Source organism: Myotis lucifugus, unplaced genomic scaffold (assembly GCF_000147115.1).
Source record: "Myotis lucifugus unplaced genomic scaffold, Myoluc2.0 scaffold_196, whole genome shotgun sequence".
Taxonomy (NCBI): Eukaryota; Metazoa; Chordata; class Mammalia; order Chiroptera; family Vespertilionidae; genus Myotis; species Myotis lucifugus.
Genome location: NW_005871244.1, coordinates 258,175 through 330,263, shown reverse-complemented (window position 1 = coordinate 330,263; position 72,089 = coordinate 258,175). Strand labels below are relative to the sequence as shown.

At 42.8% G+C, this 72,089-nt stretch overlaps 2 protein-coding genes, 2 non-coding genes and 2 pseudogenes across 5 annotated transcripts; 4 read left to right on the top strand and 2 right to left on the bottom strand.

The window, feature by feature from the left end:
• Positions 1-29,132: 29,132 nt before the first annotated feature.
• Positions 29,133-29,656, top strand: LOC111827632 (annotated as a pseudogene).
• A 1,371-nt stretch (positions 29,657-31,027) lies between these two features.
• Positions 31,028-31,152, top strand: LOC111827639. Its single transcript, XR_002831279.1, has one exon. It is a non-coding gene; the product is annotated as a small nucleolar RNA SNORA28 (small nucleolar RNA).
• Positions 31,153-35,839: 4,687 nt separating this feature from the next.
• On the top strand, positions 35,840-52,429 carry ZNF41 (zinc finger protein 41). Of its 2 annotated transcripts, none has more exons than XM_014462977.2 (5): positions 35,840-35,960; positions 40,217-40,460; positions 44,657-44,783; positions 45,047-45,142; positions 50,308-52,429. In XM_014462977.2, the coding sequence occupies exons 2-5, from the start codon at positions 40,389-40,391 to the stop codon at positions 52,362-52,364; spliced, it is 2,352 nt and encodes a 783-aa protein (XP_014318463.1). In that variant the 5' UTR covers positions 35,840-35,960; positions 40,217-40,388; the 3' UTR covers positions 52,365-52,429. The 2 variants fall into 2 exon arrangements, with proteins under 2 accessions (XP_014318463.1, XP_023616677.1); XM_023760909.1 differs by lacking the exon at positions 35,840-35,960 and adding an exon at positions 37,236-37,402.
• Positions 52,430-52,773: 344 nt separating this feature from the next.
• LOC111827635 lies at positions 52,774-53,683 on the top strand (annotated as a pseudogene).
• A 7,241-nt stretch (positions 53,684-60,924) lies between these two features.
• ZNF157 (zinc finger protein 157) lies at positions 60,925-70,486 on the bottom strand. The gene is made up of 4 exons (XM_023760956.1): positions 70,393-70,486; positions 63,785-63,911; positions 63,415-63,510; positions 60,925-62,518 (listed from the first exon to the last, which is right to left on the bottom strand). Exons 1-4 carry the CDS (start codon positions 70,462-70,464, stop codon positions 61,338-61,340), a joined length of 1,476 nt encoding a protein of 491 aa, XP_023616724.1. The 5' UTR covers positions 70,465-70,486; the 3' UTR covers positions 60,925-61,337.
• LOC111827640 lies at positions 69,533-69,657 on the bottom strand. Its single transcript, XR_002831280.1, has one exon.
• Positions 70,487-72,089: the final 1,603 nt, after the last annotated feature.

The window sequence follows — 72,089 nt, the reverse complement described above, 5'->3', positions numbered from 1 at the left end:
GTTTCTGGTTTTTATTTTTTATTTTTTTAAAATATATTTTATTGATTTTTTACAGAGAAGAAGGAAGAGAGATAGAGAGTTAGAAACATCGATGAGAGAGAAACATCGACCAGCTGCCTCCTGCACATCTCCTACTGGGGATGTGCCCGCAACCCAGGTACATGCCCTTGACCGGAATCGAACCCGGAACCTTTCAGTCCGCAGGCCGACGCTCTATCCACTGAGCCAAACCGGTTTCGGCAGGGTTTCTGATTTTTAGACCCAGGGTACTACCCAGTCTCTGTGGCTTCCCTACCCCTGCCCACACTTCTGCAATTTTCTTAGTCCCCTTGAACTACCCAGTTTGAGGATGCCAATATGTTTTGTGCCAGGACCCTGGCTGGCAGGATAGAAATACCCTAAAAGTATTTTTATTATTCACATTCCCTTCTCATATGCTTTCCACATACCTCTTTTGGTGTATTGTGTTGTCATAATGCTATTTTTTGTTCAGGTTCTAGATTTTCTATTGCATTATTTAATGTACAAGTCCATAGTTTACACTGGGGTTCACTTTTTGTTTTGTACATTCTATGGGTTTGGACAAATGTATAATGACATGTATCTAGAATTACAGTATCATGGCCCCCAAAATCCTCCGTGCTCCACCTATTTATCTTTCAGTCTCCTCATGAAACTCTGGCAACCACTGATCGTTTTACTGTCTCTATAATATTTTAATGTTTTTTATTGTAATAAACAGGGCATATACCTTGGTTGGGCATATACCTTGGTTGTGGGCACGTCCCCAGTGGGAGGTGTGCAGGAGGCAGCTGATCGATGTTTCTCTTTCATCGATGCTTCTAACTCTCTATTCCTCTCTGTAAAATATCAATAAAATGTATTTAAAAAAAGACTACATACTCTATAATTCCAACTATATGACATTCTGGAAAAAGCGAAATAATAGAGACATGTACACCCATGTTCATAGAAGCACTGTTCACAATAACCAAGAGGTGGAAGCAACCCAAGTGTCCATCAATGGGTGAATAGATAAACAAAATGTATATACATACAATGGAATATTATTCAGCCTTAAAAAAGGAAAACCTGTCACATGCTACAACATGGATGAACCTTGAGAACATTATGCTAATGAAATAATCCAGTCACAAAAAGACAAATGCTGTATGATTCCATTTTTATGAGGTACCTAGAGTAGTCAAATTCATAGAAACAAAAAGTAGAAGGGTGGTCAGCAGAGCCTGGGAGAAAGGAAAATGAAGACTTGTTGTTTAATAAATGGGGCTTCAAAAATAATAATAAATAAATAGGGCTTCAATTTGCAAGATGAAAAAGTTCTTGAGATCTGTTATGCAACAATGTGAATATACTTAACACTACTGGATTGTACACTTAAAAATGATTAAGATAGTAAATTTCTTAGTCCCCTTGAACTACCCAGTTTTTAAGTGTCTATTGGGTCAATGATTTGAGATCTATTGATTAAGGGTTAGAGGTCAGGAAAATGGAGATTTGTTGCTTAAAGCAACTGAGGGCTTGTGAGAGTTGTTGATTGGGGTATATGTGTAGGTGAATGATTGAGAGGCCTATGGAAGTCAATGATTATGGTTGTCTGCAAGGTAGTGATTGAAGGGAGTCTGGGATGTAGATGCTCTGAGGGTCAATGGTTAGGGGCTCTATGACTAGTGATTTCAGGTTGGCTTATGTTTTGCATGGTTGATGTGGGGTCTTAGTCTTATGAAATATATGCCTCTTAGTGGTTAAGGGTCAGTAATTAAGGGCTTTGGGGATCAAGCAAGTGGGTTTCCTGGGGACAAAGATAGAAGCAATTCTGGATCAATATTTGTTAACTAGAGGCCTGTTGCATGAAAAGATTCGTGCAATAGGCCTTCCTTTCCCCTGGCTGCCAGCACCCGGGACCCAGGCCTTTGCTCTGGCCGGAGGCACCTTCAGTCTTCGCTCCTCCACTTCGCGCCTACATATGCAAATTAACCACCATCTTTGTTGGTGGTTAATTTGCGTATCTCACTGATTAGCCAATGGGAGGCATAGCGAAGGTATGGTCAATTACCATGTTTGTCTATTATTAGATAGGATAAGCACCAGATTTTGAGGTCAGCATTGCTGAGCATGTGAGGCACTGATTAGGAGGTTTTAGAAATTAGCAGATGGAGCATTCGGGGTGGTCATTTATTGAGTGTGTAGCGGGTCAGTGATTCACAGCCCAGCAATGTCAATGATTATGTCCCTAGAAGACAGCTATTGAGAAATAAAATATATAACCCCCAAACATCTAGAACAGTGGTTCTCAACCTTCCTAATGCCGCGACCCTTTAATACAGTTCCTCATGTTGTGGTGACCCCCAATTTCATTGTTACAAATTGAACATAATTAAAGCATAGTGATTAATCACAAAAATAATATGTAATTACATATGTGTTTTCCAATGGTCTTAGGCGACCCCTGTGAAAGGGCTGTTCTACCCCCAAAGGGGTCGTGACCCACAGGTTGAGAATCACTGATCTAGAACAACTTCTTTGGGGGACCATACTGCGCATTGTAGGTTGTTTAGCAGCATCCCTGGCCCTCTACCCACTAGATGCCAGTAGTACCATCACTCCCACATTGTGAAAATCAGGAAGTGTCTCCAGACATTGCCAAATGTCCCTTGGGGGGAGCAAAGTTGCCCCCCGTTGAGAACCACTGTACTAGAAATAAGATCAAAGAATTACACTGAATGTAAATGATTAAACTCACATAATGACAGAAAATTTCGGATTGGATATGTAAGTGAAATACAGCTATATTCAGTTTAAAATGGAAACACTTGAAAGAAATAGAAAGGTTGAAAATAATAACATGGGAGACTTTTTTGTAAGCACATTGGGTCTGGTTGTACAGTTTCCTGCCACCATGTACATTCCACTTGGGGGATATGACTGGATTCCTAGGATTTCTAGAGGTTAAAAGTCATGGGAATTCCATTCTGAAATTCAGAGGAAGATAACAGTGAGGTGTCCTTGTAATCAGGAAGAGCTTGTGCTGGGTAGGAATGTGTGGCATCTGAATCATGCTGTCAGCAGGCAGCAGATGTTTGGGTTGGAGGATGCCTATGAAGAGACAAACATCCTTGTCCCTGTGAACTGTCTTGATTTTAACGTGAGATCTGGGGCTGGTGGCAGGTATGCTGTTTTCTTCTATTATTTTTGCTTTTTTATACAACTTGAGCCGGACTTCTGATTCTGGCATGATGGAGTAAGGAGGCTGATAAATCCTCTCCCCCCAAATCAGCTTTAAGAGCTGGAAAAAACTGTCCAAAATAACCATTTCAGGGCTCTGGCATTAGACCAAATGCATACTCCGCACTGAGAAGTGTTTTATTCATCAAAACTGTTCAAGTTCGGCCCAGAGCAGTTCCATTTGTGGAGGTTTTTCCGGTGTGGCGCCCATCCTTCCATCAGTGCTGTCGGGGCAGTAGTTCAACCAGGCCAGGGCAGGCCAGGAAAACAGCAAGCTTTGCTGCAGCTGCTGGAGATGGCTCACATAACTTGGAGCATAGCCAGTTTAAGTGACTATCTTAGCAGCAAACAAAGGAAGGGGGCCAGCAGCAACATTAGCTACACCTTACAGCCTCTTGGGGGGCAAGCAATGGACTAATAAGCCGGAATCTAACATGGAGATCTGGGAGGTGAGACATCCACTGGGAACCTGATAGACTCCCCCTAAGACTTAGGCAGACCGGAGCCTATGTGCATGCGTAGCAGAGTTCAGAGACCCCAACCCCCCACGTATCTCTGGCTTACGGAGCCTGTGTATGCACAGAGGGCACACGAGCAAGCTCAGTGAAAAAAATAAAAGCCAGGGCACACTTGTAAAAGTCCTGAGATTTGAATGTACTCTCCAGCAACAAGGCAAGTCAAACGTGACTTGACATGTTTTTGCATAACCTCTGCTCAATCTTTGCCTGAGCACTAAGTTGTACAGACAAGGGGGGTGACCCCTCAAAAGTAATCCTTAAGCACAAAACACAAAACAAAACAAGATCTGAGCAGAGACGCCACTGGCTGCACATTGCAGAGGAAACTTAGGTGCACATTAAAATCCGTACCTGACAGATTTAGCTGAGCTCTAAAGCCTGGACAACATGCAGGACCCAGCTAACTGAGGGCTCAGAAAAGTAAATAGTGGCCGAAGGACTGGGGAAGAAGATCAGAATATGAAGTTCCACTTAATTGGCAGTGAATTTACCTTTTTTTTTTGTTGTTTGTTTAGTATGCTCCAGCCTGAAGTAAATACAGGTTAAAACTGCACATGAGGCCCTAACCAGTTTGGCTCAGTGGATAGAGTGTCGGCCTGTGGACTGAAGGGTCCCAGGTTCGATTCTGGTCAAGGACATGTACCTTGGTTGCAGGCACATCCCCAGTAGGGGGTGTGCAGGAGGCAGCTGATCGATGTTTCTCTCTCATAGATGTTTCTAACTCTCTATCCCTCTCCCTTCCTCTCTGTAAAAAATCAATAAAGTATATTTTTAAAAAAACTGCACATGAGCACTGTGGTGCTGACTGAGGTCCAGGCCTTTATTTCTGGTCTGAAGAATGGGAGGGGAGAGGGAAGGACGCCTCCGTTTTTATCAGGGAGGGAGAATCAGGGTAAACTTAGCACCAGAAAGGTGCAATTACCTTCCTTAAAGCTTTCCTGTGATCAAACCTGATTTTACTCTGTGTGATGGCCACCTGCCTCATCAGACTGTAATCTCCATCATGGATGACTTGCAAGTAGGGCACCCTTGGCCCTCCTGAAGAGAGGAAATTCGTGGCAGATGGACAGCCTGTGTATGGAGTTCTCAGGTGCCTTCACCTGAGTGAGAACCTGCCTTCATCAGGACGTCAGATGTCTGACTGGCCACCCTCTGTGACACCAAGGCAAGTAATGATTGGAAGAACTACTGTCAATGGACTTTTGCATTGACATTTTGGATTACGTCTCAAATTTTAATCAGAAAAGCAAAATCCCAGAGGAACAAATTCTTCCGGCTCCAAAGCGACGCTAAAAGGAGGCTCAGTGCCTAGGGATCCACATAAAGGAAAACAACCTGATAAGAGCAACTAATTAAGAACTTTAAAAAGTGACAGTGACTCCTGTGAATCTCGCAGCTTGATTGGGGCTTTAAAAATAGCTTCAGTTAATGAGCCTGTCTATATGCTCTTGGGAAACAATTCCACTGAATTAACAAAACAACTGTAGTATTTAGACTGTCTGCTTAAAAACAAAAACAAAAAAAGAAAGAAAAGAAGGAATGCCTAATGCTCAGAGAATGTGGAAATCCCCCACTATTTTATTTTCTCTAGTCTCCTATGCTTAGTCCCCTAAAGCAATCTCAGGGTGGCATGCAGTGGCCAAAGGGGACCTCATAGGAGCCAAAACCCTGAAGAAGGGCAACTTTCCTCTCCAATAGGTGGAGCTGTGCTCCCAGTAGGTGGAACCTACGTTTCTCCCCAGAGGGAAGAATTGGTAAAGCCACCCCATAAAACTGTTTATGAACTCCAGAGGTCAGTAAAGTTTTCCTGTAAATGGCCAGGCAGTAAATATTTTAGACTTTGTGCACCATCCAGTCTGTCACAACTACACAACTCTGCTGTTATAGCAGGAATGCAACCCATACAAGAACTGAATCCTAAATGTGAAACCTAAAACTATAAAACTCATTAAAGAAATTTTAGAGGGAAGCATCATGATATTGAATTTGAAATGATTTCTTGAATATGACTATAAGAATATAGGTCAAAAAGGAAACATAGGTAAATTGGATATTATAAAAATGAAAAACTTCTGTTCATCAAATGACACAATCAAGAGAGTGAAAGGTGACCTATGAAATGGTAGAAAATATTTTGCAAGTCATATATAAGATGAGGGGTTAATATCTAGAATATACAAAGAACTCCTACAACTCAACAGCAAAATCAAATAACCTGATTAAAAAATGGTCAAAATACTTGAACAGATATTTCTTCAAAGATGACATACAAATGGCCAGCATGGTTATCCTATATAATAAAGAGCTAACATGCTAATTAGACCGGACGGTGGAATGACCTTCCAGAATCATCAGTGGGCAGGGGGTGAGGCTGCAAGGCAGCCAGCTGAGACAGCCCGGGCAGATGGACAGCCTGTGTATGGAGTTCTCAAGTGCCTTCACCTGAGTGAGAACCTGCCTTCATCAGGACGTCAGATGTCTGACAGGCCACCCTCTGTGACACCAAGGCAAGTAATGATTGGAAGAACTACTGTCAATGGACTTTTGCATTGACATTTTGGCATGACCAGGGCCTCCTGAGACTCCTGGTACTGGATCTCTGTCCCTGGAAGCAAAGGCCAGGCTGGTGACAACCTGAGATAGAGGGAGGGTCCCCTCTACCGTCATCACCCAGCTTGACTCCTTCTCACCACCAGAGTCACCTCTGTGGCCTTCCTGCTGGGAGGAAATTTAACCTTCCCAGTGCATTTGAGAACACAGGGAACAGGAGGTGCCCAGCTGGGTTTCTGTTTTACAAACAGAAATAATCCTCAGTTTTGGGCCTGTGGGGCTCTCTGTGTGATGCTGATTGACCCAATACCAAGACACAGCAGAGGCCAATGCTGGTTTGAGAGGGTCATCCTGTCAGGGGAGACGTGGCCCCATCAGGCTTGCTGTTGCAAGTGGGCTCCACAGGCAAGTAAGACCCACCTTTTCTGAACGCTGAGTATTGCTACTCAGCAAGAAAAAGGAATGAACCATTGATTTGTGCATCAATATAGATGAATCTCAATTATGCTGAGCGAAAGAAGCCAGGCTCAGAGCAAATTTTCCTGATGATTCCATTTATATGATGTTCTGGTAAAAAGAAAAACAAAAAACCATAAGGACAGAGAAGAGATCAGGGAGTATCAACAGTATAGCAGTTAAAAATAATGAGGTAGGATATTCTTGTTGCTACTGTAATAAATTACCACAAAATTTGTGGCTCAAGACAATACAAAGTTTAATCTCTTCACCTTTTTCACCCAACCCCGAAACCTCCTCCTCTCTGACCTTTGTAAGTCTTTTTCCTGTATCCATGACTCATCCTCACAGGCCCTTTTGAGCAGCACAGAGCTGGACCCAAGGGATTGCTGCGCACAGCAGGACTTGGGTTTGAATCCTGACTCTACTACTCAACCAGTGTATGAGCTCCTCGCTGTTCTGATCTCTCTGGGTCTGTTTCCCCAGGTGTAAGACCACATAAGACACCTACCTCTTAGACTTCGCTGAGATGAGACCATGTATATGGACCACTTCCCATAGCACCTGGCATTCCCGGGTGTGCCATTCAGCATGTGTTTGCACTGCTAACTGAGACATCTGACCTGAGGCTCTCTTCCCAGTCCCAATGGCATCAGGTCATTTACAACTTACATTTAGAATTTAACATGTTTACAAGTATTGTCACCCACTAAGATGGATTGGTTGATAGAGGGATGGAGAGATGGAGAGATGTATCAAATATAGCAATATGTGATAGAGCTAAAGCAAACTATTGATAAAGTAAATATAACAAAATTTTAATTTTATAATCTAGATGATAGGTGTGTGGGTATTCACATCACAATTTTTTGAACTTTTCTGGATGTTGGAATATTTTCATAAGAAAATGTGAAAAAACGCTAATAATTCATGAAATATATAAAACTCAAAGAGCAAATTTAGAGCTGGATAGCAGTGCCTAGGAGCTCATTATATCATTCCTTTATTTTGTGTATGTTTGAAAATTTTCAAATTACAAAGATTTTAAAATTTTTTACTGGGATGCAAATTGAGGACACTGTGCTAGGTGAAATAAGGCAGTCACAAAAAGACAAATATTGTATGGTTCCAGTTTTATGAATTACCTAGAGCTGTCAAATTCACAGAGACAGAAGGTAAAATGGTGGTTTCCAGGGGCTGGGGGAAGAGGAAAAATGGGGAGTTTAGTGCTTAATGGAAACAGAGTTTTAGATTTGCAAGATGAAAAAGTTATGGAGATTGATTGTACAACAATGTGAAAATATTTAAAACTACTGAACTGTACACTCAAAAATGGTTACGATGGTGTCCTGGCCAGTGTGATTCAATTGGTTGAGTGTCCTCATTCCTGGTCAGGGCACAGATTCAATCCCCTGGAATTTATGTGTTTCTCTCTCTCTCTCTCTCTCTCTCTCTCTCTCTCTCTCTCTCAAACAAAAACACAACAATAAAAGCATATAAAATGGTTAAGATGATAACTTTTATTTATGTGTATTTTATGACAATGTTTAAATTTTTTTAAATTTACTAGTCAAATATATCATGGAGGCACTTGATATAGGCCATAGTGCTAGATACAGTATACAAAGTTCAGTAAAAATTGACTCTAGATTTTAATCATGATGAAATACTGGAAATACCATGAAATTCTGAGTAAAATCAATGAGTTTCAATTCCAGTTCTTCCTTTTTTTACGTGTGAGAATAAAAAGAAGTTATTTCCGTTTCACTTACTTTATTTTAAAGATAAGTATAAAAATTCCTATAGGTCAATGCAAATATATTTTTTATTTATTTACTCTTTTTTCTCTTCTTTTTAAAAAACTATTTCATATATATATATATATATATATATATATATTATTGATTTTAGAGAGGAAGGGAGAGGGAGAGGGAGAGAGAGAAACATCAATGATGAGAGAGAATCATGGATCGGCTGCCTCTTGCACAGCCCCTGCTGGGGATTGAGCCTGCAACCTGGACATGTGCCCTTGGCCAGAACCAAACAACCCCCCTTGTAACTACTACCAAATTAAAAAAAGAACTTTGCCACTCACCCCTAAAGCTCCCATCCAATTTTAACCCATCAACCATTACCCTGACTTTATAACAATTACATTGCATTTCTTTTTTTAAATGTTTTAATATATATATATTATTTCAGAGAGGAGAGGAGAGGGAGAGAGAGAGAGATAGAAACATTAATGATGAGAGAGAATCATAGATCGGCTGCCTCCTGCACGCCCGCTACTGGGGATCAAGCCCACAACCCGGGCATGTGCCCTTGACTGGAATCGAACCTGGGACCCTTCAGTCTGAAGGCCGATGCTCTATCCACTGAGGCAAACCAGCTAGGGCACGTTGCATTTCTTTATCATTATATTACTGAAGTGTACATCCCAAAACTTTGTAGTCTAGCCTTGCCTATTAAAAAAATTGTTAGGTTTTATATATATATATATATATACATATATATATATATATATATATATATATATATATAAATTAGTATATATATTTCACAAGCAGTTTAACATATTTCTCTGTACTCTTTTTTTCTGCAAATTGGCAGTTGGATGCAGTGGCCAGAGCTGGTTCCAGTTTTTTGTTTGTTTTTTAATCCGCACTCAAGGATATTTTTTCATTGATTTTCAGAGAGAGTGGAAGAGAGAGGGAAAGACAGAGAGAAACATCAATGTGAGAGAAACACATCGATTGGTTGCCTCCTGCACACGCCCTGAACAGGGCCTGGGCTGTGGAGGAGCCTGCAACCAAGGTATGTGCCCTTGACCAGAATCGAACCCGGACTCTTTGGTCCGCAGGCCAACATTCTATCTACTGAGCCAAACTGCCTAGGGGTTGGTTCAATTTTTATCTCTCTACAGGTAGTGGCATGTCTTCTCATTAGGGGGCACATAATGTCTTGTGTCATTCTTTTTGTGATGTTAGCAGCTGAGATGCTCAATGCCTAGATCCATTCATTGGTGGTTGCAAAGTGGTGATATTCAAGTTCTAACAGTTCTTTTTTTTGTTTGTTAATTGCAATACTTTTATAGAGATGCTTTCACTCATCTATCATTTTGTTACCAATGCTATAGTTCATATAGGAAAGGCAGGATAAAGGTTTTATTCTTTTCCCTTTATATACCAGTTTTGAAGAAAATTATTTGGTTTCCTATCATCCTCCAAAAGTCAATTATCTTCTTGGAGCTTAGATGGTCTCATCTGTGGCCAGTGGGAAACTGCTGAAGCCAGGTCCATTAGCCATGACCCTACTAGGCCTTGACAGCTTTCTTACCATCTGTTATGATGACAAGATTCAAGGGTTATCTTTACATTTTCAGTCCCAGACCTGGAATCAGCCATTTCCGAAAAAATTAAATTAAAATGCTGGTTTGTTTTTCACAACTTGGTTGCCAGGGTTACTCATTCTTTCTAGGCCTCTTCAGAAGACAGAGCTAGGAAATACACACACACACACACACACACATTCTTTTTTTAATAATTTATTTTTTTATTGTCTAAAGTTTTCCATATGTCTCCTTCTTCCCTGCTTGACACCCCCCCCAAGCCATTCCCACCCCAGGCAAGCCCCCACCGCCCCAGTGTGTGTGTCCATTGGTTATGGGAATATGCATGCATACAAGCCCTTTGGTTGCTCTCTAACTCCCCGCCCCCCCCTCCCCTGCCATATGTCTCTGGATCTATTCTTGTTCATCAAATTATGTTGATCATTATATCCCACAAATGAGTGAGATCATGTGATATTTATCTTTCTCTGACTGGCTTATTTCGCTTAGCATAATGCTCTCCAGGTCCATCCATGCTGTTGAAAATGGTAAAAGTTCCTTATTTTTCATAGTGGCATAGTACACATTCTTTTTATAAAAAAAATAAACTACCTTATGAGATCATACTACTTGCAATTCAAATTCAGGAATATAGGTTGTTTTTTAGTCAACTTATTCTAGATTATATCTGTATTTCCTTTCTTCCACACCAAAAATAGAGGTCCTTCAAGATAATAGGGGATGATAAAATTAGAATATCTCATAATTATTCATTTAGTTTATACCACTGTGTTAGGGGTGCCCAAGACTACCTCACATCCGGTGACTCATTAGAAGGAGTGATTGAGCATATATTTGTGTTAGAGTAGGTAGATAGATATGAGCAGAGGAGATAAAGGACAAACTGACCAAAAAACAAAACAAAACCCATGCTCAAGTAAACAAGGGAAAGGGAGAGTAGAAAACTAAAACAGCCATCAAAATTAGACGAAGACAGGGAAAAGAAGTGCAGTAAAAATGACTCTTAGCACCAAAAGGACATCTTGCAGACACACGACATTCTAAGAAGCCCACCAGTTAAGCAGACCCACGAAATTCTAGGGAGCCTACCAGCTAAAGGACGAATGGTGCAGGGAGATTAGCATAAAGCGTGGGAGGGGCAAGAATAAAACAAAGGCCAGGATTTAGACCCCCGGATGTACTTGAATACAGCTTTGATGCTCTCTGCAATTTCCCCGTCTCTCGCGTTGAAATCCTTTCTCCCGGAGACGAGAACCTGGTCTTGCTGATCCCCAGCGCCGCTGACAGTTCTAACCGCGAGCCCGGAGCCGGTTCAAGAAAGCCCCCAAATGGTAAGCATCTAGCCTCGCCCTCCCTTGGGCTAGAGGCTTTGCGTTCCCTCTCTCCCCCTCTCCCACCCTCTCTCTTTAAGCCGCACTCTCCTGGACACCGGTCACCCAGTTAAATGCCGCAAGGGCGGGTGCCACTTGGAGGCTCCCGTGGAAGGTAAGATAGTGCTCAGCCCGGGGCAGAAAACCCGCCACCCAAAGGCTGATAGCATCTCAATACTGACCCAAGCCCCAGGCAATTACTTTGGAGAGAAAGACATTCTGACTTTCGCCTTTTTTGTTGTTGTTGTTGTTGTTAATCCTCACCCCAGGATATTTTTTCTTTGATTTTTAGAAAGAGTGGAAGGGAGGACCCTTCAGTCCGCAGGCCTATCTACGCTCAATCCAATGAGCCAAACCCGCTAAGGCTTGCGTTTGCTTTGGCACTTTAACCGGCTCCTAATAATTGGTGAGGCCCAGTCTCTGAGCTTGAGCAAACATTTCTTCGGGGAAGTAAAGATCACCTGTGATTAACATTGGACTCATCCGGAGAGCGCATGTAAGGGTTGGCCAGCGGGCATTGGGAGTCCCCTCCCGCTGTCTTAGACTCGTAGAAGGAGCAGGGGTAGCCAGAAGGAAAGGGGCAGCCTTTCCTATACGCAGCACACTCCGGGAGAACTTTGCTCAGGCTCAACAGACCTATTAGTCCATGATGCCCGGGTTCAGATTATCAACCCCGCCGTCTGCCCCTACGCATCTTCTTTCAGAAACGTCCACGTTTTACCTCCTGAATCTTATTTACCCGTCGGGTATTCTTTCTTTTGCCTCCCTCTCCTCGCAACTGTGTTTGAAGTGCAGGCGAGGTGCCTGCTGTATATGCGGAAGGGCGGGTCACAACTATTCCTTAAGGCGTCTAGTGGCTCAGACGAAGGATAGAGTTCCTCATTTTCCTTGCTTGCTGCACCACATCAGGAGAGAACACTGGCCTGATTCTGTGATGAACGCTTTTCTTATTTATTTTTTGTTTCACCGCTCCTTGAAGAGTCTCCAGAGCTCCATTTATTATCAGCCCCTGCGAGATTTTTCTCGCTTACTTCGATTCAGCTACTTATATCCTGTCAGGCCTGACATCTCCCACGTTCAAGCTGCGGTTCATTGGCAGCAGGGTTCCCTTTTCAGTCAACTTGTAGCTCTACTGTGCTCCTCTTGGGACTCAAGAATACTCCTTATTAAATATCTAGACATTTCAGACCTTAATTGCCGCCAGCACTTTTGCTGTCTCTGTCGGGGCAGCCACTGGAAAGATGAGCGCATCCCACGGGCCTTCTTTATCAAGAACGGACTCCCCTGTCTGCTTAAACATTTGGTTTGTCCAATATTACGCCCCATTGACACGGAGATAGCCTCATCAGGAAAACACCTGAACTCAAATGACTTATTAGAGTGGATCACATATTACAAGTATATTTTTCACAGACTAATCATAAGACGCTACAAGGTACTCATGCTTCAAGAGATAGCAGGACTTCAACTCCTAAGAACACTATCCAGCTTTCCAGAGTATGGGTTCCAACCGAGGCACTCAGGGGAGAGGAAGGGATCGAAAAGATAGATGAAAATATATGGCTCAAAAAATCCACAACCCGGAAATGTTTGAGTCACTAGGGAAGCTTTGGCCAAGCATTTAAGAGAATTTCTAAAGAGGTCTAGAAATACTCTACAGAGAGAACTTGGCAAAGGGGCTGCCCAAGCCTGTCCATACTTTCTATTCATTTGAACAAGGTCACAGGACACGCTGGCCTGTTCACACTCTCCTCTCCAGCCCAGACCTCTCTTTTCTATTTTCCAGATGGGCAACACCACCTCCATACCACAGGACTCACCACTGGGATGTATTATCAAGAATTAGGATACATATGACTCCCAAACCCTCAGAAAGAAAAGATTAATCTTCTCCTGTAATACAGCCTGGCCACAATATAAATTAGATGACCAAGAGGTCTGGCCCCATATGAAAGCATAAATTATAATACTATTATTCAATGAGACCTGTTTTGTCACTGGTAAGGGAAATGGACTGAGGCCCTATACATACAAGCCTGTATGGCCCTCAGAGACAATCCTAAGCACTGCAGCTCTTGCAAATTAGACCCAGATGTTATAGCAGTTATTAGCCAGATGCCCCAGCCTAAAACTATAGGCACCCTAGTCCCCAAAACTCCAACTGGCACCAGGGACCTTGGCTACAGTCCCTGAATGCCCTACTAATGATCCTGTGTCCTTCACATAGGACCCACAACCCCTAGCCTTTATCCATTACAAGAGGTTACCGGATCCTCTGGTCTTGCATGGGTCCAGGGCCCATTCCCCATTCAGGATCACAGACAGGTAAGATCAGACCTTGGAACGATTTCAGATGATTCCAAAAATACATGACAATTTCCTTAAACTAACTGTAACCTTTGACTTTGCATGGAAAACTATTGCAGGGATCATGGGGCAAACTGTCGTACCAGAGCAGCAAGCTGAAGTAACTGAAGCAGCTCAAATATTTGGGGATGACACCCACCTAACTCAGCTTCAAATATACCCTGTAGGAGCTGTTGCAGTCCCAAAGTCAGACCCCCATTGGAGCTATAACAACCAACGAGACAGGGCTCTTAGAGATCACTTTTTACATTGCTTAATAGAAGGAATGAAATAAATTGAAAGCATAACTAAAATGATAAACTTTCAACCACTGACCAAGGGCCCCAAGAAAACCTGTCTGCCTTTTTAAAAGAAACATTTAAAGAGACCCTTCGTAAACATACCAACATAGATCCCAACTCACCTGAGGGACAATTGATTTTAAAATATCACTTCCTAACTCAGGAGACCCCAGACATCTGGTACAAATTACAAAAACTAGCCTTAGGTCCAGGGACACCAATGGCTGAGATCCCAAAGGCAGCATCCTCAGTTCACTATAATAAAGAAATAGAGGAGGAAGAAAAGAACAAAGAGAAACAAAAGCCAAAGACAAAAGGCAGGCTCAGCTACTCTCTGCCCTCAGGCCCAGCCTTCTCAGAAGGGGGGAAACCCAAAGGCTCCTGTTGGAAACCACCATCGCTGTGGGAAACCTGGCCATTGCAGGTGAAGCCAAAAGCACCTTGTCCCAAGTGTAAGGAGCCTGATCATTGGGTCTGTGGCTGTCCTGGGTCCCGAAGGGGACGTGGGCCGGAACCACTCATGACCCTTGACTGAGAAGGCCCTCTACTCGAGCCAGTTCCCAACAAGAACATCCACTTGAATGGGACGGAGCCAAGGGTCACCCCAGATGTGGAAAGTAGAAATGGGAGCTGCCTACTCTATGCTAAATAACTTCTCTGGACCTCTACCTTCCGACTCCTGCCAAGTAATTGGGGTTAGTGGAAAACCCTCTATCAGGAGATTTACTCCTCCCCTGTGTTACCTTTGGGATCAAACAGCCTTTTCCCATCCATTCTTGGTGATGTCAGAATGTCCTATCCTGCTTTTAGGGAAGAAAACCCTCAGTAAACTAGGGGCACAAAAATTCAACACCAAGCCAATATCTTTTTCTCTGAAAGGGTCCTTGAAACTGAGGAAATTATAGATCATCCCATAAATTTGGACTGATGGAGTACCCGGAAGGGCTAAGACAGCAATACGTATAAAAATAAAACTAAAAAATCCCACAAACTTTCTCCATAGGAAGCAATATCCTATAAAGCCAGAGGCCAGAAAAGGACTTCAAATAATAATTATTAAATTCCTAAAACATAGGCTATTAATTTCTATTAATTTGCCCTGCAATAAATACTCTTATCCTCCCTGTTAAAAATAAAATAACATGGAGACTATAGATTAGTGCATGATCTACAAATTATAAATGAGGCTGCTGTCCCAATCCACCCTATAGTTCCCAACCCTTATACTATCCTAGGAGAAATACCTTCTCAGATCCAATGGTTTTCAGTCTCAAGGATGCTTTCTTTTGCATTCCTTTGAGCCCCTGCTCTCAATGCTTACTTGCCTTTGAATGGACCAAGGAGGACAATACAAGCCAACTACTAAACTGGACTATACTGCCCCAGGGCTTTAGGGATAGCCCTCAATTATTTGGGTAGGCACTAGCCAAAGATTGCAGGGACCAAATTCTTGAAATGGGGCAGAAAGCTCCTACAATATATAGATGATTTACTCCCCCTCGGAGGAAAAAGGAATACAGCATGCTATTAAGACTTATACACTGCAAGGGACATCAAAATAAATAACACAAGGAAACAAATACCTGATAAAGTTGCAAAGGTAGCCGCCACCTCTGAAGATATATTCTTGGGAGCACTAATTCCATCCTTACCTACAGAACTACCAACCCCTAAATATACCCAAGAAGAAATACAATGGACATCCCAACACAGTACACCAAGGGGCCAACAGGATGGTTCCAATTAGAGGGACTCGTTTATGTACCCTCAGTTTTACAATGGAAAATCATAAAAGCCCTCCGTGAATTACAACAGTCCCTCAACTCATTAGCCAATAAAATCTTAGACAATCGTATTGCCCTAGACCCGTGGTTGGCAAACTGCGGCTCACGAGCCACATGCGGCTCTTTGGCCCCTTGAGTGTGGCTCTTCCTAAGCCTTAGGAGTACCCTAATTAAGTTAATAACAATGTACCTACCGATATAGTTTAAGTTTAAAAAATTTGGCTCTCAAAAGAAATTTCAATCGTCGTACTGTTGATATTTGGCTCTGTTGACTAATGAGTTTGCCGACCACTGCCCTAGACTATCTCTTAGCTGCAGAATGAGGAGTTTGTGCTATTCAAAATACTGCATGCTGTACCAACATCAATAATTCTGCTAAAGTAGAAACAAGAGTATGTGAAATTCCAAATCATGCAACCTGGTTAAAAGGCCTCAGAGAAACCCAACTTTTGCCCGGTATGGTGACCTCACTTTCTTAGAACTGAAAATATTGGTTATGGTCTCTCTTTGGAAGTCTTTTAATCTCTCTCCTCGTCATATTAGTGATAACACTGTTTGGTCTTTGTTTGTTTAACCTACTTGTAAAATTTGTCTCTTCCAGGTTACAACTAGTGCACCTGTAAATGATGTTTCGCCAGGGTTTTCAACCCGCCCCCCCATACACATACGCAGAGACAACTCAACCCCTTGATCAAGCTGGCCAAAGATTCTGATTCTGAGAAACCTACCCTCTGCCCTGACAGACAGCAAGAGAATGAGACCCAATCCCCAACTTCGCCCGTTTGTCAGCAGGAAGTAGCCAGATGATTGTCTACGTCCATGATCTCCCAATGAATTGGGTCTCATAACTCTTGAGGGGGGAAATGTTAGAGTAGGTAGTTAGATAGATATGAGCAGGGCAGAGAAAGGACAAAAGGACCAAAAAACCGTGCTTAGGTAAACAAAGGAAAGGATGAATAGAAAACTAAAACAGCCATCAAAGGCTGAATGGTGCAGGAGATTAGTACAAAGCATGGGAGGGGTAAGAATAAGTCAAAAGCCAGGACTTAGACCCAATGGGGCACTCCAGCTTTGCTTGATGTACTTTCTCTTGAATAAAGCTTTGCTGCTTGCTGCAATTTCCCCGTGTGTTGAACTCTTTCCTCCGGGAGACATGAACCCGGTCTTGCTGATTCCCAGCGCCACTGACATTTGTATTCACAGCTAAGTTTTATTATAGCAAGCAGATATGCAACAGAACCAGCAATGGAAAAAGACACAGGCAGAGTTTGAAGGATGCCATGCGCAGGCTTCCTTATGTTGTCTCCCTTCCACAATGAGTCAGGCAGAACTGGCTGTTTCCTAGCAACAAAAATGCAGCAACGCACGTGTGATGTTTCCGCCCAAGGAAGCCATTAGAGACTCAGTGCCCAAGGGTTTTGTTGGGGGCTGGTCATTAGACACTCTGCCTAGCATGTACCAAAATTGCAGACTCTTAGAATGAAAGCAGATGATAAGCATAAACCACACTGTTTGCACAAAGTCTGAGCACAATGAGCCATCCTTACTAGTTAAGGAATAGTGGAAACACTTCCCAAATGCAAGTTTCCAGCCAAGGGCCAACCTTTCAAAGGATAGCAGGCTTTGTTAACCCATTTCTGGATAGTTGACCCCTTGGACCTTGGATAAGGCAACTTTTACAACACAATGATCAGTTGGATCCCTTGCATCAGGTGAGACCTACCTGCAGTATTATCCTCAGTTATACCCTATAGGGGTCCAAGATTTCACCAGTTTAAACAAATCCCATTAACCACAAAGATTTATCTTAGAAAGTCAGGTACCTTCCTCCTTAAATTTCTATATTAGCCCCCTTTTACCTGGCTCATGGCAGCCATTCAGGCACAGTGTACTCTGGTCAGTAAGTGGAAGCTGACTGGAAAGCCATTAGGCTGAGGCAGTGTTGGGATAGTCAGGGCACACACAGAAAGTGAAGTCCCAGAGGGCACACATGGCACCCCTGGAAACAGAGGATGTCTAATACTTGTTAGGGTACCCAGAGCAAGACAGACATTAGCCAGGCAGTAGGGGTTAACAGGGCCCCCAGTGTCGCCTCTCACTATGGAGCCTCCTGCCCAGTCCAACCAAATAATTGTTTAGTCCTTGGTTTCAGAGGGACTGCCTGAAAGCATCCAGTTTCCTTCAGTTTTGCTTCCATCATTCCTATCGTGTGTGGACACCTAGAGGTGCTCTGCATGGAAAGTGCAGGGGATGGTGCCACTCCTGCTGCCTGTCAGGTGTGATCTACAGTCAATTTGAATTCAACGTACTCACAGCAGCTTGGAAATGAAATACCATGAGGCATTTTTTTTTTCAGGAAAAGGTGAAAGCTTCCAGGAGCAGTTCAGGAAAACAAAGATCATTAATGCTTTCTCTACTCCCTGGCACCTCCCCAGGCTTTATTATTATTATTATTATTATTATTATTATTATTATTATTACTAGAGGCCCGGTGCACAAATTCATGCACCGGTGGGGTCCCTCGTCCTGGCCTGAAGGATCGTGCCAAAACGGCTCTCCCACATCCCCCGAGGGGTCCCGGATTGCAAGAAGGCGCAGGCCAGGCCAAGGGACCCCACTGGTGCACAATTGGAGCTGGGGAGAGACATGGGAGATTGGCCAGCAGGGGAGGGACTGCAGGAGGGCTCTAGGGGGTGTCCGGCCCCTCTCACTCAGTCCCTATTGGCCAGACCCCAGCAGCAAGCTAACCTACTGGTCAGAGCGTCTGCCCCCTGTTGGTCAGTGCACATCATAACCAGCGGTTGAGTGGCCTTAGCATATCATTAGCATATTACACTTTGATTGGTTGGACAGCCAACCGGTCGACCGGACACTTAGCATATTAGGATTTTATTATATAGCATTATTTCTCCATGGTTACAACATCGGTGTGTCTCACTCAGTGATCACAACCTCACATTTCCCAACCATTTCATTATCCTCCAAACTTTTTGTCTGGAAAGCTTGTATGCAAGAAGAAAAGAAACATTTTCCCAGCAAAACATTTTTATACAATGTAACCAGAAAGACACATCATAATCAAGAATTGATGAGGAAGAATCCTGAACTTTCCTTTTTTTTTTCAAAATGGATTTACATAACCTCCCATTCCTTTGGTCCTAATCATTTCCCCAGTGAGCAGCCTAGAAAAAAATGAATCCCTTGCTGGGGACGGCTGCATTTAATAATCAAATGTCTTGCACAAGGGTGTCTAGCAAGAGAGAGGTGAAGGAAGTAGAGTCAGGCTATCAGGTCATTGGTACAAACTGCAAGTAATCTGAAAAGTTGACCATAGCAAGTCAACAGCAGTGCCATCTCCAAGAAAGGGTGGGGAGTCTGACCGGTGGGGAGTAGGTGAAGTGGTCACTCCCTGTGATGTCCTTCCCTAGCTTGCAGCGTTCAACAGTAACCACAAGTTAGCCTCTGGTTAACTTGCTGATTTCAATTCAGTAACCACAATTAGTCTCTGTGTCAGAAATATGAAGCCAACCAGCAGCTCAATTATACAGGCCCTTTCCTGTAGGCATTTGTATGATATTCAAATGTCATGTTCACTCATCATCCGTGATATTTTCGTAGTTTGTGGTCCTGTGGAGGCTGTCTTAAGGAGGCAACCATTCCAGAATCTGAGTCCAGTTCTTTGAGATAGATGCTCTTTCATTTCAGCTGAGCACAGCTCACAGTGAGGCTGCAAACAGCTGCAGAAGCGTGTCAGGTTTCAGCTTCCGGTCAGGCCCTGGCAATTAGAATCTGTGAATGCAGGATTTTTTAAAAAGCCAATAATATTGTAATAACTGTGTACATTGCCAGGTGGATACTTGAAATATCAGGGGGACCAGTTTGTAAAGTATGCGATTGTCTAACCACTACACCTGACACTAATACAAAAAAAATATTAGATGTAAAATGTAATTGAAAAAATACAATTTTTTAAAAAGCCAGTGGCTTTTCCCCCCCAGTACTAGCAAAGTTGAGACAAGGAAGGGCCAGACAGCTGTATTCCCAGCCCAAGTGATAAGAAAGGCTTTCCTAAAACAGACGCACTCAAAAATATGTACATGTGGCTGGAAACCAGCAGCTTCTACTGCCAACCACCTCATTTCAACAATCGCACATTAGCACACTGGGTTCAGACCTCCCACAGTGCCATTTTTTTTTACCTGAAGATTGACTCTCTTTTCATCATGTCCCCCTTTTTCCAGAGGCTCCAACAGGCACGAATAAAAAAATAAAAATTCGTGATGGGGTCTTGTTCTTTTCCCAGAGTTGAAATTGCAATCTGCCCACGGGCAGCAAAAAGCAAGGGAGCTTTGATGCATGTACAATTTTTCCCCTTTGCAGCTTTCCCTGTCAGGATGATCTATGTCTCGCACGGATGAAATGGCGAGTATAAAATTTTACATCAATGTTGATGATACACTCAGGTGTGATAGTCATAAAATACAAAGCCTGTTACAAAACACACCTCTTTCCCCCCTCAAATCCCCTAGTCTTAAAAGCAGCACATACAGGGTTAACGTTGCAGCGAACAGCAGATCAAGCTGCAAAGTCAGGAGGGGCTGTGCCTGAGCTGAGGCCGCTGCTAAGCTGAAGAAAAGGCTAGAATGTTTTTTTTAATTTGTTTTAATATTTATTGATTTCAAAGAGGAAGGGAGAGGGAGAGAGAGATAGAAACAATTATGATGAGGGAGAATCATCTATCGGCTGCCTCCTGCGCTGAATCACACCAGCCAACCAGTCAGGCTGTTTTTTCGTTTTCTTTTTTTAACCCTCCCCCCTCCGGTTTACCTAAAGACTTGCTCCAGCCCTGGGGGGACTATTTGGGCCCTTTCTCCTCCCACTTAGAGGAGAAAACAAAAACTAAAGCCATGAGCTGAGCTACTCTTTCCTCCCTGTAGCCAGCACAGCTAAGAGCAGCCAGGAGATGCAGCGAGGCCACCTGCCTATGGTTGGATTTAACTGTTACCTTTCACAAGAGATGACAGCCCAGTTGCTGTTTAACACTATAGGTAACTTCATAGCCACTCGGACCCCGGGATTTTGTCACCTTCCATCATTGCTTCTTTTTTTTTCTTGAGTAACGCTGGAGCCACATTTCAGTGAGTCAGGGTTGTTTTATTGAGTCCCACCCCTGCCACCATATCCAGTGATTCACTATAAGGACTCAGAGGACTCAGGATATAGTTGTATTTATAGCCAAGGTTATAACAGAGAACGGATATGCCATAGAATCAGCAAGGGAAAAAGACACAGGAAGATGCCATGCACAGGCTTCCTTATGCTGTCTCTTCCTCCCACCAGGGGTCACACAGAGCATGCTGTTGCCCCAGCAACGGAAATGCAGCAACCCATGTGTGTTATTTCTTACCGAGAAGTCTATTACTCAGTGCCCTCGGTTTTTATTGGGATTTAGTCATTAGGCACCCTCTGCTGAGCACATACCAATATTCCAGATCCCCAGAAGGAAGCAGATGTTTGGCATAAAACACACTGTTTGCACAGTGAACCACCTTATCAGGTAGGGAATGATGGGAACCCTCCTGAAATCAAGTTCCCAGACTCTAGCCAAGGGCCAACTTTGTGAGCAGGCCTTTAGAAGGATAGCAGTCTCAGGCCTGCTGTGTTAACCGCTTTCTGGGAACTCACCTTATTCAGTCTCAGAATAGCAATACTAATACTACCACCACTGCTGGTATGATTACTAAGAATAGTATTAAAATGTAGAATGTAGACATATTCTCCCCATTCTCTCCCAATTTTTTCATGATTGGTCTATATCTGTTACCTGAATCCTTGCATACTAAACTCTCACTTTGAACTGTCATTAGTCTTAGTTCAGTGCTCACCACCAGCCCTTAGGTCAAAAACTCTCTGGTCATTTTGGTTTTCTGAAGCTTGTTCTTTTTAAAAATATGTTTTATTGATTTTTTTTAGAGCAAGGGGAAGGGAGAGGGAGAAAGACAAACATCAATGATGATAGAGAAACATCAATCAGCTGCCTCTTGCACACTCCCTACTGGGGATCGAGCCCGCAACCTGGGCATGTGCCCTGGCTGGGAGTCAACCAGCAACCTCTTGATTTTTAAAAAATATATTTTAATTGCTTTCAGAGAGGAAGGGAGAGGGAGAGAGAGATAGAAACATCAATGATGAAAGAGAATCATTGATCAGTTGCCTCAAGCATCCTCCCCACTGGGGGCCAAGCCCACAACCCGGGCATGTGCCCTGACTGGGAATGAACTGAGACCTCCTAGTTCATAGGTCGATGCTCAAACACTGAGCCACACTGACCAGGCCAATCAGCAACCTTGTGGTGCATGGGATGAAGTCAATTCACTGAGCCACACCAGCCTTGCTCTTATTTTCTACATGCTCAAAATATTTTTCTTCATCTTTAAAGTCCAGTAATTTATAAGAATATGACTTGGTGGTGATCATTATGGGTAAATATTGTCAGGTACACAGTGTGCTCTTTTAAAGATCTCTTCTACCCCTCCTGCCCCACCACCACCCACCCCCGCCCACCAGGGATACCAACTACACCTTGAATTTATCCCAGAACTGATACTCTATTCATTTTTAAAGTATTTTTTTCTTCTACATTTTAGTTTGGATAGTGTCTATTACTATGCCTTCAAATTCACTAATCTTTTCTTCTGCCCTGTCTAATCTTCTATTAATCCCATTCACGCATTTTTTAATTTCATATTATAGTTTTCATCTCTAAAAGGTCTATTTGGGCTTTTAAACATCTTCCATGTCTCTAGTCAATATGCTTAAGTTAGGTTTTTTTACATTTAAAATAAAGTTTTAATGATTGCTTTAGTGTTCTTCACTATTCATAATATGTACCATTTCTGAGTTTATTTGAATTTTTTTTCTCCAAATGATATGTCATACTTTCCTGGTTCATTGCATGCCTGGTTATTTTTTACTGGATGACAGACATTGTGAATTTTATCTTGCTTGGGGCTGGATATTTTTTCATTCCTATAAATGAGAACAGAAGCTTTATTCTGGGACACAGTGAATTTAGCTGGGAACAATTTGATTCTTCCAGGTCTTGCTTTTCAGCTTTATTAGGCAGGACCAGAGCATCATTTAGCCTAGGGCTAATTTACCCCTATTACTGGCCTCCTAAGTACTCTACTCAATTCCCTGTGAGTCATGAGGTTTTCCACCATACCTGGTAAGATCAGAAACTATTATCAGCCCTCTGTGAACTCCCTCTAATCCTTTCTGGTGGTTCTTTGCTTAGCCTTGAATAGTTTCCTTACATGCATGAGCTGAGGAATACTCAGTTGAAGACTCAAGAGGGACCCTCTGCAGGTCTCTGGAGCTCTTTCCATTCCAATGGAGTCCTTGGGCTCCTTGGACTCTCAGATCCATCTCCTGAACCCAGGAAGAGTGCTGGGCTCTGCTTGGATTCCCTCTCTCAGCACTGTGACTGGAAACCATCCAAGCTGAGGCATTAGCAGGACTCACTTCATTTATTTCCCCTTTCTTTTTTATTTTGTTTGTTTCCCCTTTCTCAAGGATCACTGTTCTTCCTTGCCTGATGTCCAACATTTTGAAGACCATTGTTTCATATATTTTATCATTATTTTAGTTGTTTCAGCTGGAAGGGTAAATCTGGTCCCTGTGACTGCATCTTGGCCAGGAGCAGACCAAGTCTGGTGTGCTGTCTCAGTATAATTTCAAATTGTTTATTATTGCAGGAAGTTTTCCTGAATTATAGTTTTTAGTATTTGTTTTTTCCTTTGGTCTGCTTTTCTTTATTGAGGAACTCCTATGATGTATTAATTGGATACTTTTTTAAAAACTTTGATATTTGTCATTTGCTTTCAAATATTTTTCTTTATTTCCTTTTTTAAAGTTTCCTCCTCTTTGCCTTCTATTTCTCTTAAGCCATCATGTATTGTACTTACTTGCTTTGTGTTCCTTGTCATTTATTCTGAAAGATTTTTCTTTTTTTTCCAAATATTTTCTGAAATGTGTCAAATAATTCCTGAAATTTTCTTGTTCTTATTTATGTTGTTCTTTCATTGTCTTGCATCATTTTCTTAATTTTTTTTAGCTTGTTTGCATTAGCTAATTATAGTTTTGATCTCTTTGGTGAGGATATGTTTCTGGCATGCTTTCATTGCCTCTTAGATGGTATTCTACCCCTTAAGCTCTTATTCTTATAGCAACATTGAATGGGGTTGCCCTCAGTACATTTTTGTTGCTCTTCTTTATATGAAATTAGCTTTCCTTAACTTTTGGAAGGAGGTGGGGTTCGGGGTAGTTTCTCAAATGTCGGAGCTCCCTCTTCTGTTGTTTTAATTCTGGCAACTTGGTTCTGAGATTTCTGGGCTCTATTTCTCCACTTTGATGTGGACATTCTCTTTCCTTATTGAAGTAGGCTAAACAATGGCTTCCTAGGGGAGATCCATGTCCTAACCCTTGAAACCTGTGAATGTTACCTTATGGCAAAAAATAAATAAATAAATAAATAAATAAAAGACTTTGCAGATTTGATTAAGGATTTTGAGATGAAGAGATTATCCTGGATTTTCCATGCACGCCCTAACTCCATACAGTAACAAGTATCTTTATAATAGGGAAGCAAAGAGAGATCACACAAATAGAAGAGGAGAAAGAGATATGACTACAGGGGAAGATATTGGAGTGATGTGGCCATAAGCCAAGGAATGACAACAGCCACCAGAAGTCAGAAGAGGCAAGGCATGGATTCTCCCTTACAGCTTCCAGAGGAAGCATGGCCTTGCCAACACTTTGATTTCTGGCCCAGTGATTCTGACTTTGAATTTCTGGCCTCCAGATCTGTGAGAGGATAAATTTCTGTTGTTTTGAGCCATCAAGTTTATGGTCATTTATGACAGCAGCAATAGGAAACTAATACAAATTTTATACCGAAAGTGGGGTGCTACTGTAACAAATACCTGAAAATATAGGAATCACTTTGGATTAAACCGTGACCTTCTGGTTCATAGGTTAATGCTCAACCACTGAGCCACGCCGGCTGGGAAGGGCGAATGTATTTAGTATGTGGGGTGGATGTCAATGTTTGAGGACCAGAAGGTGGGCTATGGTAGGTTGTATAATGGCTCCCCAAAAGATATTCATGTGTTAACGTCTGGAACCTGTGAAAGCTACCTTATTTGACAAAAAAAAGTGGGGGGCTTTGTAGATGTATTTAAGTTAAGGATCCTGAGATAGGAAGATTATTTTGGATCTTCCAGGTGGGCCCAAAATACAATCACAAGTGTTCTTATATGAGAGAGGCAGAGAGATGACACAGACAGAAGAGAAGACAGTGTGACCACAGAGGTAGAGTTGAAGTGACATGGATGAAAGCCCTGCTGACACCTTGATTTGGGCTCAGTGGTACTGATTTAAGACGTCTTGCCTCCAGAACTGTGAAAGAATAAATTGCTGTTGTTAAAAGCCACCATGCTTGAAGGAATTCGTTACAGCAGCCATAGGAAATGAATACACTTAGTTTCTACTGTCTCAACCAGCTCAATTTTTATTTCAACCCTAGCGGTTTCTCCTAAGTACAGATCCCTGTCCCAGAAGAGAGCCTGGTGGATTAGTGGATAGTGAAGGATTAACTCAGCAGGACTGGCTGTCCAAACCTTGCACATTTCAAAGAAAAGTTTGGACCTTGCCAGCTGTTGGAAGATAACCTTAAAGCCCTTGGAAATATCCTGCCTGTTAAAATTATCTTTGTTTATCTGAGTCCATGAGCCGCACCAGATCGTTTATTCTAACACTGTGATTTATGGCGCGGGTGAGGGGGTGCCTGAGCCATGCAGTATCAGCTTGAACTTTAGAGGGACTGAGTAACTAAGATCAGCCATGCCTATGTGACTGACCTCAATTACAAATTCTAGACATCAAGGACCAGGTGAGCTTCCCTGGTCGGCAATACTTCATGTGTGACCCACATCTTACTGGTGGGATTAAGCACTGACTAGATGACTGCTCTGGGAGAAGAGAATTGAAACTTGCTCGCCCTATGTGCTCTTTTCCATTGCTGATATAAATCTCTATCCTTGTGTGTGTGTGTGTGTGTGTGTGTGTGTGTGTGTGTGTGTGTGTGTGTGTGATAAACTGTAACCATTAGTATAACAGCTTTGATAAGTTCTGTGAGTTCTTCTAGTGAATCACTGAACCAGAGGGTGGTCTTGGGGACCCCAAGCACAATCAGTCTTAAGAGCGCACAGGAATTGGGCTGCTCCAGGCCCTTCAGACTTTCCTTCAGACACTTTGCACTTACTTGCCGCAGATGGAGCAAAATGCCTCTCAGTTTCAGCTCCTGAATTCAAGTTAGCTTGCCATCCCTGTTGAGCATTTTATCATTCTCCTATTCTCAGGTATGACAAATGCCCCTTACTTCCCTCTGCTTTTTCCTACACAGATAACTCTACCGTGTAGTTCTCATAGCTGGTGGTGACTTGGCCTCACTCACATGCATTTTAAGATTCACAGATATTTCAGCTATTTCTATGTAAACAACCCACACCAAAATTTAGTGGCTTAAAATAACCATTTTATTTCTCATAATTTTGTGGGTCAGGAACTTGAGCAGGGGCTCAAGGGGGTGGCTCATTTCTTCTCCATATGATGTCTGAGGCAGCTGGAATGAGATTGGAGCATCCAAGATGATTCCATCACAAGTTGGCGCCTTGGTGCTAGTTGGCAGCTGTGGCCTTTATCCTCCTGCACATGGCCTTTAAAAAAATGGTGTCTCATTTTAATTTGCATCTCTCTGATGATTTCTGATGTTGAAAAAAAATGGTGCCTCATCCTCCAGGGCCTCTTTCTGCAGAAGGATAGCATGGACTTTACTATGAAGTGTCTAAGTTTTCCTCTCAATAAAGCAGAAGTTCAAGACCTCTTAAGGCCTGGGCATAGAAGTCCCAGAATATCATTTTATTGGCAAAACAGAGCTTAAAACCAGCCCAGACACAAAGAGTGAAAGAAAATATTCCCCATCTTGATGGGAGAAGTAGCAAGCACATATGGGAATGAAAATATTCTTTGTAGCCATATCTACAGAAAATCTACCATACTGGTATACTATGTCCTCTAGTTTCATTATGAATGTTGTCCATGGGTTTTGATTTTGCTATCTGGTTGCTCTATTTGCATGTTGGCATGAAAAGAGATTTAATAAATACTCCACTGCTCTGACCAGTGTTGCCAAGTGGTTAGAACATTGGCCCATGCACCCAAGAGTCGCAGGTTCCATCCCTGGCCCTGATACCCAGGGAGGCGACCAATCAAGAGAATTAACAAAACAAATCAAAACAAAAACCCTGCTCCGCTGCTACCATGTTCCCAGCATTCCTTCTAATTTTAAAAATTTGCCCAGAAAAGAACAGAAGTTTTGGGTGAGGGCAGAACGAGGAAGTAAAAACATTCTAAATGGTTCATTCTCCTGAGAAATTAGGATAAATGCAAATAACACATTTGTGTATGTGTATGTGTGTTTAATCTACCAATTGAAATAATTTGAATCATGTTTATGAGTAATGGAAGGCTAACCACCAGTTGAATTGATAAGCAGAGTCGAACTGACAAATTACTAATAGAGGGACAATAAACAGAAACAACAAACATGAGACATTGAAAAGGAGTAAACAACAAAGTAGAAAAAGGGAAATAGTTCTTGATGGAAGCCACAAAACCAAGCATATCGTTAACAAATAAAATGGAGTGATTCTCCTGTAACAGACTGTAAAATTGGGTTAAAAACAAAAGCTGTGTGGCCCTGGCTGGTGTGGCTCAGTTGGTTGAACATAATTCCAAGCACCAAAAGGTCTCCAGTTCAATTCCTGGATCCCTGGTTAGGGCACATGCCAGGGTTGTGGGTTCGATCCCCAGTAGGGGCCTGCAGGAGGCAGCCTATGGGTGTTTCTCCCACTCATCAATATTTCTCCCTCTCCCTCACCCCTCCTCTCTCTCTAAAACAGTGGTTCTCAACCTTCCTAATGCTGCGACCCTTTAATACAGTTCCTCATGTTGTGGCGATCCCCAATTTCATTGTTACAAATTGAACATAATTAAAGCATAGTGATTAATCACAAAAACAATATGTAAATATATGTGTTTTCCGATGGTCTTAGGCGACCCCTGTGAAAGGGTCGTTTGACCCCCAAAGGGATCACGACCCACAGGTTGAGAACCTGTGCTCTAAAATCAATAAAAACATATTTATTTAAAAAGCAGTGTTTTTTAAGCATAGTATGCTTACGATATGCTAAGGCTGCTCAACCGCTTGCTATGATGTGCACTAACCACCAGGGGGCAGACAGTTGACCCGTTGACCAGTCGCTATGACGTACACTGACCACCAGGGGGAAGACGCTCTGACCGGTAGGATAGCTTGCCGCTGGGGTCCAGTCAATCGGGGCTGAACGAGTGGGGCCCGACACGCCCGGGAGCCCTCCTATGGTCCCTCCCCAGCTCTGATTGTGCACTGGTGGGGTCCTTCGGCCTGGCCTGCACCCTCTCAAAATCCGGGACCCCTAGGGGGATGTCGGAGAGCTGGTTTCAGCCCCATCCCACAGGCCACTTCCCTCGGGAGGGTGCCAGACTCAGGGCTCACGGCTGGCGAGACTGATTGGGCGTGAGCCAGCGGCAGGCACAGTGGGGCCAGGATGAGTGGGAGCAGCAGGTAGGAGCTGCAGGTGGTGTTGGACTGTGGGTTTTGGCCTGATCCCCACAGGCCACCTAGAGGGACTCCACCCATGCACAAATTCATGCACCGGGCCTCTAGTTTAAAATAAAGAGGCAAAATTGAACCCTATGTAAGGATACAGCAGATAAATGCAAGCAGAACAAAAGCAGGTCTGATGTGGTAATTATCAAGTTAAAATCCAAGGTCAAAAGCATTCAACAGATAAATAAAAGACATTATGTAATAATAGAAATGTAACAAAACCTTAAAATCATAATTCATAGTCTGAGATTAAACCTCTTTCAGAATATGATGGATTAAGTTAACAAAAACAAAGGTAAAAAATATATGAAAATTATAATCAATAAACAACATTAAATAGACATAAAAAGAACTTCATATCTTACAAGCAGACGATATACTCTCTACTCCTATATCCTTAAAAAACATTCCCTGGTTAAGGGCGCTATAAGGCCATGACATGCTGCGGGCTCACCAGGGCCAGAACTGGAAGGAGGAGGTGATGACCAAGGAGATCTGGCTGCAGGGCTCACTCAAGACCTCCTGTCTGTATGGGCTCCCCAAGTTCCAGGATGGAGACCTCACCCTGGACCAGTCCAATGCCATCCTGTGACCACGGAATCGCTCCCTTGGGCTGTACTGGAAGGACCAGTGGAAGGCAGCCCTGGTAGACCTGGCGAATGATGGTGTAGAGGACCTCCACTGTAAATACATCACCCTCATTTATACCAACTACAAAGAGAACTAAGTGAAGGAAATGCCAGGGCACCTGAAGCCTTTTGAGATCCTGTCGTCCCAGAACCAGGGGGCCAGGCTTTCATGGTGGGCAGCCAGGTCCTGCCCCCCTGCTGCCTGGAGTCCTTCCCCCTGCTCTCTGCCTGGGCCTGCGGGGCATACCTCTGACCCAAGCCCAAGGGCTTTCTGGCCTCCCTTCCTGCCCCCTAACATGTGAAACTCCCCATCAATGGCAATGGGAAACAGTGAGTGCTTGTGGCACCCTCAGTAGGAGGCAGGGCTGCCTTCTTCCCTTTCCTCAGGACCAATAAAATTTTCAGGAGAGAGAAAAAATGTAGGGCTTTTAAGGATCACATTCTCTGATAAGAATCAACAAAAACAGAAATAAATTGAAATATTACCAAAATATCTTAACCAGCTGGAAATTAAGAAACATAATTCATTACACCAACACTTGAGAAAAGCCACATAACCCTGGCCCGTGTGGCTCAGCTGACTGAGTGTAGTCCCATGCACTGAAAGGTCATGGTTCAATTCCCTGTCAGGGCACATGCCCAGGTTGTAGTTCAATCCCCAGTCAGGATGTATACGGTAGGCAACTGATTGATGTTTCTCTCTCTCCCTCTTCCTTCCTCTCTCTCTAAAATCAATGAAAACATTTAAAAAAGAGAAAAGCCACATAATGCTATTCATTAATATTAAAAAGTATATAATACAATTCAGTAGCCATTTATATTAATAATAAAAACTCAAATTAACAATCAAAGGAAACTACTTAAAATTTAGAAAATCATATTCCAAAAATTTTCAGAAAGCTTTACACTAATTGGTAAAATGTTTAAATCATTTCCATTAAAATTGGCAAAAAGATAGGGATGCTCTCTATAATATCTATTAGCCAACGTTATTTTAAAGGTTCTATCTCAGCATTGTCCAATACAACTTTCCATAATGAAGAAAATGTTTTCTATTTAATGCTGTCCAATACAGTACCCACCATAACTGAAACCAAGGTTTGACTGCCTGACCTCATGAAAGCCTAACTCGTGAGACAGATGCTGGTAAAAAAGAAAGAGATTTATTCAAGTGCTGGAATCTTGGGAAGAGGGGGGATTCTTGTCTAAAGTCCATCTCCCCACCTTAGTGCAGGCAGAGGATTTTATAAGGAGCGGGAGGGGAAGCAGAACAAAGAAATCAAGGGAAGGGGACTTAAAAGTTCTCTATGTGCAGGCCAGCACAATCCATTCTGATAAGGGTCTCAAAACTGGTCAAGTGATGGTCTGGTGTTTGTCATCCTGGTTTTATGGTTGAAGGTCAGCAAATCTCCCAGAACTGAGATGGCTAAAGGTCAGAGTCTGCAGTTTCTGAAGTAAGTTCCTAGGATTCTTATACAAATATGCTGTTTATCTACAAGCTACATATTCAGAGTCAGCATTTACAGAAACCATGTCAAAAAGAACAGTGGGATGGGTAACAATTCACAATTATTACACCACTAGCCATACTCGGCTATTGGGCACTTGAAATGTGGCTAGGTGACTAAGAAACTGAATTTAAACTTTTTTAGTTTAAATAATTTTAAATTTAAATAACCACATAACTGCAAGCAATACTAATAAGGAATAAATCTCTTTTCTTTTTACCAAAATTGTCAGACATAACTTGAACTTGCTATAGCAAGAAAGTCTAACCTATTCCAGTGCTCTCTCCTCTATCAGACTAGCTGTTATATAGACTTAGTGTAAAAAAGCCACATAAACTTAGTAACTACTGTAAGGGATAGCTAATAGAAGGACAACAAAAATAGAAGGAGAAATAATCACATCAAATATTGGATAAAAGAGACAATATTATCTATAAATGATATGATTGTGCAATTAGAAAACCTGAGAGACTATACTAAGAAGCTACCAGAATTGGTAGGTAGTTTTGATAAGGAGCTATATACAAAATCTATATATATAAAAGGCTAATGTGCAAAGTGTCCCCTTGGGAGTTCGACCGGGAGACCCGGAGTTTGATCGTGTGCTGACCACCAGGGGGCAGCATGGAATGAAGGAATACCCCAGCCAGCAGCTGGAAGGCCCCGATCGGCCCTAATTGTCGGCCAGGCCTAGGGATCCTACCCATGCATGAATTTCGTGCACTGGGCCTCTAGTATATTTATAAAAATGGGTACTTTCATTTTAAGTAAGCAGATAGGATTAGCAAATATAAGTTTTAACAATGACAACAAAAATTTATAAATATCTAAGGATATATTTTATAAGAAGACTATAAAATACTAGAGGCCCGGTGCACAAAATTTGTGCAGGGGGGGGGGGGGCGATGGTCCCTCAGCCAGGCTTGCCCCCTCTTGCAGTCCGGGAGCACTTGGGGGATGGGGAGCGGACCTAAGCCAGCAATCAAACATCCTTAGTGTTGCCACGAAAGCGGGAGAGGCTCCCGCCACTGCCACTGTGCTCGCCAGCCGTGAGCCGGGCTCAGGGCTTCTGATTGAGCAGCATTCCCCCTGTGGGAGCTCACTGACCACCAGGGGACAGCTCCTGCGTGGTGGTCAGTGTGCGTCATAGTGACCAGTCGTTCAGTCATTTGGTCACTTAGGCTTTTATATATATAGACAATACAATTCAAGTCAAAATTGCAATACTTTTGTTGGGGGTTGCGGGGCCATTCATTTTGAAACTTGATAAAATAATTTTAAACTTCAAAGTTCCTGGAAAGATACATTTGCAAGAACAAAAATTCAGATTACAGAGACACAATAGAGTTCAGATGAAATGAAACATATTTGTGACCTTATATTACAGAAGTGGTATTTAATTCAGTGAATGCAAGGCAATGTGTTCCATAACGGGTCCTGGCTGATAATGAATTTGACCTAAGTCCTGCGACCATTACGAAATCCCCTTGCTCTTTGTGTTCCAGAAAATGGCTTACTGCAAAGAACCTCACTTCTGTGTATGACTTAGATAGGGCCCACAGATGTCCCTCTTGCTTACCTACAAGTTAGGATACAGACCCTCCAAATTCCAATTATTTGCCTCACAAACACTGATTAATTGGAACAAAATGCTTGTTTGCTTAACCTCAGTCAGGTTTGTCTCTTTCCTACAGGTTCCTGGGCTCTGCTTTCCCCCAAGCCTGAGCAAGCACAAAAAAATGTAAAAGGGGCCCCCTTCTCAGCTTTTCCTGAGTGAGCTGACGTGTCAGAACCCTCTGGTCACTCCCCTGCTTGTGCAGCCTCTCCACAGATTCTGCTTATCTCAGCTTGCCTTCTTCTTATCCTGGCAATCAAAGAAAGGCCCTTTTCCTGTTTGGTTATGAGATGCTTGCAGATTTCTGAGATGGGAGCTTTCTCCCTATTGCAACAGTCTTCCTTTCTAATGAGTCTCTTCATATCTACATCCGGATTTGTTTTTATTTGACACAACAAAAACAGAGCTTGACCTTGACCTCACGCCACATACCAGAGTAAATTCCAAGTAAATTAAAATTTCCAGCAAAAAAATGAAGACAATAAAACAGAAATAAATGTTAAGACTGTTTTTAGGGTGAAGGGGTTGAGAAGGACAGATTGGTAGTTACGAAATAGTTATAGAGATGTAAAGTACAGCAGAGGGAATGTAGTCAATAATATTTTAATAACTATGTATGGGGCCTGGTGGGGACTGGAAATATCGGGGGACCACTTTGTAAAGTATATGATTGCCTAATCACTATGCCATACACCTGAAACTAATATAAAATAATACTGAATGGAAGCTGTAATTGAAAAAAATTAATTTTTAAAAATAATAAAGTGAGATGCACACACACACAAATAAAATGAAATGCCCTTAATGGGCCACAGGTAAACTACGTGATATTTATTAAAATGAACTTTTATTGCATTCATCCTTAAAAAATGATTTCCTTTTTAGGACGACCTGGAATGGGGAAGGAACACCATGCAAGATAGGAGATACAGAAGCCAGAAAAGAAAGCTTAGACTTTTCTGATGAGAGGATACGTTTTTCTAATTACAGATCAAAGGACACATAAAATGCAAAGGACAAAAAGAGTTAGGGGGGAACTATTGCAATGCAGCAAAGGGTTAATAACCCTGATGTACAAAGAGAGTCTACAAATTTATAAGAAAAAGACAAATCACTCCAAAGAAAATTGGACAAAGGATTTGAAGACTGGCAGAAGTCAAAATCGAAATGGTCAACCAACAGAAAAACATCCTCAGTTGCACAAGTAGTTAGGGAAATGCAAATGAAAGCAGTTTGATGCTACTAGCCCTTAGACTGGCAAAGGGTAAAGAGAGCATGGACAGCCACTGCTGGAGATTTGCCTCCATGAATTCATATTTTGCTGGTGAGAGCAGGAAATGTTACAGTCTTTGGGGGAAGTGATTTGGCTGTATCAATTCAACAACAAAATAGCCTTACCTGCACTTAATAGTAAAAGTTCCAAAATACAGGAAGCACAAATTGGTTGGTGCTGTGAAAACCTGACTTATCAACAACACAGTAGGTCAGTGGTTGGCAAACTCATTAGCCAACAGAGCCAAATCTCAACAGTACAACGATTGAAATCTCTTTTGAGAGCCAAATTTTTTAAACTTAAACTATATAGGTAGGTACATTGTTATTAACTGAATTAGGGTGCTCTTAAGCTGGCCTTCGCTAAAAACGTCCTCAATCTGATTGAGGTACGTTCGCTGAGGTCGACCCCTTCCAACTCTCCCACCCACGCTCGTCTTGTATACTTGTTTCGTCTATCTCCTTTCCGAAAACCGACTTCTGCGCATGGGCCACGAAGTTTCAATCGCACTGTACGTGCGCGCCTGCACGTGGTATTTTGTGGAAGAGCCACACTCAAGGGGCCAAAGAGCCACATGTGGCTCGCGAGCTGCGGTTTGCTGACCACTGCAGTAGGAGAATCTCTCTCTTCACTCAGTAGCTCCTGGGGAAAGCAGAAGAAAATAATCCGGAAGGAGATACACATTTTAAAGGGCCCCAAACAAGCTTGTGAACCAATAAACACAGATGCTCGACACAACAACTGGAAAATTCAGTCTTTTCTTTTTAAAATATTTTTATTGTTGACTCTATTTTCCCCCATCATCCCCCATTTGCCTCCCTCCACCCTGCCCCCACCCCCCTAGGGCTTCACATTATTATCTGTGTCCATGGGTACACAGTCTTTTCAATCCAGAGATGACACATTTTTGAAAATTGGGCCCATGATCTTTTTTTTAACCTCATTTTTATTGTTGATACTATTACGGATGTCCCCATTTCTCTCTCTTTGCCCACCTGCACCCAGCCCCGGTCCCCCCTTCCCTTTTGCCATCACCACACTGTTGTCTGTGCTTATGGTTTATGCGTATATGTTCTTTGACTAACTCGTTCGCCTTCTTTCATCCAGCCCCTCCCTCCCCACACCCCTCTGACAGTTGACAGTCTGTCCCATGTATCCATGTCTCTGTACTTAAGCCTTAAGGCAAGTTTCAAGAAATTTCAAAGACAACATCATTCAGACAACATCGTCAAACTGCAGCGCAATGAGGCCAGCAGTCACGAACAGCCAATTAATTCACTTTGTGTTTGGGGAAACGGAAAATGGTGTGAGGAACTGTAAAATATTCTGCACTCCCTCTGAATTCTTCCTTTGAGTCATTAATTCTGAAAACAGGATGCTGCGGACTGAGGTGGCCCAAATCGTAAACTGCTCCTTCCGGCTGCGTTTGCACACCTGGCACTTGGTGCTTTTGTTTCCTTCCCCTACAAACTCCTCTGGCAGAGAAAAGTCCGCACGCTCCAGGGGACACTGCCCTGGGCTCTTCCCTCTGCCGCACCCGCTGAATAAAGTCCCCATTCCCTTGCCCTTCGGGTCTCAACGCATTTTGTTGTTGTTGTTAATCCTCACCGAAGGATATATTCTTTTCACTGATTTTTAGAGAGAGTGGAAGGGGGGGGGGGAGAGAGAGAGAGAGAGAGAGAGAGATTGGTTGCCTCACGCTGGCGCCCTGACGGGGCCCAGGGATGGAACCTGCAACCAGAATCCAACCCGCGACCCTTCCGTGGTGGCAACGCTCTAACCATTGAGCCAACCGGCCAGGGCTCAAAGCATTTTTGCAAGTCCGACAGTGGACTTCTACATAATGCATGGGTGAAAAGGAGAAGAAACTTATAAATGAGCACTTGAAATTGAACACTAACGAAAAGAAATCAAAACTTGGATCTTTAGTAGAACTTTAGCCTTCATGTTTATATAAGGAAACCAGAAAGGTCGATGAACCGGTTTTTAAACATGGGATGACATGCCCCAGGACAGGCGTCACCGGCCCCCAGGTACTCCTGGCACAGACACCGGGTGTCTGGCACTCCATCCCTTCAGCTCCCCGCCCAGAGTGGTTCACCTCCCGCTGCGGATGACTTCCGCTTCCTGGCCTAAATCTGACACGTACCCTCCCCCGGGGCAACGACCCAGGGTCCGGGGTCGGTGACAGCCGAGGATCGGGCGATGCCCTCAGCCGGCGGGTGGACCCAGGCGCCTTCAGGTGGGCACGCAGCGGCGCCCTGGGCTCTGTGCGCCAAATGGGGCTCTTTCAGTCCCTTGAGCAGGAGCGGGGCGGGGGCCAATCTCCCGGCTGCTCGGAGGACTGTTTGCAGCTGGGATGGAGGCGGGGGCCGGCCGCCCGGGGATACAGCTCAGTGCCAGCACCTGCGTGCTGGGAAGGCGCAGCGCCCGGCTGGGGACCACACAGGGGAGAAGTCCGGTTGGCACAGCCCGAGATCTGGCCCCGTGGGCTCCCGGGAAGTACCACGGGGGGGGGGGGGGCCCCGAATTAGGGGGGCCGGGGAAATAAGTGTTGGGGAACCCAGCCCCCCAGGCAGAAATGATTACTCTTCCAAGATGGCGACTCCCGGAGGGAGATTCCCAAGGGGACAGGCATGTTAGCTGCCTGACAAAAGTCACTGAAGCAAATTGGAGAGGCCCCCTCTACTCCCCCCGACACGCACACGCACGGAGAGGTCGCGAGGGCGCCGGGTGGCATTGCAGATCACTCCCCAGGCGACACCGAGCATGTGCAGGATGAGAGGCCCTCCAGTGCGCTTTCAACACTTAGGGCTCCTGGCCTGAGTGTAACAGGGGTGGCGACTAAGGGCCAGGAAAGCAGCCACGGAATTCTGTGGGTTTTATCACGTGGATTTGGTCCTGAGTGATGGTGCCCTGTAGGGTGAGTGAAGGGGCTTCCCTGAGGTCACTTAGGAGGCGTGCAGAGGAAGTGGGGGGACCTGCCTTTGAATTGGTTGGTCCTGTATCTTCGTTTTCTGTGTCATTAATTTCTGCCCTTGATTTCATTATTTCTTTTTTTAAAAATTCTTATTTTTAAACTCCTAATTGAATGCTTATCTCATCAATGTTCAATTATTACAATTCTATGATGTAATATAAGCATTAAGTTCATGATTTCCCCCAGGGAACACTTTAGCTCCATGTCCCAAGTTTTGATATGTAACATGTTCACTATGGTTCACTTCTAATGTTTTCTAATTTCTGCTGTGGTTTTCTCTCTGATGCCTTGTTACTTAGATATTTGATATCTCAAAAAGTTGAATTTTTAAAAAAATATACTTTATTGATTTTTTACAGAGAGAAAGGGAGAAGGATAGACAGTTAGAAACATCGATCAGCTGCCTCCTGCACACCTACTGGGGATGGTGCCCTTGACCAGAATCGAACCTGGGACCCTTCAGTCCGAAGGCCGACATTCTATCCACTGAGCCAAACCGGTTAGAGCAAAAAAAAGTTGACATTTTTTGTTATTGATTTCACAACTACAGAGAGAGACTGTCATCTGACTGATTATTAGGTGCAGGAATGGATGTTTTTAAGTTCAATACATACCACCAGATTACTTTCTAAAACTTGTAAAATTGGAACTCCCACCAGCAACCTATAAAACAGCTCATTACAAGATCCTCTCCCACACTGAATGTTAGTGCTTTTTAAATTTTCCTCATTCTCAGAGCCAAACACAATGATATCTAGCTTATTTTATTTCCTGCCAACTAGTGGTTGAACGTCTTTTCCTCTTTATTAGCCATTGAAATGTACATATTTTTTTAAATTTTTTCTATCCTTTGCTCTTTTATCATTTGGGTGGCTTGTCTTTCTTACTAATTTGTGGATATTTAACCTTGTGTCATTTCTTGTCATTATATTTCTTTTGTCTCTTTATATGTTTATTTTTATAAGGTGTGTTTATATATAATTAGAAGGAATAATAATCTGATTAAATATAAGATTTTATTCTTTACACGTTCTTAGTGTCTTTTCTTGCTTAGTGAGTTCTCCCCATTTCATGCTTAAACAAATATATGCCTTAAATTTAACATTTTTGTTTAAAAATTTTAAATAATATTTCTTATGTTTTATTATAATTCTAGGCTTGCTAAAATCCTATTGAAATTTTTATTTAAATGAGTCATTACATTTTAAATATGTTTTAGAGAGAGGAAGGGAGAGGGATAGAGAGATACAAACATCCATGAGGGAGAAACATCTATTGGCTGCCTCCTGCACGCTCCCTACTGGGGATAGAGCCCACAACCTGGGCATCTGCCCTGAATCGAACCATAACCTGATGGTTCATGGGTCAATGCTCAAACGCTGAGCCACACGGGCTGGGCTATGGTTTTAATTTTTTATTTTAAATATTTTTATTGATTTCAGACAGGAAGGGAGAGGGAGAGAGAGAGAGAAACATCAATGATGAGAGGGAATCGTTGATCGGCTGCCTCCTGCATGCCCCCTACTGGGGATCGAGCCTGAAACCCGGGCATGTGCCCTTGACTGAAATGGAACCTGGGACCCTTCAGTCCGCAGGAAGACACTCTATCCACCGAGCCAAATCGGCCAGGGCTATGGTTTTAATTTTTAAAGTTAAATTTTAATGCAACTGGAAGTTATTCTGGTGTGGGGTGTGAGATGGGATCAATGTTTGTGTTTTCCATTTGGATGGAAAATTTGCCAGCACCCATCATTCATGAATACCCCTTTCTAACTCAGTTAAATGCTCACTGGGCCATGAGACTTATTGGTGGGGACACTGAGGTGCTGAATGATTGATTCACCTGGGCTTGCCAGTCTTTGGGAGTCAGATTTCGGGGGCCTACAGGAGTCATTGACTTGCACCTGTGGACATCGGTAATTGCAGGACTGTGTGAATTGAGAAGTGATGGACCGGAAGGTCTATTGTTGAGGATTTTATGGGAGTCACTAATTCCATATACGGGCTGTGAGTTACAGGGTCCTCTAAGCAGTCAGGTTTGGCCCCCGAGGAGCCTTAAGCAGATCCATGGTTGCTTTTCTATGGAAACCAGTTGATGGCACCTTTGGGACACACTTTTGTCAGTGTCAGTTGATGATGCAGGAGCCTGTGCAGACATGCTGGTTTTCAAAGCCCAGATGGGAATTGGAGGGAGGGGGGCAGGCAATGAGTTTACATTTTCATCTTTGGCATAAGAGGGTGGGCTCTACATGTTGCTCATAATGTACATTGAATTATACAGAAGATTGGTGTATGCACATGTGACATGGTCACCTCTCAGCTGAAGCACTGTGAAGGCAGCAGGAAACAGAACTAATATTTATTGTGACTGTGCCTTGTATAAAATACCTTACAGCACAGTAGTTAAGAAAATGCACTTCGGAGCCAGGTATACCTGAGTTTATGTCCTTCCCCCTAATCTGAGTGATCTTGGAGCTAATTTCTTAGTATCTCTGAATGGCTCTACCTCATGGTAAATGGTAATCTATATAATAAAAGCCTAAACGATCGTTATGGCGGAATGACCAGAATGACCAGTTGCTATGATGTGCACTGACCACCAGGGGGCAGACGCTCAACGTGGGAGCTGCCCCTGGTGGTCAGTGTGCTCCCACATGGGAAGCGCCGCTCAGCCAGAAGCCTGCCTCTGCAGCAGCGCTAAGAAACAGTGGGCTGGCCTAATTTCTTAGTATCTCTGAATGGCTCTACCTCATGGTAAATGGTAATCTATATAATAGTCGGGGGCATGTACCTGGGTTGCAGGCACATCCCTAGTAGGAGATGTGCAGGAGGCAGCTGATCGATGTTTCTCTCTCATCGATGTTTCTAACTCTCTATCTCTCTCCCTTCCTCTCTGTAAAAAATCAATAAAATATATTTTAAAAACTGCAGCAGCGCTAAGAAACAGCAGGCTGAGCAGTAAGGAGCAGTGAGCAGGCAGGCAGTAAGGAGTGAGGGGTCCTGGACTGCGAGAGGGCGCAGGCCAGGCTGAGGGACTCGCCCTCTCTCTCTCCCCCTCCCCCAGTGCATGAATTTCATGCACCAGGCCTCTAGTAATAATAATAATAGTCCACAGGATGAGTGTGAAAATTAAATGAGTTATCTAGTAAAATATGCCTGGCATGTTATAATAGCAATATTTAATTAATGGTGTGTGTTCTAGGTGCTAAGTGAAAGTGAGTACTTTTGAAGCCTCACTTCATTTAACTGTAACAACCATATAAGACAGGTATTTTTATCCTGTCTTAAAATGAAACTCAGGCAAAAGTGACTTCCCCAGAGTTGGAATTCAAACCCTCATTTATTTTACCACAAATCTCATGAGTTTTTCCCATATTCTACACTAATAGTGGGTGTTGGTTTTACTGAACTTTTCTCTTCCACAATGTCCAGCACAGTGAGCCATCCCTTGGTGCCCCCAGGAAGCATTTCTGGGGTGAATGCTGGTTTGACTAACCATGTGGACACTGTCTTTCCAGGTTTCTTGGAGTCTCCGTGGAGCTCCTGGACCAGAACCCACAGTGAAGGCTACAGGATCTTCCTTCTGGCCCCTGAAGCTCTGGTTGAGTCCACAGACCCTGCCTGTCCCTAGGCTCCTGGGAAGAGCAGAGTTGTCAGCAAGAGAGCCAGAAGGCTGAGGCCCGAGTAAACATGCCAGCCAACCAGAGCTCTCCCCAGGGGAATTGGTCCCAGGCTGCAGAAGAACATGGCAGGTTGTGTGAGGTGAGAAGGGAGCAGACTCCAGGGGCAGGAATTCATTCAGTAAAGAGATACTCCCGACCTGTCACCAGGACCTCAGGGCAGGGGCAGGTGGGTTACAGGGGCATCAGATTCCGGACTGGCTGCCCCTAAGACAGATCACTATCCTCCTGCTGTGTAAGCACCACGTGGCTCATGTCCCTCACCCAGAGGAGAATGTGATGTGTCTGATGGAGGAAAGGTGGGACAGGAGGGACAGCGCCATACTTGCAGGAGACAGGCAGTTCCCTGCAGGGTGTCTGCAGGCCCTAGCCAGGGAGACCTTACATCCTGGCTCCCAGCACAGACCCTTCACTCTCCACTGGCTCTTTGCAGATGCTCAGCCGATCCCCACTAGAGCCTCATTTTCCTCTGGTCTCTGAGGATTTGCTGATTTCTCCTCTATCCTGATCTAAGGCAGAAAAATCCCTTTTCTTTCAGTCGTAGGGTGACCACAGTCTCCAGGGCCTTTCTAGTTCTTTCTCCTTTCAAAGGTGAACAAAATGGCCTGAAAAGGGACGTGACTTGCCCGGGTGGCTGATATTGTAAATGACAAATACTGGACTGGAACCCAGTCTCCAGAGCGTGTCCTCCACCCTCGCCACACTGCAGCCCAGACCACGTATCCCACTAAAAGTTCCCCTGGAGATTCTATAAACAGGAGGACGATGACAGAGCCAGACCCTACCAGACAGCTCCCTCCTTCAGACTGTCCTGTGGACGCTGTCACCTATGGGATAGGCCAGCCGTGGGCAAACTACGGCCTGCGGGCCGGATCCGGCCCGTTTGAAATGAATAAAACCAAAAAAAAAAAAAAAAGACCGTACCCTTTTATGTAATGATGTTTACTTTGAATTTATATTAGTTCACACAAACACTCCATCCATGCTTTTGTTCCGGCCCTCCGGTCCAGTTTAAGAACCCATTGTGGCCCTCGAGTCAAAAAGTTTGCCCACTCCTGGGATAGGCTCATTGTCACAGAGGCTCAAGGTCATGTGGTAATTAGGATAATATTAAATTTTTAAAATTTATTTTTATTATTTCATAATTTGACAATAAAATGTTAGAAAATTCAGGTAAGCAACTACAAGAGAATAAAACATTACTTGTAAATTCAGCACTACCCCTAATTAGCCAGTGTTAACATATAGCTCTATTCCCTTCCAGCTGTTTTCCCCTTTATATGCGAATGAGTGCATGTGTGGGGGTATATGTGTGGGGCTGTGAGTGTGCATACATACCATACACATATACATTATATACCTCCAGTTTATATAGCATTTAGTTGCCTCCATATTAACTTGGCAGTTTAACATAATTTTCTAGGCAATAAGTCTTTTTCTTCATATACACATGGTGCATAGCATTATGTCTTTTGGATAAACTATGATTAACCAGTCTACTATATATGCATTTAAAGTGTTTCAGGGTTTCTGTTATGATTAAAACTGCTGTGGTGAAATTTCTACACTTAAATCTTTTTGCCCAAGTCACTAAGATTACATTTTGAGTCCTACTTTTTCAGCCCCACACTCTTTTTCCTCTACTTCTGGAATTCTGATGACATGAATGCCAGATCTTTGCTTATAGTCTCACAGGTCCCTGAGACCCTGCTTATTTTTTTCCAGTCAATTTTCCTTCTATTGTTCAGATTGGATTATTTTTATTTTCCTATTGTCAGGTTCCCTGATTCTTTACTTTGCCCTCTCTATTCTGCTATTGGGCTCATCCACTGAGTCTTTTAATTTTGGTTATTGTATTTTTTCAGTTCTAAAATTTCCATTCAGTTCTCTTTTATCTTTGTTTTTATTTTGTTAATCCTCACCCAAGGATATTTTCCCATTGATTTTTAAGGAGAGTGGAAGAGAGAGGGAAAGACAGACAGAAATATCGATGTGAGAGAAACACATTGATTGGTTGCCTCCTGCACAGGCCTCGACCAGGGCCCAGGCCTGGGAGGAGCCTGCAACAAGGTACGTGCCCTTGACAAGAATCAAACCCAGGCCCCTTCAGTCCACAGGCTGATGCTCTATCCACTGAGCCAAACCGGCTAAGGCCATTCAGTTCTCTTTTATATCTTATATTTTTTTGCTGAGACATTCTATTTTGGCATTTAAGTATATGGAAGCATTTTTATGATGGCTACTTTAAAAATCTTGTCAGCTAATTCTAACATGTGTCATCTCAGTGCTTGTGTCTGTTGATTGACTTCTCTTATTCAAGTTGAGATTTTTCTGCTTCTTCACATTGATGCCTGATTTTCAATTATGTCCTGGATACTTTGGGAAGTATGCAACTCTAGCTATTACTTAAATCTTGTGTTTAGCAGCCCCTTCTGACTCTCTTCTGCTACAAAAGGAGAATCTCCTCCTTAATGCCTGATGGAGGCAGAAGTTCAGATTTCCCACTAGGCCTCCCCTGACATCCCAGAAGGGAATGAGCACCTTGTTGCTGCTGGGCAAGGATGGACTATCAGGCTCTCCACCAGGTGGAGAGGCAGAAGGCACCTCCTTACTGGGGGACGGGGGGTGGAAATCCAAGATCCCCACTTAGCCTAACTTGACACTATGGAAAGGATGAAAGTCGAGGCTCCCCACTCAGCCTTTGCTGATGGGAATGGTGGTGGGGCCACAGTTTTTCTGTGATGCTTGGCTGGACTAGGGCAGTTATTATCGAAAAATTTCTCTCTTGCTACATTGCCCCATTTCCTGGGACTCTGACTAGAGAGAGCAGTATTTCTCGGGGCAGTTTTTGTGACGATTGGCATTCTGGGCTGCCAGTTACCACAGCACTTAGTCCAGTATATATGGGGCTAAAAGAAAATTCAGGAAAATCACTGCTGTGGCAGTCCTCAGGCTCTGAGGTTCCTAGCCAGTTTGCCTTGCCTCTCCAAATGACAGAGTGTTCTTATCTTTGTTTTACATATAATGCCCAGGGCTTTTAGCTGTACTTACCAAGTTGAAGCAAGGAAAAAACATGCCTATTCCATTTTGGTCCCATTGGTAAAATTTTTAAAAATATGTTTTTATTGATTTCAGAGAGGAAGGGAGAGGGAGAGACAGAAACATCAGTGATGAGAGAGAATCATGAATCAGCTGCCTCCTGCACGCCCCCCACAGGGGATCCGAGCCCATAAACCCAGGCATGTGCCCTTGACCAGAATCGAACCCAGAACCTTTCAGTCTGCAGACCAATGCTCTATCCACTGAGCCAAACCAGCTAGGGCCCATTGGTAATTTTTAAGTTAATTTTTTTGAACAGTTAATATATTAATTTGGTTCTCTTCCCAACACCCCAGGTCTCCCTAGCACAGAAAACCAGTCCCAATTAGTTTGTGTGTAGGTCTAGTGGGGTATATGCTTAGAGATGATGCAAAGAAAAACAACAAAGAAAATTTCCTTAACATTTTTCCATAAAGATGGTTGATACTGTTACTGTTATATTAAACACTGATTTTTTAAAATTTACTATTAATTTATACTTTTTTATCATGAAGATATTTGTCTATATTATCTTTTAAAGGCTTTATTGTTTGCCTTTGCCCCATACATTTCTTTCAAAAATATTTTTCATTGATTTCAGAGAGGAAGAGAGAGAAACATCAATGATGAGAGAGAATCATTGATCTGCTGCCTCCTGCACGCCCCCACACTGGGGATTTAGCCCACAACCCAGACATATGCCCTTGGCCAGAATTGAACTCAGGACCCTTCAGTCCACAGACCAATACTCTAACCACTGAGCCAAACCAGCTAGGGCCATGCATTTCTTCCAAATGCCCTGTAGCACCCTTTGTGTCCTATGTTGGTGTCTAAGTCTTTAATTTGTTCTATTTTATTCAACTCTATTGCCATTGCCTAGCACAGAATTGATCAGTAAATGTATTGTATCTAGTTCCTACATTAATTAGAGGACTTAAAGAGAATCTGTCTTGACCATCATTTTTGAAAAAAATGAATGACTTAATATTCGAATAAATGAATGCATGTAGCACACAATGAATGTCAAGCTACTTCAATAAGCTTTTTCTCTAACAAAATAAAATGCAAAACTAGGTACTGAGTGAAAATCCTACATGATAATTATGTTAAAAGTCATGAAAAACAAATTCCTATCTATCTTCCCTCTATCCCCTCCACCCCCATGCTGACCACGTTTTGAACAGGATTGTGTGGTTACAGGTCTCATTGTCATTCGAGGATGTGACTGTGGACTTCAGCAGAGACGAATGGCAGCACTTGGACCCTGCTCAGAGATGCCTGTACTGGGATGTGACACTGGAGAACTACAGCCACCTGCTCTCAGTGGGTAAGTACAGCCAACCTATGTGTCTGCCAGGGGCCTCAGTGAGAATATTTCCATTCTCAGCTGCTGAGTGCTCTGGGGCATCTCAAGTGTGCAATGATGTCATTTTTTATTTGTCTAGATTCTTCAGTCTGTTTTGAGCATTATTATTATTACTCTGTTCCCAGGGAAATGTGATTACTTTTCTGAAGAACAAATGGAAGTACCATTGAAAAGTCCCTGAAACCCGTTTAGCTGGACCCAATCTTTATCATGTCTATTAACAGGGTACCAAGTTCCCAAACCAGAGGTCATCTTCAAGTTGGAGCAAGGCGAGGGACCATGGACGTTGAAAGGGGAAATCCCATACCAGAGCTGTTCAGGTGAGTAAGTGTGATCCATACAGACGGGGGAACATGGAAGTAAATCTCACTTTTGTAGGAGAGGTTGATACCTTTCAAAGGCTGTGAAGATAAACTGTCTTGGAAATTCTAAACTTTTGGACTTGCTTGAGGGATAGTTGACAGAAGCGTCTCTGATACCTAAATGCCATCTCCATCTATGACCCTTTTTCTCTTGGCTTTTTTCTTTAAATATATTTTTATTGATTTCAGAGAGGAAGAGAGAGGGAGAGAGAGATAGAAACATCAGTGATGAGAGAGAATCATTGATCAGCTGCCTCCTACACATCCCCTACTGGGGATCGAGCCCACAACCCGGGCATGTGCACTTGACTGGAATCAAACCCGGGACTCTTCAGTCCGCAGGCCAATGCTGTATACACTGAGCCAAACTAGCTAGGGCTTCTCTTGGCTTTTTGACAAGAAAGCTGTCTCTAATTTTGTACCCGGGATCATATACATACCATGTTATTTTATCTAGAACCTTTTTATACTTCCTACTCCACCTCCACCCCCCTTATCTTAGATTCTGTCCTTGTACATTTAGGTATGTTTTTGGTAAGAGAACATTTGGTAAATTCCAGAAGTAGAAGAAGTAATTCCTAGAAGAAATGGGCTTAGGAAATGAGTTATTGAGGTAAAGAAAGGGCCATTTGGGGCTGGGGAGTGAAGAAGCTAATGAACACAGACACCAGGGGAGTGAGGGCATGAATGGGGGAGTGGGAGGGCAATAGGGGGATAAGGACACATATGTAATACCTTAATCAATAAAATAAAAAATTAACAACATAAACCGATGAACAAAAATGGATCTAGAGACAGAGAAGCATCGATCAGATGCTCAAACCTCAGAGGGAAGGCAGGGGAGGGTGGGGCTAAGGGGGAGAGATCAACCAAAGGACTTGTATGCATGCATATAAGCATAACCAATGGATACAGATACGGGGGGCGGTGAGGGCATGCATGAAGGTATGGGGGGACTATGGGGGGATAAGGACACATTTGTAATACCTTAATCAATAAAGGAAAAAAATTAAATTTTAAAAAAAAACACAAGAAGCTAATGGTAATGTGCCTAGGGCAGGGAGCGGGAGAGGGAAGGGAAAGAGAAAGGCACAGGTGTGCTCCCTGGAGGGGGAGCACCCATTCAGGTATTTTTAAATTTCTTCCCTTTTATTCCAATTCCCCATATCCATTACGTATGTCTCCTCCCATGGGCAACTGGTCTAATGTATTTGATCTTTGTGTTTGTATGGTATTCTCTTAAAGTCTAAAGTATGGGTTTGTGAGTATGTAGTTTTACACTGTGCTATGTGTCTTAATTGTATTCTTTTTTTTCACTTGTTTTCTCTTGTCTTTTTGATGATAACCATTCTAACAGGTGTGAGGTGATATCATTGTGGTTTTTATTTCCCTGATGATTAGTGGTGTTAAGAACCTTTTCATGGACCTGTTGTTCATCTGTATGTCTTCTTGAAAAACTTTCTATTCAGTTCCTTGGCCATTTTCAAATCAAGTTGGGTTTGGGGGTTAGTGTTTGTTGGTTTGTTTTTCTATTGCGTTATGTGAGTTCTTTGTATATTTTGGATATTAACCTTTTATCATATGTATGACTTGCAAATATTTTCTCTCGTTTCATAGGTTGCCCTACATTTTGTAGATTGTTTCTTTTGCTGTGCATTTTCTTCATGTCTAGTGCATTTATTGTCTTCCCTGAATCTGACTCGATTCTGTGCTCTGTTTGTTCAGATGATGCATTTTCACCCTGTGATCAGATTTCACTGTTCCATGAAATAACTCTTAATTACTTCAGCATATACAGCTCTTTCCTTTTTCTCCTCCTCCATCTCACAGGAACTTAGAGAAAAACACAAGATTTTAGACTTTGTGGTAACTGAGGCTTTCACCTGTTTTTAGAATGTTCCCAGAATTAAGACCCTGTTTCTGTTGTATAATTCAAGGTGTTATTGGGAGAGAGAAACTGGGGAAGTTGAACATAAAGAATTATTAGTGCCCTGGCCGGTGTTGCTAAGTGGTTATAGTGTTGACCCACTGATCAAAGGGTCCTAGGTTGGATTCCCAGTCAAGGGCACATACCTCAGTTGCAGGTTCATCCCTGCTCACAGTCAAAGTGTGTGCAGGAGGCAACCAATGGGTATGTCTCTCTCACATCTATATTTCTCACCCCCGCCCCTCCTTCCTCCCTCCTACTCTCTCTAAAAGTCAATGGAAAAATATCCTCAGAGAAAAAGAATTATTAGCTATAGTGGGGTTGGAGTAACAAGGGATGGTTAGTAAAAGTAAAGAGAACTCTAAAGAATAAAAGAATAGTGGGAATAAGGAACAGCCAGTACCTCTACTATTGTGACGGAGCACCCAAGCAAATGCCTCCCCTGCTTCCAAGGGATGCAATCCAGACTTCGTGGGGAGGCACTGCATGGTTCATGGCATGGCAGAAGAGTTGCTGTGGTGCCATGTTGACAGAACTTGCTAGAAATCTGCCTGCTGGGGTTCCAGAGAAAACTGACCACGGGGAAGCGCCTTTCTGGAGGTATTCCACTCCCAATCATCTGAGAGGGGGGGAAAGGTAAACCACTCGGTGCTGCAGGAGCTGGGTGCTGAAGTCACCCATTACAGACAGGAGCTGAGCTCCAGAGAAGCGTCCCACACTGCAAGGCCTGGTTGCTGAGGAAGCTGCATGTGCAGCAGAAGCCAGATGTTAGCAAAGCCACCCACGCTGCAGGAGCCTGGTGCTGGACAAGCTGCCCTTGTTGCAAGTGTGCTGAGTGAGCCCACTAGAACCAGGAAGCAAACCCCCTTCCTCCTGCAATGTCTCTCCATTACCCTCTAATGACCAAGCTCATCATTGTACCAGCTGGCAAAGGAAAAACACACTTAAAGAGACCCAGATCCATTTTTGTAGAGTGGACAAGAAAGCATAAATTTGAAGCTGAGAGGCAATAAATTGATAACTGGCGCCCTGGCCAGCTTGGCTCAGTGGATAGAGCGTCAGCCTGTGGACTGAAGGGTCCCAGGTTCGATTCCAGCCAAGGGCACATGCCTGGGTTGCGGGCTCAATCCCCAGTAGGGGGTGTGCAGGAGGCAGCCGATCAATGATTCTCTCTCATCATTGATGTTTCTCTCTCTCTCTCCTCCCTTCCTCTCTGAAATCAATAAAGAAATGTATTTTAAAAAATTGATAACTGGCACACTTAGTCTTTCATTTTCCGAAATGAAACATGGAGCTTATTTGGTAAATTTTAACTTACATTTATTGAATTTGGGGAGATAGAGGAGGATATTTTGCTGTCTTTCAGAAGGATTTTTCAAGTGTCTGCTAAGACCATAGAATATATTTGGAAAGGGAGGACAACTGCATGCACTGTTAATAATTTCATTCTTTGTGTACTAATTCTGTTATAACACAAAACTGTGCCACTTTGAGTATCAATGTGTATGGTACCATATTTCTTTATATATTCATAGCAGAAACAACCTCCCTAGAGGTGTGCTGAAATGAGAACTAATATCAAGGACAATCCATTTTGAATATACACAGAGGAATAAAACAAGTTTAATATAAATGTATATCCTCTCATATAAGAATTCTGAGGTGAAGGGGTTCATTTAACAAGACAATTCTAACCCTGACGCATCACTCAGGAACCATGTTCCAAATCATTGTTCTGCCATGCAGTGGTCGGCAAACTGCAGCTCGCGAGCCACATGCGGCTCTTTGGCCCCTTGAGTGTGGCTCTTCCACAAAATACCAACTTCTGCGCATGGGCCACAAAGTTTCAATCGCACTGTACATATGTGGCTCGCGAGCCGCAGTTTGCCGACCACTGTCCTAAGGCATTGTTGTCAGTTGTGTGGTTAATGTTGGGTCACTATTGTGTCCAGTGGGAAGGGAAAGGAGAAATAGAGATTTGCCCACTATCTTAAGATCTGACCTGCTCAGACCTTATCACTTCTGTTCATACTCCACTGGTGAGAACAAAGTGAAGCTGGTCAATATAATGCTAACCGATATTCTGTTCCTATAAAAGGAGCGGTAAATAGATTTTGGTGGATGGCTTGAAGTTTCTGCCATAGATGGCTTTCCCTCTCTTATTTTATACTTGTTAAAAGCATATATTCCGCCCAGCCTGGCGTGGCTCAGTGGTTGAGCATCGACCTATGAATCAGGAAGGAGGTCATAGTTAGATTCCTGGTCAGGGCACATGCCCGGGTTGTGGGGGCTCGATCCCCAGTGTGAGGCGTGCAGGAGGCAGCCTATCAATGATTCTCATCATTGATGTTTCTACCTCTCTCTCCCTTTCCCTTCCTCGCTGAAATGTATATGTGTGTGTGTGTGTGTGTGTGTGTGTATGTATATATGTGTGTATATATATATATATTCATTCATTCATTCATTCCTGGGACCAATGAAAACTTGCAGCTGGCTACAGAGTTGGAGCACAGATACCTATTTATTGTTTGTCTATGTCAAGATGGCTGGTGTTGTAAGAGTTTTTCCTATAGATATAAAGGAATGTATATCTATAAATTATAAATCCCATGAATGCAATAACAGTTTAATGTTGATGCTCATAATGGTTCAGAAAGAAAAAGCAAGAAGAAGCAGAGAGATTAGTAAGGTTTTAAAGCTGATATGTAATAAGAACATACAACCCAAAATATTTCTTGTATGTCAGGCTTCCTTTTAACAGACTTTAGTTTATTCTTCTGGTTTCTCTACTCACTATCCAGACCTCCTACTAGTGAATATGGATTCCCAGGTTTCAAATCCCATCTCTTTCACTTATTAAGCTATTTTATCTTCAGCAAGTTATAAACTTCTCTGTGCTTCTATTGTCTTATCTGTGAAACATGATCGATAATGATAGCTACCTCTTTAGAGTTCAGTGAGGATTAAATGAGCTGTTTTGAGTAAAGCACTTGGAACAGTGGTGCCCAGTTCACCACAAATATTAAATATAGTTTTGCATATAGTGAGTGTTCTAGAAGAATTTTATATCACTACATTATTACTATTTTCAATATTGTCATATGAACTTTGTGTTCATCCTATCTGAACTACACATACCTGCTATCCTCTGCTACTTGTTCTTTGAGTTATTTTCATTTTTTCTTTTTCTTTTTAGATAAGAATATTGGGAAAACCCAACAACAGAGAATTTCTGGAGAAGTTTCATTCCACTGTGAGAAATTTGGTCAAATCATAGAAGATGATTCATTGTGTTCCATTTTAGAAGAATTGTGGCAAGATAATGACCAGCTAGAGAGATTTCAGGAAAACCAAAATAACCCTGTAAGTCATGTGAAAGTATTCATTAAAGAGAGGGGCTATGAATGTAAAAATATTGAAAAAATAATTCATGTGAGTACCAAGCTTGTTCCTTCAATTAAAAGACTCCATAACTGTGACATATTTGGAAAGAGTTTGAAGAATACTTTAAACTTGCATAATCATAATAAAAGCAATGCAACATTGAATCTTGGCAAGATTTTTGGAAATGGCAACGATTTTGCCCATAGCTCTTCCTGTACTAAGAATGAGAATGCTAATAATACAGGAACAAATGCTTGTGAACATAATCAATGTGGAAAACATCTTGGCTACAAACAAGTTCTCATCCACCATCAAAAAATTCATACTGGGGGGAAACTTTATGTATGTACTGAGTATGTAAAGAACTTCACGCAGAAGTCAGATCTCTTTGAGCATCAGAAAATTCATGCTGGAGAAAAATCCCATGAATGCTACAACAGTGAGAAAGTCTTCACTCAGAAGCCCCAAATTGATGTAGCTCAGTGTGTTTATACAAGAGCAAAACCCTATATATGCACTGAATGTGGGAAGGCTTTTACTCTCAAGTCAAATCTCATTACACATCAGAAAATTCATACTGGGCAGAAACCCTACAAATGCAGTGAGTGTGGAAAGGCCTTTTTCCACAGATCATATCTCTTTAGACATATGAGAATTCATACAGGAGAAAAACCTTATGAATGCAGCGAATGTGGAAGAGGCTTCTCCCAGAATTCAGACCTCAATATGCATCAGAAAACTCATACTGGAGAGAAACTCTATGCATGCAGTGAGTGTGGAAAAGCCTTCACAAGAAAATCAGCACTCAGGATGCATCAAAGAATTCACACAGGAGAGAAACCCTATGTATGCACTGAATGTGGGAAGGCCTTCATCCAGAAATCACATTTCAATACACACCAGAGAATTCATACCGGAGAGAAGCCTTATGAATGCGGTGACTGTGGAAAATCATTCACTAAGAAGTCACAACTCCATGTGCATCGAAGAATTCACACAGGAGAGAAACCCTATATATGTGCAGAATGTGGAAAGGTCTTTACTCATAGGACAAATCTCACTACACATCAAAAAACTCATACTGGAGAGAAACCCTATACATGTGCTGAATGTGGGAAGGCTTTCAGTGATCAATCAAATCTCATTAAACACCAGAAAACTCATACTGGAGAGAAACCCTATAAATGCAATGGCTGTGGAAAAGCCTTCATATGGAAGTCACGCCTCACTATCCATCAGAAATCTCATATTGGAGAGAGACACTATGAATGCAATGAGTGCGGGAAAGCCTTTATCCAGAAATCAACACTAAGTGTGCATCAGAGAATCCATACAGGAGAGAAACCCTATGTTTGTCCTGACTGTGGGAAGGCTTTCATCCAGAAATCACACTTCATTGCCCATCATAGAATTCATACTGGAGAGAAGCCTTATGAATGCAGTGACTGTGGAAAATGCTTCACTAAGAAGTCACAACTCCGTGTGCATCAGAAAATTCACACAGGAGAGAAACCCAATATATGTGCTGACTGTGGAAAAGCATTCACTGACAGGTCAAATCTCATAACACACCAGAAAATCCATACTAGAGAGAAGCCCTATAAATGCAGTGACTGTGGAAAAACCTTCACCTGGAAGTCTCGCCTCACTATCCATCAGAAATCTCATACTGGAGAGAGACAATACGAATGCAGCAAGTGTGGGAAAGCTTTCATCCAGAAAGCAACACTAAATATGCATCAAATAATTCATACAGGAAAGAAACCCTATGCTTGTACAGAATGTCGGAAGGCCTTCACTAACAGATCAAATCTCATTAAACACCAGAAAACTCATAGTAGAGAAAAAGTCTATAAAGGCAGTGACTGAAAAAGCCTTCATCTGGGAATTATTCTCTCCCATCATTGATGTGTTTCTCTCTCTCTCCCCTTCTCCCTTCCTCTCTGAAATCAATAAAAATATATATATTTTAAAAATCATATGGTACCCTAGCCAGATTGGCTCAGTGGATAGAGCGTCAGCCTGTGGACTAAAGGGTCCCAAGTTTGATTCCAGCCAAGGGCACATTCCTGGATTGTGGGCTCGATCCCCAGTGTGGGGCATGCAGGAGGCAGCCGATCAATGATTCTCTCTCATCATTGATGTTTCTATTTCTCCTCCCTTCCTCTCTGAAATCAACAAAAAAATATGTATTTTTTAAAAATCATATGGTAACTGTTTAACAATTGCAGGTATTAAAAGGACAGCCAACAAGCCAATGTACAGAGATCAGAGAACAATGATTGGTCCTAACAGATGAAATCTCATTAAACACCAGAAAACTCATAGTTGAGAAAAACTCGAAAAAGGCAGTGATTGAAAAAGCCTTCATCTGGGTGTACATCATATGTCTCAGTGGGGAAGAGGAGTGACTGATGCTGAAATAATTGTGCAGGGGGAAGTAGATAGGACAGACTACAGGTGAAGTGAACAGGAAGCAAACAAAGCCAAGAATCCCCCAAATCCAAGTAACTGCATCGCTATAGTTGATACACAAGTATATGTGTAGGGAGACTCTTCGATAAAGTCTTTGGGCAATAGACTTTTTGCTTTCATACAGGGACCCTCAAGCTCCTACAAATGGTAGAAATAGAGACCTCAGGAGATTATTTGTAATTTCTAATGTTTCACTTTATGGATAAAAGGCTTTATAAATTTAGCACCGGTTAGTTCTTCATACCCTGGAATGTAAAGGGACTCAATACTGGCCAAATTTTTTTCAAATTTCTAAGGTGGGAGAAACATTTTCATTGTCCACATACCTGCAGGGCACTGAAGTCAAGGCAAAAACCTACTTGGGAATGCAGATCTGTGAGAAGACAGAAGTTTTTGTGATTATTGACATTTAAGACACAGAAAAGACTGCCATGAGGAACTGTTCTTTCTCTTCCCTCTGCTAAGTCACCATGGTATATTTTTAAAAAATTAAATAAAATTGTAAAAAATAAGTCTGACTTTATGCATTGGTAAATTAGGCAAAGCTCTAGCTTATGTTACAGGAATATAGTTATTAAACATTGCACACATCTAAAGGTGGCAATTGTTCCCTCATTAATTCCATGCTATGGCAGCAAGTGATTATTCACACCCAAAGAAACTATGCATATCTTCTAACCTGCATCCCCAAAGCTATCATTTATGCAAGCTGCAGACCCCAGTCTTCTTTTTTTAAAAATATATTTTATCGATTTTTTACAGAGAGGAAGGGAGAGGGATAGAGAGTTAGAAACATCGATGAGAGAGAAACATCGACCAGCTGCCTCCTGCACACTCCCTACTGGGGATGTGCCCGAAACCAAGGTACATGCCCTTGACTGGAATCGAACCTGGGACCCTTCAGTCCGCAGGCTGATGCTCTATACACTGAGCCAAACTGGTTAGGGCAAGACCCCAGTCTTCTTATCCCTTTAGTGACTGCCTCTGAGTCCCAGGACTCTGGACTTTCAGTCTCGCCCACCGAAGCCTTTGCTTTCTTTGAGATTCTTGTTTGAAAAACAATGAGTGAGAAATTGGGTTTCAATACATAAAGTTTTGATTTTGTTTTTCTTCCAATTTGGTTAAGATATATACTTTTTTAAATATATATATTTTATTGATTTCAGAGAGGAAGGGAGAGGGAGAGATAGAAATATCAATGATGAGAGAAAAATCATTGATTGGCTGCCTCCTGCACACCCCACACTGGGGACTGAGCCTGCAACCCAGGTATGAGTTCTGACCGAGAACCAAACTGAGACCTCCTGGTTCATAGGTCAATGCACAACCACTGAGCTATGCCGGCTGGGCAGATACATTCATTTTCTATATGAATATTAAGAGTACTTTTGTATAGATTGCATTATTTTATCCCCATTTTATAGATGTACAAACTGAGGTATAGATAGGTAATATGATTTCCCCAAGGACACACAACTAGGACAAGGAAAAGGCAGTTTTTTTTTTAAATACAAGCAAGCACTAATTAAATTTTTTATGACCTAGTTACAATTATTTTTCTTTTTTAAACTTTATTGAGTTGCAATTCACATACAGTAAAATTTATCCTTTTAACGTGGCAATTAATTTTAGCATATTACAGAGCTGTGCAACCATCACAATAGTATTTTCAAATATTTTCATCATCCCCAAAAGAAACCCCATACCCATGGGGTTTAGCAGTCACTCCGAATTTCTCCCACCTCCCCCGACCTCAGCCCTAGACAACTGCTAATCTACTTTCTGTCTCCATAGTATTCACTAATCTAGACATTTCATATAAATGGAATCATACAATATGTGGTCTTTTGTGACTGGCTTCTCTGAAGTAATGTTTTCAAAGTTCCTACATGTTGCAGTGTGTATCAGTACATCATTTATTTCTATTACTGAATAATATACCATTGTATGGTTATACCACATTTTGATTATCCACTCATCAGCTGATGGATATTTGGGTTGTTTCCACAGCCAGTATGCACTGTACTGAGGCATCATTGCATCCAGACACTATTAGTGGCTAATGGGGATCAACAGGCACAGTGATGATAGTTGATGCAGAGTCAGCAACATTGTGACTAGGCCTTTTAAAAGTCAAAGACACTGTACTCATGGCCAATGGTGGTTAGCAAGGTGAAGCTAGTGTGGTATCAGCATATACTGTGTTGGAATCTCACGTAGGTTAGTACCTGCTCTTGTGGCTAAGTGGGGAGTAAGACTACTTCTAAAGCCTAGGGAGGACTAAGTCTCCCATTGCCAATGTCTTTCATCTGATCTAGTGTTCAAGATTCCTGGTTTTCTTCCAGACAGCTCCTGGTGTGGGAAGAGGAAACTTTTTATTGTTGTTTAATATGTTTTTATTGATTTTAGAGAGAGAGGAAGGGAGAGGGAGAAAGCGATATAAACATCAATGTCAATCGGCTGCCTCTTGAACACCCCCTGCTGGGGATCGAACCCACAACCCGGGCAGGTGCTCTGGCTGGGAATTGAACAAGGGCCTCCTGGTGCATGGGTCGATGCTCAACCACTGAGCCACTTGGGCTATTATTTTTTAAATTTTAATTGAGACATAATTTACATACAATAAAATGCACAGATCTGAAGTTTACTCATTGGATGACTATTATATATACCCATTAACAAACACTCCAATCAAGATACAGAATAGTCCCACCACTCCAGAAAGTTCCCACCTACCACTTAGGAGTTAATTCTCAACTCAGAGGCAATCTCTAATCTGCTTTCTATCATTACAGATTACTTTTATTTATGCTTGCCATTTCCATAACAATAATTTTAAAACATCAAATTTGGCCATAAAAACGGAATGAAATCTTACTCTTTGCAACAGCCTAGATGGAGATTATTATGCTAAGTGAAAGACAAATACCATATGATTCCAATTATGCTGGGGTCCAGCCCAGTGGGCCAGGGGTTCCCAAAGGTGTGGACAGAGTCCGCGAAGAATGTTTTACACGGAGACAGCGTTCAGATGATCAGCATAGCTCTCTTTAGTCTCTGCGGATCTTCCTGTGCCTGGCTGAGGCCACAGAGAAAGATCCAGAGGCAAGCTGAGCCTTTATTTTATAGTCAGAGGTAAACAAGGAAGTGGTTACCATAGTTACACTGTTCTTGTGAGTTTCACTTGTTTTGGCAGCACTTGCTACACCTCCCACAGCCCATTAGCTTCCCAGATAAGATCTAGGGAGCGATATAAGGTCAAGCCTAATTATGCTAAGAGGACTGTGCCCTCTAAGCTGGGACTTGTTTGTGGCTTTGCCAACAGGTCAGTCCGAGGCTTAACCCTCTAGCCGCACCACACACACTCATATGTGGAATCTAATGAACAAAATAAACTAAAACAAAATAGAAACTGACTCATAGATAGAGAACAGATTGACAGCTGTCAACAGAAGTGTGATTGGGAGGCTAGATGAAAAAAGATGAAAGAATTAAGTTACAGGGGGAACACTCATAGACAGACAACAGTATGGTGATTAACAGAAGGAAAGGGGGCTAGAGGGAGGTAGAGAAGGGTATAGGGGAGATAAATGATGACAGGAGGAGACTTGACTTGGGGTGATGAACACACAATAAATATACAGATGGTGTATTATAGAATTATGTACTTGAAACCTATATAATTTTATTAACCAATATCACCCCAATAAATTAAAAAGAGGACCTCCTGGGAGGGGAGTGGGGCTGGAGATTAAGTTTAATCACCAATGGCCACTGATTTAATCAGCCATGTGTATGTAATGAAACCTCCATAAACACCCAAAAGGATGGGTTTTGGAGAACGTCAAAGTCGGTGAATATACAAAGATCTGGGAAGAACGATGCACTCAGGGGCATGATGTACCACATCCTTACCCCATACCTTGCCCTATGCATCTCTTCCATCTGACTGTTAAATAAAATGTTTCTCTGAGTTCTACAAAAAAACCACCATCAAATTTAATGTTTTAAATGGATGGAATGGAGATTGAAAGAACTGATGAGATGGCATCTTGATAAATTTAATTAATACCTAGTTGATGGGGGTGAGGGCATGCTGTATACAAAATGCAGGAAGTGTAACCTGTATATTCAAGTGTATGCTGTATTGGGGAAAATCTGATGATTAATTCAAATACCTTGGGCCATCATAATCATTATGGGACATTCAGGGGTGAATAGCAAAAAAGATTTTTAATTTAGCATCAATTTACCCTGGTATAGTGTCACCAAATAGTAAAGGCAAAAGAGTTACTTTTCTTTAGCAAATAAGGTAAAATAGAAAACATTCTCGAAGTTGAGGTCTGCCCTAACAGACCTCCACTAAAGACAGCTCTAAAGGGTATAAAGGGTATTTTTCAGGCAAAGAATAAAACGAGCTTGACCGGCCTGCATGGCTCAGTGGTTGAGCATCGACCTATGAACCAGGAGGTCAGGGTTCGATTCCTGGTCAGGGCACATGCCCAGGTTGTGGGCTCGATCGCCATTGGGGGGGTGCAGGAGGCAGCTGATCAATGATTCTCTCTCATCATTGTTGTTTCTATCTCTCTCTTCCTCTACCTTTCTCTGTCTGAAATCAGTAAAAGTATTTTTTTAAAAAAGAAGAAAACAATCCTGGAAGGAATGCACAAAGGAATAAAGAACAACCAAGGTGGTGAATATGGAGGTTAAACAAAATTAATGCATAAAGCAAAAATGTTTTCTGGGGAGATGTGTATGTGTGTGTGTGCTTATATACACACATATATTATATATAATTATATATATAAACCCCATAATACATCATTATATTTTGAAATATATATGTATCTAAATGTATATGAGCAAAGTTTCTATTAAAGGATTAGCTTTTGAAGGCAATTTTTTTGGAGAAAGCCATAAAATACTATTGAAAGTCAAGAAAGATGTGTTTAAAATTTTTAAAAAACACATTCATGGATGAAAAGACTTAAAGCCATTTTACACCTTTCAGGTTGGCAATAATTTGTAAGACTGATAATAAGTCCTGGTGAATATGTGGGAAAATGTAACTTTTTTTCAAACTGCTCATGAGAGTGTAAATTAGTATAATTTGGAGGAAATCAATCCTATATAATAAAGAGGTAATATGCAAATTAACCCTCATGCCCTCACAAGATGGCTGCCTACACCCAGGCCAGCAGGGGAGTGAGTGAGAGACAACCAAACGACTGAACAGCAGGCTGCGTGGGGCAACCAGGCCGGCAGGGAGCCATGAGGGGCGACCAGGCCAGCAGTGGGGGGGGCAGTTAGGGACAATCAGGCCAGCATGCAGAGGAAGTGAGGGCGATCAGGCCAGCAGGGAGGGGTCAGTTGGGGGCAACCTGGCCAGCAGCAGGGGGCAGTTAGGGGTGAGCAGGCCAGCAGAGGGTGCAATAAGAGGCAACCAGGCCGGCAAGGGGGGGCAGTTGAGGGCGATTAGGCTGGTGGGGGGGCAGTGAGGGGTGACTAGGCTGGAAGAGGGGGCAGTTGTGGGTGACCAGGCCAGTAGCGGAGGCCAGTTAGGGCCAACCAGGCCAGCAGGTGGGGCAGTTAGGGGCAATCAGGCCAGCACGCAGAGGAAGTGAGGGGCAATCAGGCTGGTGTGGGGGGGTGGGCAGTTAGGGATGACCAGGCAGGCAGGCAGGTGAGCAATTGGGAGCCAGTGGTCCAGGATTGTGAGAGGGATGTCCGACTGTCGGTTTAGGCTCAATCCCCAGGATCGGGCCTAAACTGGCAGTCAGACATCCCCCGAGGGGTCTTGGATTGGAGAAGGTGCAGGTTGGGCTGAGGGGACCCCCCTTTCCTATGCATGAATTTCGTGCACTGGGCCTCTAGTTATTTAATAAAGTTGAAAAACTTCTATATTAATCAGAACCCAGCTAGGAGACAGAAGCCATATCAATTATTTTAACAGAAATAACTTATTATGAAGAATGCTTAACTGGTTATGAAGTTATTAACCACATAAATGAAAAGACAGCAAGTATCATGGAGGTAGCAACTACAGAAAGCAGCCAGACTAGGATAATAAGGGAAGAAATTGAAACTATTAAAAGTTAGAAGGTTGGAGGAGGGGGTCTCATGTGGTTGGGATTCATACCTCTAAGGAGGGGGCCCAACCAGCTGAACCTCACGTCTCTAAGGGGTTGGGGTACCATGGAAAACTGCAAATGTGTGAACGATGGAAAACTGAAAACCGGATTAAACTGCTGCTACTCTGAGGAACTACTGCCACAGTGAAGAAGCAATGCTGGCCTGATGCTCAGATAAACAGGGAGGCCCAACAGGGAGCAGCTGGCAAGACAGAAACATGTTTTGTACAGTCACAGCCCCAGCATCACAAAGCACAGCATAGAAGGACAGGTTTGGAGCTGGCGCACAATAGCCTAATGACTAGCACACTGCCTACACCCTGTGACCCATCAGTTCCACTTCTAGATACTCAACATAGAAACAATACAAATGCCTTTCACTAGGTGAATGGAGACGTAAATAAATAAACCAGACCTATATTTATCAACATGGCTAGATCTTGGAAAGGAAATATTTCATTAAAAAAGCAAGCTATGGAAGTTTAAACATAGTGTGATACCATATATTAAACTTTTTAAAAGCAATATCCTAATATATAAAAACCCTGGGTCCATCACATCCGCAATGACCGGGAGGCTCGACCATTCGCCAGGCTGCGCGCACAGCAGGTGAGCAGGCTGAACTGCTGACCTCTTGGAGAAAGAGAGAGGCGGGGCTGATCAGCAGTGACAGCAGCTGCTGGCGAGGCTGGGAGAGAGAAGCAGGGTGATCAGACCCTGCTTCTCTCTCCCTCACCAGCAGCCAAGCCTCTCTTTCTCCCAGAGGTCAGCAGTTCAGCCGCTCGCCAGCAGCCTGGGGTGGCTGCTGATCAGCCCTGTCTCTATGATCAGGCCCGGAGATGCTGACTGGCATAGAAAGCAACCAATCAGAACCAAATTGGCTGGCAAAGGAGGGAAGTTGGGGGCAAGATCAGGCTGGCAGGGGAGGGCAGTTGGTGTTGATCAGGCCTGCAGGAGAGGGCAGTTGGGGGCAACCAGGCTGGCAGGGGAGGGAAGTTGGTGGGGACCAGGCTTGCAGAGGAGGGCAGTTGAGGGCCATCTGGCCAGCAGGGGAGGTCAGTTGGGGGGGACCAGGCTTGCAGGGGAGGGCAGTTGGGGGCCATCAAGCCAGCAGTGGAGAGCAGTTGGGGGCAAGATCAGGCCAGCAGAGGAGGGAAGTTGGGGGCAGTCAGGTTGGCAGAGGAGGGCAGTTGGGGGCAATCAGGCCAGCAGGGGAGAGCAGTTGGGGGCAAGATTAGGCTGGCAGAGGAGAGCAGTTAGGGGTGATCAGGCAGGCAGAGGCAGTTGGGTACGAGATGAGGCCAACAGGGGAGACCAGATAGGGGCAACCAGGCCAGCAGGGGAGGGCAGTTGGTGGGGACCAGGCTTGCAGGGGAGGGCAGTTGGGGGCCATCTGGCTGGCAGGGGAGGGCAGTTGGGGGGAGGAACAGGCTGGCAGTGGAGGGCAGTTGGGGGCAATCAGGCCAGCAGGGGAGCAGTTAGGTGTTAATCAGGCCAGCAGGGGAGTGGTTAGGTGGTGATCAGACTGGCAGGCAGAAGCGGTTAGGGGCAATCAGGCAGGCAGGCAGGTGAGCAGTTAGGAGCCAGAAGTCCTGGATTGTGAGAAGGATGTCCCAGATTGGAGAGGGTGCAGGTCTGGGCTGATGGACAACCCCCCCCCCCCCAGGGCACGAATTTCATGCCCCAGGCCTCTAGTATCATTATATATTGCAGCATTCATACTATATTTAAAAAACTCAGGATAGATGAAAATTCTAAATGTTGAAAAGGAAACTTTAACTTTGGAGGAAAGTATAGAATATTATCACCCTAAAACTGACAATTAAAACATAAAACCTGAGCAGAAGAAAATTAAAGAACCGGACACAGTCTGGGGGAAGATCTTTGCAACACACATGACTGGAAAATAACTTTTATAGTCTCATATATTAAAAACAACATTTAAACCAAGAGGTAAAAGATAAACTGCCCATTAGAAAACAATGAGCATAAGGATATGAACAGTCAGTCAATGCAGCCAATCAACAGAGAGAAAAATGTTCAACCTCACCACTAATTAGGGAAATCCAAATGAAATAAAAACAACAATGAGCTCTCCCCTAAGGGGATCAGGACATATTTTCACACCAATGTAGGAGCCAAATTGTTATAAGTGCACTCTGTGTGCCCTGGTGATCAAATGGTGAAGGGAGCCTTCACAGAGAAGCTTTCTCCATAGCATAAGGTAAGTGCCAACCTAATGAGTTCTCTGATGCTCTGTGAGGTGTGCTTTACGGCAGAAGGCTTTACCACATTTCTGACACTCAAAGGGTCTCTCTCCTGTGTGAATTTGCTGATGTTCAATGAGGCGTACTTTCAAATAAAAGGCATTTCCACATTCACCACATTCATAAGGTTTCTCTCCGGTGTGAGTTTTCTGGTGTTGACAAAGGGATTTCTTCATACTAAAGATTTTTCCACATTCCCTACATTCATAGGGTTTCTCTCCTGAATGCATTCTCTGGTGTTCAATGAGGCGTGCTTTAACATAGAAGGCATTACCACATTTACTACATTCATAAGGTTTCTCTCCTGTGTGAATTCGCTGATGTATTCCCAGAGATGAGTGCACCCTAAAAGATTTCCCACATTCACTACATTGATAGGGTTTTTCACCTGTGTGAGTTCTCTGATGATTATTGAGAGTCGTCTTCATTCTAAAGAATTTCCCACATTCTTCACATTTATAGGGTTTCTCACCTGTGTGTGTTCTCTGGTGTTGATTTAGGGATTTCTTTGCACGGAAGTTTTTCCCACAGTCACCACATTCATAGGGTTTCTCCCCGGTGTGAGTTCTCTGGTGTTGGGTAAGAGATATCTTAACACGAAATTTTCTCCCACATTCACTACATTCATAGGGTTTCTCCCCGGTGTGAGTTCTCTGATGAATTGTGAGGGTTGCCTTCTCAGAAAAGGTTTTCCTACATTCAGTACATTCATAGGGCCTCTCTCCTGTGTGTGTTCTTTGATGTAGAATGAGTTGTGACTTCCTACCAAAAGATTTCCCACATTCATTACATTTAAAGGGCTTCTCCCCTGTGTGAGTTTTATGATGAGCAATGAGGTATGATCTTGCACTAAAGGTTTTTGCACAGTCATTACATTTATAGGGTCTCTCCCCTGTGTGTATTCTCAGATGTTCAATAAGGTTTGATTTCCTACAGTAAGTTTTCCCACATTCATGACATTCAAAGTTTTTATCTCCTGTGTGTGTTCTTTTATGCCCAACAAAGCCCGTTTTCTTGTAGAAGACTTTCCCACACCCATTGTATTCAAGAGTTTGATCCAAAGTTTGAATCGTCTTATGCTGAAGGTCATTATCATGCCTGAGGGCATTACCCCCAACAGAACTGTTGCCACACAGCAGTGAGAGAGATCCTTTTAAAACAAATCATATCATCACTCTTTCATTCAAAACCCAACAACGGCTTTCCCTGTCACAATATAAAATTAAAGTGCTTAACACAGCCTATAAAACTCTACATAATTTGGCCCCTAGAAAACTTTCCGATATTGCTTCTTAACACTCTCATCACCCATACTTAAGCCATACTGGCCTCTTTGCTATTACTAGGATATATCACTCAGACTAGGCTTGGAACTTAACAGATATCTGTCCCCAAAGTATTCAAAATTTACATGGCTCCATATCTCTCACTTCACTGATGTTGGTGCAATGATGTTAACCTCACCAAAAAAGTCTTCCCTGGCCACATTCCCTAAAAGCACCCCCCCCATCATTATCTATCTTCTTATCTTGCATTGATTTTTCCCTACCAAATATTATGTATTTGTTTACTTCTGGTCTCTTTCCCTCGTGTAGAATTGCAAGGAGAACAGTGATATTAGTTTATTCACTGCTGGATCCCCACACCTTTGCACAGAATGTGACCAGCATATAGTTGACACTCATGAATGAATGAATGGCTACAATAGAAGGCATCTGAAGCAATGGAGAGAAGGAAGGCATTGAGAACAATAAAGAGAGAGAGGCTGGCTAAGGATAAATGTCTAAGGTGAGGCAGGCAGGGACAGACAAGAGTGGTGAATAACCACAAAAATCAAGATAAAATAGGAGAGAACATCAAAGTGTGAGCATGATACTGGGATGTGCGATTTAGACATCTGAAATATACAGGTCTTCTGTTCTCCAGTCATTTTCAAAGAGCAAGGACCTCTAAAGAAAGATTCCTGAAAAGTACTGCTGAGCGATAACCTTAGACCTGAATTCCTGGGCTCTTATCTCCCGTTATCCATATGCCTTGCTCACTCACCTGGGTAACCATGGCCTGAGGATTCCTCTTCTAATATCCACAGCTTTTCGCCTCGCTCCAACTTGAAGATCATCTCTGGTTTGGCCACGCAGAGGCCTGTTAATGGGAAATGGCACAAGACATGGGCCAAGTTGTCTGAGCTTTAGGGCCTCTGATGGAGGAGGAAGGTGCATCTTCATGAGCTGCACGAGGAAGGGGGCCCATTTAAACCTTTCATCGGGGGAAGTGAGAACACACACACTCTTCCTGGTGCCCCAAATTGATCAATCATCTGTGACCCTTGAATCCAAAACTAAAATATCATTAAACTCAACAACAACCAAAACAGAAAACACATGCTACCAGGAGTTACATGGACAATAATTCTCACCCACAGATGCCAGGTTGCTGTAGTTCTCCAGCATCACATCCTTGTGCATGGTCCTCTGAGCAGGGTCCAGTCTGTGCCACTCCTGTCGGGTAAAATCCACAGCCACATCCTCGAAAGATACAGATCCCTGTAACAACAATCTGAAATGATCAGAATGGGACACATAGAAAAAATTTCTGGGAACTAATTCTCTCAAAAGAACACCATTAAGAATTTACTAGGAAAAAAAAGAATTTACTAGAAAAACTACACTGGAGCCCAGATGGTGTGGCTCAGTGGTTGAGCATCAACTTATGAGCCAGGAGGTCACAGTTCGATGCCTGGTCAGGGCACATGCCTGGGTTGTGGATTTCATCCCCAGTAGGTGGCGTGAAGGAAACAGCTGATCGATGATGTTTCTCTCTCATTGATGTTCCTATCTCTCTATCCCTCTCCCTCTCCCTCTCTCTCTAAAAAATCAATAAAAATGGCCCTAGCTGGTCTTGCTCAGTGGACAGAGCATTCGCCTGTGGACTGAAGTTTCCCAGGTTCGGTTCCAGTCAATGGCACATGCCCAGGTTGAGAGCTCGATCCCTAGTGTGGGGCATGCAGGAGGCAGCCAATCAATGATTCTCTCTCATCATTGATGTTTCTATCTCTCTCTCCCTCTCTCTTCCTCTCTGAAATAAATAAAAAAATGTATTTTTAAAATATATTTTTTTAAATCAAGAAAAATGTATTTACAAAAAAAAATTAAAAAGAAACTGCTGTTGTTGTCTACCCCTGGTACTAAGCAAGAAACAGCACCTAATAAGGTGACTTGAATTTTGTAAAATGCATATTTTGTAAAATGCACAATTGAGAATATTGCTAGTTCCTCTCCATAACACTCCCTAAAAAAAAGGCTGTATTTGAATAAGGCCCCGAAGAAAAGTAAGCCATGTCTGAACTGCAAACACCAATAGCTCTCTTGATGCCTTTAGACCCTTATGCTCTGTAGGGAGTAGCCATAGGGTTAAGCCTCAGACTGACCTGTTGGCAAGTCCCAGCTTAGAGGGCACAGCCCTCTTAGCATAATTAGGCTTGACCTTATGACCCCCTAGATCTTATCTGGGAAGCTAATGGGCTGTGGGAGGTCCAGCAAGTGCTGCCAAAACAAGTGAAACCCACAAGAACATTGTAACTATGGTGACCACTACCTTGTTTACCACTGGCTCAGCTTGCTGTCTGGATCTATCTCTGTGGCCTTAGCCAGGCACAGGAGATCCACCTAGACCCAGCTTATTCTCTTTATCTTTTCTGCATCCTTCGATGGCCCCCCTCAGGCTCACCGAACCCTTGGCTGAGCTGGCCCGGTACAATGCTCCACACTCAGACATAATTCTCAAAGTGGGTGCTACTTGTACTAACAAAGATGGGAGCCCAATAGCTTATGACCAAAATAACCATGGTGACAGGGAGGGAGTTTATGCATAGATTTAACAACATGGACTTCCAGTCACCAAGGCAGACCTGGTGGCAGCAGAGTGCCTAATTTGCCAGCAGCAAAGACTAACACTGAGTCCCTGATATGGCACCATTCCCCCAGGTGATCAGCCAGCTATCCGGTGGCAGGTTGATTCCATTGGACCACTTCCATCATGGAAGGGGCAGCACATTATTCTTACTGAAATAGACAGTTACTCTGGATATGGATTTGCCTTCCCTGCACACAATGCTTCTGCCAAAACTGCCATCTGGGGCCTTATCCACTGATCAAGAAACTCACTTCACAGCAAATAAAGTGCAGCAATGGGTCGAAGCTCATGGAATTCACTTGTCTTACCATGTTCCCCACCATCCCGAAGCAGCTGGCTTGATAGAATGGTGGAATGGTCTTTTGAAGATTCAATTAGGCCTGCAGGACAAGATGGAGTTCCTGCAGATCCTGAAGCACGAACTGCAGAGGGTCAGTGGCCACAGCAGCCTCCGTGGCTATACACAAATTTTCTTCAGGGCAAATCCTGTTGGTACACTAGTGGGGGGAGACAAATATGGAAACAAATACTATGAAGACAACAGATTTTTGGCTCTTACCAATGGGCTATATATACAGTACTTCCTCACCCCTTATCCACAAGGATATGTTCCGAGACCCCCAGGGGATGCCTGAAACTACAGAGAGTGATGCAGCCAAAAGCCAAAGAACACCTTGAAGAGGCAAGGAAGGATGCTCCCCTAGCAGTGGTCGGCAAACTCATTAGTCAACAGAGCCAAATATCAACAGTACTTCTACAAAATAGACTCGCCCAGGCCGAAAACCGACCTGCGCATGGGCCACGAAGTTTCAATCGCACTGTACGTGCCCGCACTGTGGTATTTTGTGGAAAAGCCACCCTCAAGGGGCCAAAGAGCCGCATGTGGCTCACGAGCTGCAGTTTGCCGACCTCGGCCCTAGAGCCTTCAGAGGGACCATGGCTCTGCCAACACCTTGATTTCAGACTTATGGCCTCCAGAGATATGAGAGAATAAATTTTTTGTTGTTTAAATCCAAGTTTTTGGTCATTAGCTATGGCCGGCCTGGAAACTAACACAAATTTTATTGGGACATGAGGCACTACTGTAATAATTACCTAAGAATGTGCAAGTGATTTTGGCTTGGAATAATGTGTAGAATCTGGAAGAATTTTGAGGTGTGTGACACACAAAACCTAGATTGCCTGGAAGAGACTATTGGAAGAAATATGGACATTAAAGGCACTGCTGCCCTGGCTGGGTAGCTCAGTTAGTTAAAGAGTCGTCCCCATATGCCAAAGTTGCAGGTTCAATCCCCGGTCAGGGCACATACAACAATCAACCAATTAATGCATAAATAAGTGGAACAACAAATTGATATTTCTCTCCCCCTTCCTCTCTCTCTAAAATCAATAAATAGGTTTGGTTTGGTGTCAACCTATGAACCAAGAGGTCACGGTTTGATTGTACATGCCCAGGGTTGCAGGCTTGATCCCCAGTAGGGGGCGTGCAGAAGGAGATTGATGTTTCTATCTCCCTCTCCCTTCCTCTCTGAAATCAATAAAAACATATTTTTTAAATCAATAAATTAAAACATTTTAAAGGCATTGCTGCAGAGGGCTCAAAAGGAAATGAGAAAGAGTAGAGGAAGCATCTATCATCTTACAGAATAAGTGTATCATCACGAGCAGAATGTTAATAGAAATATGAACATAAAAGGTGCTTCTAAGGTGAGATTTCAGATGAAAATGAAGAACAAGTCACTGAAAACTGGAGAAAAGACTATCTTTGTTATATAGTGGCAGAAAACTTGATAGTATTGTGTTCTATGGTTGTGTGGAAAAATAGAACTTATAAGGAATGAACTTGGACATTTAGCTGAGAGATTTTCAAGCAAAGTATTAAGGGTATAGCCTGTTTTTGTCTTGCTGCTTATAGTGAAAGGTGAGACAAAAGAAACATATTGGCTAAGAAGCTATTAAGCAAAAAAAGGAACCAACACTTGATGATTTGGGATATTCTTGTCCTACCCATAGTGTAAAAAAAAATTAGAAAATTCACTGTTCAGAACTAGTGCTATGGAGAGAAAACCAAGAGTATATATAGCTAGATAATCTTTTCCTGAAGAGATGAGATATGTGATTCATGACCCACTGAACCATCTAGGAATAGAGATGGGATTATCCAGTAAAGATCTCTTGGCTGATGGGGCCTACACAGGAGAGCCACAAGCCTTTGGAGAATGTTGTATGTGCAGAAACACTGCAAGCTTGAACTGAAAGGGACAAATAAAGGACAAAAAGAGAAAAGGCTGTCAGGCTTCTAAAATATTACAGGTAGGAAACCATCTGATGGAACTACCTAGCTTTAAACATATGCTTGTAAAGAAAGGAAGAATGACTTCCAGGGAAGAGTCAGAGGGTGGAGATGCAGGCTCAGAGGTAGAGAGAGGCCAATGGAGCAGTAGGTGGTACAGGGGTTGAAAATGGTGCCACAGGTCCAAAACATGGAGCCACCTCAGCCCCACGGGGCAGAGAATTAAGCCACAAAGAATTATTTTCAGGCCTTGTGTACGGATGTTGCTGTGAACAAAACTAACTCCATTTTTGTGTTCCTCATTTCTATTCAAGTTTTTCATGCTATGAACTCTGACCAACCTCACTGTTCTTAACCAGCACACCAAAGCTTTATAGTTAATGATTGTCTGTGTTTCTTAAACCTACACAATGTAGCTGTAAAGATTCTTGTCAGTAGTGGCCAGAATGGCATGGCAACCAAGATAAATATCAACTCTAAACACTCATCTATTGCAAGGCCACCAGGAGGTATGGCTCCTGGCACATACTGCATTATTTTCCCTTTTTCTTGGCAATCATTCATACCTAAGCTATACTATACTAGTAAAAAAGGTAATGGAACAGCAGTCTGATAGCAAAGAATATCTGCACAGACTAAGTCACCTGCCTGCTCCAATCATATCCCTGTAAGGAACTTATAAATTCCATTATCATCTATAGAGTTGCCTGCATCATTTTTTGGTCTCAATAAATCCTTTCACCTGGCCGGTGTGGCTTAGCGGTTGAGCATATCGACCCATGAACCAAAAGGTTGCAGGTTCGATTCCTGCTCAGGGCATATGCCCGGGTTGCAAGCTCAATCCCCAGTGGGGGCCATGTAGGAGGCAGCCAATCGATGATGTTCCTCTCTCATCAATGTTCCTGGTCCACCATTGTACCTTGGAAACAACTTGTTTTTTAATTTCACAGATTCACAGATGGAAAGTTTGTCCCAGGATGGATCATACCCAGTCTCATCCCATCCATACTTGACTTAGATAGTTTAAATAATAAGATCTAGGGCTTTTTGAGCTGATGAGACTTAGATGAGATTTTGGACTTAGAGTTGATGCTATAATGAGTTAAGACTTTTGGGGCTGTTGAGATGTGGTGAATTTATTTTGTACGTGGGACGAACATGAATTTGGAGACCAGAAAATGGACTATAATGGGTTGAATGGTGGACCCCCCCAAAATATGTCCATATGCTAACACCTGGACTCTGTGAATGTTACCTTATTTGGGAAAAGGATCTTTGCATATGCAGTTAAGGATCTTGAGTTGAGATCATAGTGAATTACCTGGGTGGACCCTAAATCCAATGACAAGTGTCCTTATAACAGACAGCAGAGGAGAGGGGAGTGATGCTGTGGTTCCTGGGCACCATTCAGGTCGCCATCACCTTGGCCAAGAGGAGCAGCATGGTCTTCACGGTGTTCGCGGCAGGTGATGATGAGCAATCTACACAGATGGCTGCAAGTTGGGAAGATGACAAAGTGACAGAAGCATCCTCAAACAGTTCTGTTGCTGTTAAAATCAATACCAAAAGATGCACTCACTAAAAGTTGAAACATCAGCTGCAAGTGGGAACCAGTCAGGAAGTTTAGTCTGTTTTCATCCCTCATTTGAACCCTGTAACACTTCTAAAAACTCTCCATCCAGCCCTAACCGGTTTGGCTCAGTGGACAGAGCATTGGTCTGTGGACTGAAGGGTCCCCGGTTCGATTCCGGTCAAGGGCATGTACCTTGGTTGCGGGCACATACCCAGTAGGGGGCGTGCAGGAGGCAGCTGATCGATGTTTCTCTCTCATCAATGTTTCTAACTCTCTATCCTTCTCCCTTCCTCTCTGTAAAAAAATCAATAAGATATATTTTTAAAAATTAAAAAATAAAAACTCTTCATCCAGATTTTGTGATACACCGCTCTTTTTTTTTTTTAATATGTCAGTAGTGGAACGATCCACCCTTTTTACTTACAAAGTGTGAACAGAAAGCTACTATATTTCTCTAGGACATTTACAAAGAGTTTTCTTCACCTTAATATACCTCTCTTAATACAGTCATGTGTATAAACAGTTAGAGGAAGTTCAGGACCTATCACTCCCTCTCAGAAGCCTAGTCAATGTTCAAATAAGAGATCTACCCAGAACCTCACTGTCAATAAAAATATTTTTTAAAAAGGACAAGACGAACAACGTAGCAAGACAGAAAACTTTTAAATAAATAAACAAATAAGCCAGTCCCAAAAAGATGACATACGGTATGATTGCACTTGTATAACATTTTTTTTAAATTGATTTCAGAGAAAGGAAGTGAGAGGAAGAGAGATATAGAAACATCAATGATGAGAGTGAATCATTGGTCAACTGCCTCCTCCACGCTCCACACTGGGGATTGAGCGGGCAACCCAGGCATGTGCCCTGAATAGGAATCAAACCGTGACCTCCTGGTTCATAGGTTGACACTCAACCACTGAGCCACACCGCCAGGCTAACATTCTAGAAATGACAAAATTGTAGAGCTGGAGCACAGATTGGTGGTTGCCAGGGGTTAAGAAAGGAGTGGGAAAGAAGGGAAGTGGTTGTGGTCATTAAAGGACAACATGAGGGATCCTTCTAGTGATGGAAATGTTCTGTATGTCAATATACTGATTGTGATATTGTATCAAGGTTCTGCACAGTGTGACCATTGGGGGAAACTGGGGCAACAGTACATTACATTTGAATCCACAATGATCTCAAAATTAAAATTTACCTAAAAAAAATAGAAAATAAGGAACAGTAGGCTCCTCCTCTGTACCTTAAATGACCTGTCAGGTTGTCCCGGAACCAAGGCAGAGAACCTCTGGAGTAATGTCTCATTAGCTGGCATGTTCACCCTGGGTCTCAGCCCACCTTCCAAAGCTAGATGGGTGCTGTATGTGGGCTGCAGTCAGAATGAATGGAAGATCCTGCCACCTCCAGGAAGGAGAAAGCTCAACAGAGACACCGAGGACTCCTAAAAGGATAGTATCCATGTTATCTGTGTCATTCCCCATTTACCCCACAAAGTTCAGCAAACCCACACTGAGGCTTAGTCAGGGTGGATTATTTAAACAATCATGAGTGTTGGAGTCAAATTAATGAGCTCAGAGTCTCTTATTCTTGGTTGGCTCCACAGGCGGCTTCACACCATACCCAGCCAGCCCATCCCTTAATTCCAGGTTCAAGGCGGATCTGGGGTTGGGGGAGGGCAGAACTGGAGCACTGAATGGTGCTGAAGCCTCGTGGAGAGGGTGGGGGAAGGACTTGTCCATAGGGACCTGGTGGGTGACTGTAGAGACAGGAATTCTGGAAACCTGGTCATCTGAATGAATGACACTCTTCTGCCATCGTGAATGATTTTGCCATTTTAGGATGAAAATCCTTAAAATTCTTATATAGCAATCTCTTAGCCTCTTCTTCCCACATGAAAATGATTCAACATTAATATTATTATTTATTAAACCGACAAATTGGGGATGGGGGAAACATGCTACTATTAACTTACAGGGGGGAAAAAAGCCTTTGGCACAAGTCAGCAATCATTACTAATAAAAAAATAAAATTAGGGAAGAAATAAATTACTTACATTTCACAAAAATCATTTACAAAACATAATCATGGAATACTATGCTAAAAAATAAAATGGTGAAGCTATTGCCGTTAAAATTAGCAATAGGATAGGGATATCTGGTACAATTCAAAATTGTTTTTCTGCCTTTGGCTCACACAATAGAAGATGAAACAATCAGAATAAATACTGCAAAGAAATGAAAATGTAGCGTTCTTTGCCAAAGATATGATTTTATACATAGAAACCCTACCAGACTCTATTAGAATTCATTGGGCCCTAACTGGTTTGGCTCAATGGATAGAGCGTTGGCCTGTGGACTCAAGGGTCCCAGGTTCGATTCCGGTCAAGGCATGTACCCTTGGTTGTGGCACATCCCCAGTGGGGAGTGTGCAGGAGGCAGCTGATCATGTTCTCTTCTCATCGATGTTTCTACTCTCTATCCCTCTCCTCCTCTCGTAAGAAATCAATAAAATATATCTATATATAAAAAAAGAATTCATTGGGTAATTTCATAAGGGGCTAGATACAAAATAAAATTATAAGATGGTTTTTCCTCTACAACAACAATGATAAAATGAAAATGGGAAAAACCCATTAGTAATGATAGCAAGAAATATATGAAACAAACTTTTAAAGAAATGGTACCTACAAAATTTTTAAAAGTTTAAAAAAACTGACAAATATGAAAGTTACATAGACATACCATATCCCTAGATGAGAAGATGTAATAGAAATTTCAACCCTTTCCAAAGCATTATACTGAAGTAATGCAAAGAATTAAAGAAGAAAAATTAAACACAAAGCTCCATAATAAGATGGTGCATATAAAATTTTAGGTAAAGAGACTCTTAAAGGGAAATGCATGTTCTTAAATGTTTTTTCACAAAGAAAGACTGAATATT

Coding starts and splice junctions, on each gene's coding strand:
- ZNF41 (XM_014462977.2), top strand. CDS start 40,389: ATGCCAGCCAACCAGAGCTCTCCCCAGGGGAATTGGTCCCAGGCTGCA. Junction 40,461..44,656: donor AACATGGCAGGTTGTGTGAG/GTGAGAAGGGAG, acceptor GTGTGGTTACAG/GTCTCATTGTCATTCGAGGA. Junction 45,143..50,307: donor CCCATACCAGAGCTGTTCAG/GTGAGTAAGTGT, acceptor TTTTCTTTTTAG/ATAAGAATATTGGGAAAACC.
- ZNF157 (XM_023760956.1), bottom strand. CDS start 70,464: ATGCCAGCTAATGAGACATTACTCCAGAGGTTCTCTGCCTTGGTTCCG. Junction 63,912..70,392: donor AACCTGACAGGTCATTTAAG/GTACAGAGGAGG, acceptor TTGTTGTTACAG/GGATCTGTATCTTTCGAGGA. Junction 62,519..63,414: donor CTCAGGCCATGGTTACCCAG/GTGAGTGAGCAA, acceptor TTGTTTTAAAAG/GATCTCTCTCACTGCTGTGT.